At 38.7% G+C, this 72089-nt stretch overlaps 1 protein-coding gene and 1 long non-coding RNA gene across 2 annotated transcripts; both read right to left on the bottom strand.

The window, feature by feature from the left end:
• Positions 1-3079: 3079 nt before the first annotated feature.
• LOC149088926 (zonadhesin-like) lies at positions 3080-5037 on the bottom strand. Its single transcript, XM_089253208.1, has 2 exons — positions 4944-5037; positions 3080-3356 (listed from the first exon to the last, which is right to left on the bottom strand). The coding sequence occupies exons 1-2, from the start codon at positions 5026-5028 to the stop codon at positions 3181-3183; spliced, it is 261 nt and encodes an 86-aa protein (XP_089109334.1). The 5' UTR covers positions 5029-5037; the 3' UTR covers positions 3080-3180.
• Positions 5038-11397: 6360 nt separating this feature from the next.
• On the bottom strand, positions 11398-32444 carry LOC149088927 (uncharacterized). Its single transcript, XR_016195318.1, has 3 exons — positions 32373-32444; positions 15919-16040; positions 11398-11658 (listed from the first exon to the last, which is right to left on the bottom strand). It is a non-coding gene; the product is annotated as an uncharacterized LOC149088927 (long non-coding RNA).
• Positions 32445-72089: the final 39645 nt, after the last annotated feature.

Here is a 72089-nt window from a genome sequence, read left to right on the forward strand (position 1 = left end):
CGAATCGTTAATCCTAGAGGCTTACTTCTAATTAGAAAACGTATTAAAATAAAGGGTAGAACTCAGATACGTCATTGAAGTTGCAAGGTTATGGCATGGTTATCAAAATAAAAAAAAAACTTTTTATACGGACACCCTGTGCTCTAAAACCCAGCTAGAAAGTTGTTGCCCTGTCTCTCCTAAGGCAAACAAAAAAAGTTCCACGTCTCTAAGTGCAACATTCGCTGAAACATTTTTGAATTCAAAATCGGAAAAAAATTGTAAAAAATTGGCATAAATGAGAGGCAATTCACACAATTGAAGAATGATTATCATTCTTATAAATTCATATAAAATAACACATATTTTAAACTAAACAAACGATTATAAGTTACGAAAACCATAATTATTTATAGCATTATTTTTTCCTTATTATGTTCAGTCAGAGAAAAGAATATGGATTTTTAAAAAAAAATCCTCATTTGTAATTTAAAAAATCCACATAACCGGCTGCGGGGATTGAATATTTTAATATTTCTTTTTATAGTTTTCTTGCGGATTATTAGAATATATTTAACCTATTTTTGATCGAAGAAACATTATTAATAATGCCTGGTAAACATCGGGAAAGTCAAACCACCGGCAGTAATTACATTAACAGCTATAACGCATAAAAATAAGTAAATAAATTCATCCGATCACTCACTATGACGTTAAGGTGATTTATTAAAATTTACTTTTTCCGAGAAGAAACGTTTAAATCATTTTTAATTAGGATTTTTGTTTTTATTAAATAAGAGTTTGTTGTTGACTATTTAAAAGTGTTTTGATACATGATTCAAATTATCAAGCTTCATTCAATATTTTATTTCCATTCTTCTAGAGAGAATAATTATTGTGTATTGAATTATTACTCATTTTAAATTTCAATATCTATCTATATATATAAAATTCATTTTCTGTGTTCTCTATACAAATCTACAATTTTAGATCTATCATCACGAAATTCTGCATATACACCAAATGGGACCCGACTTAAACGATAGGCTACTTTAAAATTTCGTCAGAGCAGGGCAAGTGCCCCAAATGGGCAAAAAAACTGTCGGGCAACAATGATGGTTTTTGGACCTCAACAATCACTTTCCGAACGTTTACTTTGGTTACCGTGGTTCCCTAGCAATGCGTTTAACGTGTATATGCCTTTACAATGGTTTGTCATTTCTTCAACGCTGTCAGTATATGTATAATATTTATGCCTTTATAATGGTTTGCCACATTTTCAATACTCCCAGTAATGAGACGTTTTGAATAGACGCCATAATCATCATCAGCATCGCTTTCAGTGTCAGGAAAAGGGTGATCCTCATAGAAATCAGTGTTAAAATTGTCGATTTTACTGTAGAAATGCGAAAATTTAGTAGGGTTTTGTGTCACATCAATAATTTAAAAAATTGTATTAAATACTCGATTTTTGAAATATTGAGTCCGCTTTGAGAGATATACGAAGCCCAGGAGATTAAATATGAAGTAATTATCCGGACCTACTTTTGAGTTGGAAGCAGAAACAGGCAGAAATAGATAACTTGAAGTTCGGGAGGGGGATCGAAATACATAGCGCGCCCCTTAAAAAAGGAAAAAAAAAATATTCGTTTCTATGTTTCTTCAAATCTATATTTGTTTATTACATGAAGTCGCGAAGGAAGTCACCATATTGGTTAACTTGGATACGGTTTGCACGTCCCTCAAAGAAAGAGGGAGATATCACGTGATCCAAAAAGCCTCATTAAAGAAAACCCGGACAATGCCGGGTATTATAGTTAGTCTTATATATAAATGTGAAAGTATGCATTGTCTGTATGTATATGTTTGTTCTTTATACAAATCTACAATTTTAGACAGATCGTCCCCAAATTTTTCACTTATACCAAACAGGACCGGGATTGAACCGTAGTCTACCTTAAAAGTTCACTAGAGCAGGGCAAATGCCTGAAATCGGCGGAAAACCCGTCGGGAAACAATGGTTCCTGGGCCCTTAACAGTCACTTTCGGAATGTTCACTTCGGCTGTTGTAACTGAACAATGCGTTTCAGACATGCACATTAGGGTGGAACGAAAAAAAAAAAATTCGAAATTGCCATTGTAATAGAATTTAAAATATGCGTTTATGTGAATAAATTCCATTCCTAATTTTTTTCCCCAAAATTCACACTTCTTGAGGTTCCTCATCGCCCCTAAAGTTTTAAGCACGTGAGGAATTCTCTAGCATGACACCGCTTAGGAGGCTTTCCTATTCCCCTGAACTCGTGATTCGTTCAGTGACCCCGATGTTTTTTCCTTGTTTTCAGTATCCATCTGCAATCTTACCTATCAACTGAGAGGGTGTATAGCAATCAAAATGACGACCAGAAACTTTTATTGTTGTGACATTTTATGAAATCCTGGCACTAAATCCATTTTTACACCGCTAACGTGTGATACATGGCTATATATATAGTAGCTGTATCGGATTAGCTCCACGTGACGAGAGAAAAAAAAGAGAAATTGAAGGGAGAAAACAATTCACATATAATAGTAATATATAGACAGTACCGTAACTAGGCAGATGCAACAGAGCCCACTTTGAGGGATGCGAGCAGAACAGGCCTAAATGAGCCATTCCGGGCCCAAGAATGGGTTTAAAAGAAGCTTCAATGCAAATGCTTGAACAGAGCACAGGAAAAGCTAGCTACTTCACTGAATATAGACAGTTTTTTTTGTCAGCTTTGTTAGGGGAAAAATGATTATCACATTGTTACTGCGGTTTGATGGGTTGCCATAGCTAACGTGGACAAAATTATCACGAAGAACTACGCCAACTTGGCGATGCCCCCCCCCCCCCAAAATCATGTATTTCGTTATCGGACTTTGGCCAGGGATCTCCGGCCACTTAACGAACTTGTCCGACTAAACCCCGAAATTCTCACACTTGCGGGGTCAATATTCGACGACATTGGCCAATTCGCGAACTGACCGATTTCGGACTCTTTGACAGTTTTTAAAAAAGATATACAAATAACAAGATTTCACACAAACTCATTTATTTTTCATAATATGTTTTTTACGTGTTTACGTCTCGTGCTTTATTATATATATTTTTTTCGTCATCGAAATTTCAAAGAAATAAAATTCCGCGTTGGTTCGTTAATATATAATTTTTTTTCTTTATGGTGTGCAGTATATTTCTGGGATACAAGATCTCTCGAGAGGAAGGTAACCTTCGTCGCATTCGCAGCCAGACGTAAATGAAAAGCATGTTGCTATACGTTCAGGCTCTCCACATAATCTAGGACAGCCACTTGTGCCTTGAACATATCTGCTGTTTTCTGGACATGGCGGCTCTGATATAAATAAAATAAAATAAATAGAAAAAAATAATGTCAACAAAATAATGAAATATTATTATTAACCTCTTCACACACGTACAAGGTTGTGGCAGAGAAATTCGGAATATCTCTATTTAACGAATCGGCGATAAATATGGTAGCCTTGTCCTAACCTAAATCCACATGCAACAAAAACGAAGAAGAGGGAAAGAAAAATATATATTAAAGGAGGAAAAAGTATATTTTCACTCTCACCTTGCGCGTTTGCTTTCGCTCTTACATGTATACAGGGTGTCCTCCTGTAAGCGATAATGCGACCTTTATCTCATCAACCGGCACGATTCCAATTTAAAAAATGCTCAAATGACGTTCAGAAATTACCCTGTACCAGTTTTTACGCGTGAGAATATAGCGTGTCACAAAATGAAGATAAAAATCATCGTGAGAATTTCGCGCGATAGAAGAAATGAAACTTCTAGGTTTGACTTGACTAGATTTACGAATTTTCCGAAATTTATAATGATTATAAATAACCTTTAAATACGTAAATGTTTGTCAACAAAAGTTGTGGGGGGTGGGGCATGAACACAGCCCAGGGTTTTATAACCTACTGGTCACTACCCAAACATGGAAAGCCGGGGCTTCCGAGATGGGCAATTCAAATCCACCAACAGCCAGGGACTCTCGAGGTGTGGGTCGAAACAAGCCATTTATTGCTCACGAGATGTGCCGAACGACAGGCTTGTTTTTCTTATACTCATCGAGTGGTTGACGCGCTAACATCTCGATGGGGGACTCCCTGCTGTACCAATTTTTTCCTGCGGTCTTGTCGCCGTTTTTGTTGTACCCCTGTGTGAGGAAAGTTTTCTGACAAGGGCGACACCACTAAACATCCTTTGGTACTTCAGGCGAGTATGTTATAGACCGGGCTACCGCGCCCCTTCAGTGTCACTCTTATATGATTTTCATTGGCTTTAACCGCTACGCACAGGAGCTGTAAAAATTCACACTGAAAATTTTCGAGCCCCCAGGAATGGATTAATTAATTTTATATTGATTCCTCAAGGAGAGGTTGTTTCGGTTTTCGAACAATTTGATTTACGAACAGACTTCAGGAACGAATTAAATTCGTAATTTTTTAACTGTGATAATAAAAATAACACATGTAAGAAATAATTTCAGAATTGAGATGGAAATTCAGAAATACTGAAATAAATTATTTTTTCCTTTTTGAAAGAAATAACTTCAGAATTTCTGAAAATACAAACTCACAAATCAATTAGAGAGATAATTTCGTGTGATAGAAATTATTTCACATTCAATAAAAGGGCCCGTTCAAGTATTACGTCAGAAACATTTTAGCCATTTTTGACCCCCCCCACCCCTCCTTGTCAGCAAAATTTAGTCAGCACTGCCCCCTTACCTTTTAACGCATATCGGTGGGATCAGAAACGTACGCGGGAGGAGTGGGCATAGGAAGCCCGTTTGCTTCCCCAAATCGTTTCGGTTTGCGAAAAATTTGGTTTACGAATATACTTCGGGAACGAATCAAGTTCGTAAACCGAGGGTTCACTGTAATAATAAAAAATAACACATGCTTACGGATCGGGTAGCTGGTTGTTTGAACGCACGAACTGCCGAACAAGCAGCAAAGCGTTGCGACCAAAACTATTATCTTGCAATTCATATTGTTGGTATTGATCTTGATGACTGAATTTGAATTGCTCAAGAGTGTTCCCACATACATATATATGCATTCACCGATCAGTGTGTAAAGCGCAGTCATAAAATTCAGCTGCTCGAACAGAAAACAGTCGAGGCTGTGCAATTACACAATCGATTCCGAACCTGTGCGTCATAAATATTGCTGAACAAAGAGTACGCGCCTCACCTATCGATCTTCAAATATCCAATACACCATACTTAGGCTATATACTCATTATGTTTCAATGAATACAAAAACAAAAAAAGGAACGATTACAAATTGATAATTTTTGACACGTCATGGTCATTTTATGCGTATATATATATATATATATATCGTCCTCTTTCACAATTAAAATCGCCTCTCCTCCCAGAGGCTTACACGGGGAGGGCGGACATTCCCAAGTGGACCAAAAATTAGATCTGTGTGAGAATCTCGCGTGATAAATGTAAAACTTCCAATTTTTACACATGACCGGATTAACATCAATTTAATTTAATATTTTAATTATTTAAAGTTAAAAATTCTGAATTTAATTAAATGCCGTTGTATTCCCCCCCCCCCCCCCCAATGACAAGTGGGGGATTTCGAATGATAAATATGTAAGCCAAGAGAATTCAAAGCATGACCCGCGGTCCACATGTGGCTCTAGGAGCTTTTTGCAGTAAAACTCTTTAACTGAAAGTTAATTTTTTTACTTAAAAATCTATTCAAGCCCTTGAACACATAATGATATAATGTATCTGGGTATCATATGATTGGAAACTTTTTCTAATTAAAAGTATACCTCTAGAATCGATGGTTCTCCAGTAAAATGATGCACCCCTATTTGTTATGCGCCTTGAATATTCAGGGTGGGTAAAAATTCATAAAATCCGGAAAAATAACCCAATAAAAACGATCTGTACGGGTAGCATCGTTAGGTCACGGGAAATCTTTCAAGAGAGTAAAAAATAACTCAAAAACAGCCGATAGGTAGCGCTGACATACACAGTTTAAAGAAATGAAACGCAAATAACGAGCAGAATGCCTCCAAACCGTTTATTACAACAGTATGTGTTCCACATGACTGCCAAAAACACCGGCAGTCGAGTGATTAGAAAACTAGCTTCTCACTGTGCAGGTCTGGGTTCGAGTCCCGCTTCGGGCATGAATGTCTACTAACACTAACAAATACCCTGGGAATACGTGAAAATCACATTATTATTAAAAATATTATTTTCACGTTATTATTAAAAATATTATTTTCACGTTATTATTAAAAATATTATTTTCACGTTATTATTAAAAATATTATTTTCACGTTATTATTAAAAATATTATTTTCACGTTATTATTAAAAATATTATTTTCACGTTATTATTAAATATATAGATTGTTAATATAAAAATCATGACTGTATGAAAAAGTAAAAATTGAAAGCAAAATTGTCGATGAAAAGATACGGAATTTACAACCAGTGCATGAAAATTGAAATGCATCAAAACCAATGTCTAGGCTCTCATCAGGGAGGAACACCTCGAAATTGGATTGATGCAGAACGTGTTTCTGAGAGCACTTTGGGCCTGCAAAGCCTCAGAAAGCACTCGAGCCCACGACGTTCTGCGGTTGTACCGTTAAAAGCAATGTAATCATAGAAAAAGAATATATAGATTTGAAGCGAAAAATATGTTGTCCAGAAAAATCATTACAAGTAAAAATCGCAGTCAAATAAGAAATATAATAAAATTAGATGTAGAAAGTTAAGTGAACAAAGACTACTAACAGTAACATGGTACATGTTAGTAGTCTTTATTCTTTAGTGTAGGCGGTCAATCTGAAGTTAACAGTTATTAGTGTGAGGTGGAAGTAAGTGCAAGGTGTAGGGAGGAAAGATGTTGCCAATTAAGATCTTTTTGAGCTTAATTAATGCATTTTGGAAGTCGTTAGTATTATTACAAATATATTTGATGCAAATATATTCTCAAATATAGTTGAGAAACTATGATATATACATACAAATACAACGCCACAACAGGCAATTCCACTGCCCAACGAGGTGGCTGACTTAAGAACATCATGGATCCCCGAGCCCCTACCTACTACTGCTACACCACACATGCACCCCCCCCCTCCCCCGCAGAACCCCCCAACGAATCGGTACATGCGGGAATGTGCGTGTACGTGTAGTGCAACCTGACGTAAAGTTTGTTTCTGTGTAATGCTTGTTATGTGTAGTGCTGTCATCTGCCCCCACTTTTACTAACTATGAGTGAAGTGTTATTGTTGAATGATTTACCGTTGTAGGACTGTTGCTCTCTGTGGCGAGACTTTTTAACGGGGAGATCGGCTCGCATTTGCGCCTTGAAGTTGGGAACCACAGAAAACCAACTTCAGCCGACCACCACTGTGGGGTTAGAACCCGGATCCTCGCATCACGAGTCCAGCACTATAACCACTCGACCACCACAGCGGCAATAGAGAAATATTGTTTTAATAAAAACCTGTAATAAATAAAGTGCTTTTCAAGTGCTTTTGCAAATAATTTTTAACATTTATTTGAAAACAAAAAAATTAATTTCTTGTAATATTATAGGTTTTTGATACAATGACGATTTAGTAATTCTTTCACGAAATTTCTCAACAAGTATATCCTAACACATTAAATCTGAAAAAAAAAACTAATCGCGATAATAATCAAGCCGATTTCCTAGACTTGAAAATAAGCATTGCTAACAATATGGTCTCCACGACAAAAGGAAACGCCTTTAATTTCAATGTTAATTTTTTTAGCCAATCACAAATCAGTCAGCAAAAAGGTTTACAAAAATATTTGATTTTCTCAACTATCCCGCACACATCAAACATTTTTTTAATAATTCTAACGACTTCCAAAATACATTAATTAATATTGAAAAAATCTTAATAGGCAACAACTTGCCTTCCTATACATTGCTCTTGCTTCCTCCTCACAACAGTAACTGTTAACTTCAGATTGGCCACCAACACAAAAGAACTAAGAATACTCACATGGTACGTACATATTCAACTTCTGCAATAAATTTTATTATATTTCTTATTTGACTGCAATTTTTGCTTGTAATGATTGATGTGTGTATGTTCTGAACAACATATTTTTTTCGCTTCACAAATATTTTATATTCTTTTTATTTTTCTATAATTATATTGCTTTTAATGGTACAACAGCAGAACGTCGTGGGTTCGAGTGCTTTCTTAGGCATTACGAGTGCTTTCAAAGTGTTCGCAGAAATATTCTGCATCAAGACAATGTCAAGTTGTTCCTCCCTGATGAGAGCCTAGACATTGATAAGAATAGTTTTGATAAATTTCAATTTTCATGTGCTGGTTTCACAAACTCCGTATGTTCTCATCAACCATTTTATTTCCAATTTTTACTTTTCCATAAATTGCCATAATTTTGATATCAACAATGAATGATATTTTACAATATATATATATATATATATATATAAGGTAAGATTAAGGTATACCTCAATCTTTTCGAAGCTGCATCTGGCAACAGTATATATCCACTGCCTTTTTCAAGGACATAACCACTACATTCAAAACAACTATATTCTCCTCCTTAAGGTATGTCCTATGATTTTTGACTACATTTTTTATTTATTTATTTTTTGTAATGTTTGTAAAAATTCCCTGTAATTTCTGTATTTTTTGTATACATTCATCTCATGCTTCATTTCACTTAACTTGAAGCTCTGCATATTTTCAAATATTGTATTTCTTCAATATTTTTTACTTATTTTTATTTCATTTGTTTTCTCTTCCAACATGTTTTTGAAAAGGCAGGAGTCAGGGAACAAGGGTTGGTATTTTTAGAGCAACCAGCCATAGCAACCCTTCAGAAACGCTTGCTTTTTCGAACCATGCATTTCACTCTTGCATATAAATTTCATATCGTATTCCTTTTTCCTTCAAATAATTACCTTTTGTGTGTATAGAGGGTGATTCAGGAAAGATTTTCAGGAAAAAAAACTTTAAGAGGTGGTAGTACACAGAAGAAAAAGAAAACAAATAAAAATATTATTATTACTAGTAGTTGTTATTTTTTTAAATTAAATTATTTATTGTTTGTTTTTGCGTGTACTACCACCTCTTGAAGTTTTTCCCACTTTTCTGAATCACCATACAATATATATATATATTGTAACTAATTAGGGGCCGTTGGAGTATTACGTAAGCAAATTTTTAGCCATTTTTGACCCCCCCCCCCTTGTCAGCAATACTCTGATTCCTCCCCGTCCTGTCAGCGAAATTTTGTCATCAGCTCTACACCTCTGAATCCTAATTTTGTCATGACGGATTGCTGATCCACCATCCCGCGCATTAAGCGTGTTATGACCCCGCACCCCCTCCTGGTCACTCGTGGCGACCCCCCACGGGGACCACAATTCCATAGCATACAGAAGATTTTACCATGGGATATGCTCATTGGCTACGATCACAATTACGTCACTAAAGAGCGAGGGAAATTCTAAGACGCCTTCATAAGGAGTTATAGGAAATCGAAGACCCGAACATTATAAATGAAAAGCTACGACGGTTACGTTTGGCAACTTATCGCCAAACACCAGGGTCCACTAACGATTTCGCTTTTACTTGGTCATGACTGCTCGCACGATAATATTACAAGGATCTAAAATTTAATAGTAATATAATATAACATAATTGTCATAATAATAATGATATATAATATAATACTGCAACGCAAAAAAAAAAGTTCCCGACTACATTATTAGTAAATACACCTGTAGGCCGAGCTCCGATTCATCACCCGCCAAGTTCGGGCTCAACCCCGTCGCTTCGTTCCTCAGGACGACAAAGTGGGCTCCTGGCCCCCCAGACCCGAAAATATTGACTGTTTTCACCACAACCGGAAACATGGCAAAACTGATGAGTTCAAACGGAATGTTCCAAAAACCGGCCGCGAGTGATACTATACCGATGCGATAAATGTTTCAAAGTTCCAATTTTTATAAATCTGAAAAATCCATAAATGACAGCAGGGCCCAGCCGTTATTATTCTCAACTAAGAAGTTGGTGGAGATAAAAAATTCGGATGGGGTTTATGAGAGAATTCAACCCACAGCTCTCGTTGCGAGGGTTCCATGCTATAACCATTGTACCGATTGCGGATGATGGTTTCAAGTTAAATTATGTATATCTCTCATTAAATACGCCAGAAAATACGTTGGCGCCAATCATCACGTCACGAAAACGCGCATGCGCATTACATCGTGGCACGAAGTCCCGAAGTCACGATAGGGTATTGCGGCATTTAGTGACGTAATAGCGATATCAGCCAATGAAAGTATTCCATGTTAAAATCGTATGTATAATATGGAATTAAACCTTCGGGGATGTGTGGGGATGTTTAATATCCTCTTTGAGAACAGTGAACCTAAACCTGGTTACGTCAGAACCGCATTTGACCAGCACCTGCTAGAGATAGAAGGCCTCGGCACTGCTTGCCATAAACGTCATGCAGACTACCAAGCAAGTTTGCTACATTTTGAAACACAGCATCCTATTTCGTTTCTTCTTATTTTGGCGTATAATCCTTCCTGATTGGCTCACAAATACCGCATGGTGATTGGATGTGGGGGCATAGAAATCGCCAATTCTGGGCCCGATCATTCCTTTTCCACACAACGATGATACTGGCATGAGCAGGGGATTTTTTCCCCTAATAATCTGAGGGGGAAATGGACTACTTACTGACGTCACAAGCAGAATACGGAGGCCTTATATCTGTAGGAGGTGCTGATTTGACTTGTGCAACGGTTTAAAAAATGACGATAGAGAAAATTGAATCAAATATGAAAGGACGGGGAAAAAAACTTGAGAAGTGTGTGTAGATTCGAACCCGAGACCTGTAGAGTACAAGATTATTACGCAACTAACTGTATATCATCGACGGACGGCATGCTGTGAGAGAGAGTCGTAGTAAATTATATAAAATTTAAACATCCGCTAATCGCCAATTTGCGCCCATTGACAATAGCAACCTATCTTTGATATTCCCGCGCATACGGATTCTGACATGTTCAACACTGCAGTGAACCGTTTCTGAAATAATCGCGGAAAAATATTGTGAGAAAACATGGCGATGACCCCCAAATGGTGGCTTTTTGTTATCGGAATTTTACGACGGATCTTTCCCCACTTCGCGAACTGGCTGGCCAAAGCCCGAAATTTGGACATTGACCGGGCCAATATTCAACGAATTTGGTGAATTCGCGAACTGGTCGATTTCGGGGTTTGGCAGTAACACATGCAAACAACAAGCATTCAAATCATTCTCTAGGGAAAAAAAGTCAAAATACATTATTTTTGGGACTCATTTTTTTATTTTTCATAATATATTTTACACATAAAGTAAATTTTACTTCTCATGTTTTTATTGTATATTTTTTCATGGTCAGCAGTATATTTGATTGATGCAAAATTTGCCGAGAGGGAGGTAACCTACGTCGCATTGGCAGCCAGGCGCACATGCTTGACACCTTACTCCACCAGGAGGATCTTCACATGTCCTAGGGCAGATACTTGCGCATGTAACATATCTGCTGTTCTGTGGACATGGTGGCTCTGGTAAAAAAAAATAAAATAAATAATAATAATGCAAACAAAATGAAATATTATCATTAATAAAAATTTCATAATTGAACGAATTCACAGAGATGATACCGATTATATTATCATTGATTTATAGTCGAATGAAAACATAATGACTGAAATATGATAAACACAATTGCCGTATTCCCCCCTCCCGCGAGAGCCGGGAAACAGCGAGAGAGTCCAGCATGCCGGGAATACCCGTATTTTCCTGCATGCTGGGAAATTCGAGTGATAGATTCTAGTTAGTTTTTAAATATCTGTACAGCTGATATTATACTTGACTGTTCTCTGTATTGTAGGATCTTTTAACCCTTTCAGACCCTGGTGCCACACAAATATTTGGGTTGCTTCTTCCTCACTGCAGAAGTAAGTTTTGAGTTAGAAATATGGTGAATATGAACTTTGGGGGTTTCGCATCAGAGGGCAGCACTTAAAGTTGAGCTTTCAGAGGGCTTTAAAGATGGAACATTGAGATGGCTGCCAGTAAAACGCACTTCCAAAGTGTGATTTAGTAGATAAAATTTAGAGCAATAAAATTCTGGAAAAAATTTGCGTAATTTGCATGTGAAAATGTATATACCCTGCATCAGCTTGGGTGGAAAAAATTGAACAATTATACAAAAAAAATTAGGAATTGGAAAAAAAGGAAGATTTGCTGACATTTATGTTATTAATGCATTTTTTGAGTATCAAAAATGCAAAAACATTTTGAGAATTGCAAAAAATGAATATCTCGAGGTCTGAAAGGGCTATAGTAGATCACAAATGTTACGGCTTTTCATAGCCACTCGAAGCTGGGACTGCGGACTCTGCTCCACACTAGGACTGTTACATTGTAAGGGCTGCTTTATCCCTTTGCAGTCGCGCTTGCCGCCTAGGCTCAGTAGGCGGAGTCGTCTCACAACTATTATGTGACGTCACTGCTTTTTTTTTGCACACCGAAACGAACTGCTTTTTAAAATTTTAGTTGCTTATTTTACTGTTTTAAAAGTGATCTCTAGTTTATGGTGTTGTTTTAGTGCCGCAGGCATACGCATGTGGTATTTTTAAATATTTTTTGATCTAAAAGCTAAGAAATGGATTAAATCCAAAATATAGTAGCTAAGTAATAATATCTTTGGATATTAGCATTCAAAATATAAATAACAATAACTTCAAACACACATTTTATATTAAGATTTTTTTTTTTTAGATTGGTTTTCCATGTTTTCTGTTGCAGTTGTATTAGTAATAACGAAGTTCAAGGCTTCCAAAAGCTACACCTAATTCAACTAAAACGAAAAAGGTAATCAAAAATTATTAGAAAAGTCAAAAGTAACTGAAATTATGTGTCTCGATTTGGTTTCCACTCGAACCAATAAACGTTGACGTAAGCGATTCAACTGAAATGGATCTGAGAAAAATATTCTTAGTGAAAATTACCTCATAAGCATATGCAAATCTTCGGGAGAGGGTAACTCTCCCGAAGATTTGCATATATTATTAAAATAAATTCAAAATTAAAAAAAATTGCAAAATTAAAAAAAATTGCGAAATTAAAAAAATTGCAAAATTTAAAAATAATAATTGCAAAATTGAAAAAAATAAATTTAAAATTAAAAAAAATAATAATTGCAAAATTATTCAAAGAAATAATTTGTAACCCTCCAATTAAAAGCAGGAGGTATGCTATACTACCTCCTATATGGTAGTAGCTTTCTTTCTAAACTATGTGAATAACGTGTGGACCTCACATACGCGATTTATATTGCAAGGAGTTGTGTAGTATGAAGAACTTTTTATGTGGACACCTTTTGCCCAAAAACCCAATCAGAATGTTGTTGCCCTGTTTATTCTGATACCAATAATAATAATAAGCATTTCGAAATGCAATATTCGCTGAGATATTTCAATTTGAAAAACAAAATGAAAACGGTCTCACACACACAAATGCGGGTGGCTCACATTTAATATTGTTTTTCCCAAACTTTGCACCGTTTTTCGGATTAGAGAATATCTCAGCGTATACTGCACTTAGAAAAGTTATTTTTTTTACTTTTTTTTTTGCCTCAGGAGAGACAGGGCAGCAACTTTATAATTGTGATTTTGAGCACAGGGTGTCCGTATAAAAAGTTATTTTTATTTTAATAACTATAGAACCCTTGTCAACATGAATTATGTGTCTGAGTTCTGAGTTCTACACGCTATTTGGATAACCTTTCTAATTGAAAGTATGACTCTAGGATCAACGGTTCGCCAGTAAAATGAGATGAGGGCAATTAAGTAATCACCCTGTACTTTTTAGAAAGTAATAAATTATTACTTCAATTCATTTATTTTGTACGCCATTTTTTGACACTTTGCATTTTCTTCAGTAAGTATCTGTATAAGCAGTGCAATACGAAATATTTTTTTTAATGACTTTTAGGCTTTGAATACATATCATCAACTATAAAAAACTTTATCAGCTCAAGAAAAAATATTAACCAGTTGAGCGTTAATCACTTAATGTACAAGCTCTTGACAAAAAATATGGATTATCTCTACTTGGTGGATCGGCGATAAATCTGGTAACCTTGTCCTAACCAAATCACACGTTAGGAAAAGAAAGAAGAGGAAAGAAAAATTGAAGAAAAAAATAATAACATAAAAGGAAGCTCACACATACCATATAATATACAGGTAGATAAGGAGTATACGGTAGATTTCTCTTTTCACCCCCACCCACGTGTTCTCTTTCGCTATTAAATGATATTACGCTCATAGAAAAATATGCGTCCCGTAAAATTTAATTTGTTTCATCTAGTAACCTTATATGCACAGTAGCTTTAGCTCAAGCGCCGGGAAGAGAGAGCCTTGGTAGTTAGAACGTTGGAATAAAGAAAGTGGGATTGGTTGTTATACCGTGGTTATTATATTTCTGGCAGCACCTATAAATACGTGGCTATAAATAATACAAATACATTGTCTGAGGCTTTCGTGGCCGGCGTTAAATGACTTGCCTAGACCATGGCCTAATAACCCGGAAACCGTTTACAAGTCAATACAAATACAACGCCACAACAGGCAAAATGCCCAATGAGGTGGCTGAGAACCTACCGCCTAATGATACCTACCACCCCTTCTATTGTTAAAAAAATAATTTTGCAATTCTTACCAGCGTTCGCTGGTCTGCAAAGTTTGTCAGCCAGGCCCAAAAAAGCTTTACACATGTGTTCATTAGCTCCCGCCTTGGTGATCAGAAAAATGGTAACGGATTAATTCATTAATGGAATAATTAATGGATTAATTCTTTTCAGAAACATAACTTTGCTCGTGTTGTATCAGAATGGCCATTATGATGGCCTACTTATGTATGTAACATTACCATGAAAATATATAATCAGACCTCGGTTTACGAACAGCTCGTTTGCGAACAATGTGGTTAACGAACAACAGAAAATGATTCGGTTTACGAACCCACAAGCTGGCTGAAAGCAAGCCCTTAAGGCCGAAACGCCCTACATTGACGTGTCAGAGACGTTGTGAATTCTGATTTGTGGAAATTCTGTGACGTGGAATCAACCTCGTGGATCAAAGAGGTCGTTTTAAAATTTAAGAAGCTCTACAATTATGTGTCTTAAACGCATGGCCCGTGGGTCACATTTGGCACTCGGAGCTATTTGTTATGCCCCACTGATCATTTTCAGAAAATTTGTGAAAACATTGAAAAAACGATTAATTTCAGATTTAATGAAAGTAATAATTTCAGTATATATTGATGAAAGAAATAATATTTTGGAATTGAGAGATAAAAGAAATGATTCTAGAATAAATGGAAGAAATAATTTCAGAATTGAGATGGAAATTCAGAAATAGTGAAATAAATTATTTTTGCCTTTTTGACAGAAATAACTTCAGAATTTCTGAAAATACAAACTCACAAATCAATTAGAGAGATAATTTCGTGTGATAGGAATTATTTCACATTCAATAAAAGGGCCCGTTCAAGTATTACGTCAGAAACATTTTAGCCACTTTTGACCCCCCCCCCCCCCTTGTCAGCAAAATTTAGTCAGCACTGCCCCCTTACCTTTTAACGCATATCGGTGGGATCGGAAACGTACGCGGGAGGAGGGGGCATAGGAAGCCCGTTTGCTTCCCCAAATCGTTTCGGTTTGCGAAAAATTTGGTTTACGAATATACTTCGGGAACGAATCAAGTTCGTAAACCGAGGTTTCACTGTAATAATAAAAAATAACACATGCTTACGGATCGGGTAGCTGGTTGTTTGAGCGCAGGAACTGCCGAAGAAGCAGCAAAGCATTGCGACCAAAACTATTATCTTGCAATTCATCTTGTTGGTATTGATCTTGGCGATTGAATTGGAATTGCTATAGTGTTCTATATATACATTCAGCGACCCGTATTGAAAACGCAGTGATATAATTCAGCTGCTCGAACAGAAAACAGTCGAAGCTGTACAATCACTCAATCGGTTGCGAAATTCCGAACCTGTGAATCATCAAATATTGCTGAACAAAGAATGCGTCACACACCAATCGATCCTGAAATACCCAATATACCATATTTAGGAATCCACTAATGGTATTTTCGATAATAATAATAATAATAATAAAAAATTAACGATCACATAAATTGATCATTTTTGTCACATCATGGTCATTTCATGCGCACGAAAGAGACTAATAAGACCAGGTTTGTATTTGTGTTGTCCCCGACAGGTTAGCAGTAGTTGCGGTAGCCACGTGCAATTGTGAGACCACATTAGTGTCATGTCTCTTCCATGATTACAACCCCCCCCCCCTCCCCAATGGCAAGTGGGGGAGGGGGATTACGAATGTAAGGCAGGGGTACTTCAACGTACGGCCCTAGGAGGTTTTTGTAGTAGGTCGCCAAACAGAAAAAAACATAACTAAAAAAATATTAAACGTCGATTAAATCAAAAGATATTTTGATAATGCCCGCAGGTCGCTGAATAAGTTGGGGTACCCGAAGCCCTCAAATTCTTTTAGGCCTCTGATTTCATATATTTTAAAACAGAAATGTTGGGGTCAAAAAGGCTACCTAATTACAGGATCTACCGAAAGAAATGAGAAATACCTTAATGAAATAGAACAAAAAAAATTAATGAAAGAGATGATTTCAGAATTATTTCGTACTTCATAAAAATTTCTAATTAATAGAAAAGTAATTCCAGAATTATTTTAAAAAATTTTTTGAACAAATAATTTCTGAGCTTGAACTTTATTAAGACTTAAATATTTTAAGAATCAGTAGAAGAGAGAGATAATATAAGAGTCAATAAAAGAGAGAGAGATAATTTCTAAATTAGCGACAGAAATAATTTCATAATTGATAAAAAATAATTGCAAAATTAATTAAAAAATAATTGCAAAATAATTTCAAAATTAATTAAAAAAATAATTTCAAAATTAATTAAAAAAATAATTTCAAAATTAATTTAAAAAATAATTTCAAAATTAATTAAAAAAATAATTTCAAAATTAATTTAAAAAATAATTGCAAAATTAATTTTAAAAAAATTGCAAAATTAATTTAAAAAACAATTGTTAAATTGATAAAAAAAACTGCAAAATTTTAAAATAATAATTGCAAAATTTAAAAGAAAAATAATTCTGAAACAAAAAACTAATTGCAAAATTAAAAAACAAGGAGAAATAATTGCAAAATTATTCAAAAAAATAATTTCGAAATTCATTTAAAGTATCTTCAAGATATTGGAGAAAAAACTATTTCGGAATTATCGAAATAAATCATTTGAAGAATTATTTAAAGTAATTTCGGAATAATTAAAATAAGTGATAGATCGAAAGTTTTTTCAAAATTGGCAAAAAAGTGTGATTTCGAAAATAATCGTAATTTATAATAATAAATTATTAGAAATAATTTCAGAACAATTAAAATCTTCAATTATTTTGGGCTCCAATGTTCAACTAGGGATTCCTTTGGCTGTGGGATCCGGAAATTTTGCTATATGAGTGCCGTCAACGAGAGCGCTACATTCTTACCGTCATAGATGCTAATGGGACGGGATCTTCGGCTGTCGAGTGACCTGATGTTTGGGCGACCGCCAGATGCTTCTCTTCGTATGGAAAAATACGTCGAGGAGTTCCAGGAGCATCTAGAGCAGTGGTTCTCTAGTGGTACTGGGATACCTGAAGGGGGCCACGGAAGAAAATGGAAAAAGGGGCCATGACAGGTGGTTTGGAGGGCTTCAGAGAACTGAGAAGAAAAATTAAGGTGTAAAGAAATAAAGCTTTTATATTAGTGACTATACACTTACAGAATCCAACAAAACCACCCATAAAACCGGGGCCGTCTTAGGGCATGGGCCTACCCGGGCCTCACCACCTACATTACGCAACAAGTTCCCTAGGATGAAGTTTTTCGCAGGTCCCTGGCTAGATTTTTCACAGACTCCCTTCTCTATATTGAATTATAGTGTGAAAAACAAAAAATGACGAAAACCATATCAGGCCCCGGGCTGCAGCTCTGACTGTCCCATTCTTGTGAGGGGTCATGCCCGGGGCTCTCATGTCCATAAGTAAGGTGGGGACATTATGATATTTGTATAGTACAATAAATTTTGAAAATAAGTAGGAAATGTGTAGGCTGTTTATTTCCAGCTAAGTATGGGACTAACATAGCATCACTTTGCCTGGGGGGGGGGGGGGAGGCGTGATGTTGAGACGGTTCGGATAGAACTCGGACTAGCGGGGAGATCAATAAATTCTAGGCCAGTGGTCTGGATGCCAATTTTCTTTGCAAAACTTTCGTTCAGTATAAATTCAATGAAAAAATTATTTCAATACGTATAAAGGATCTTGCTTCTAGATGAGAGTTGAAGACTCGGGGTAAGACAGGGGGGGGGGGGGGGGGGCACGAGAAAAAAAATGTTTCAAAGGGGGCCACGGGCAAAAAAAGGTTAAGAAACACTGATCTAGAGGATATGCATCGAATATCCAAAGACAGGATCGACGTCGGCTACGAGAAGATGAGAGTTTGCTACGATGCGAAGGCCGCGTCTTAAGACTTCATTACACTTATATATTTAATCATTACACTTCACTCATAGTTAAAAAAATTGATGACACATGGCAGCACTACACATAACAAACATTAAACAGAAACAAACCTCACGTCAGGTTCATAACAAGTACACAATTCGTTAGAAATTCCGTAGAGCAATGTATACGAAGTGCATGTACAGTTAAGTAATTGTAGTAGCCAAAACATGGATTTTCTATATTCGATATCTCGATAAATATTACATTTGGAAATGTGGAATTTTTTGCAAGTGACTTTTCAGAGCGGGATCTACATTTCGATAAGTGGAAGTTATAGCATGCGGGGATTGTATAAAATGTTAATTTGTTTTTTTACTCACGTATGTGACCCCCCCTCCCCAAGCAAATTTTGAGATTTTAACTGCACGTCATTGGGAAACTTTTTGAAACTGAAGTAGGTTTCGAAAGTCAACGGTTGCAGAGGTATCTGCTGTGCAAACAATTTGGGAGAGCCTGTATTTAGAGACAACGATGTGTAAGGAAATGCATATTCGAGATCAATAGCTGCAGATAGCAGGTGAACAAACGCTACGGGCAATACTACGTACCACGTCTGACAACCCAAGGGCAGTAAAAGACACGTGTATACGTCTTCCCTTTGGATTTCATGATCTCACATAAGTATGAAATCAGCCGCACCAAAATATTAATAATAATAATAGCAGCTGTTACTTCCCGAAGCTGTATATAGCGACCTGTAGATATTTTTTTCCTGCAGACACATTTCTTCACCAGAGTGTACGTATAAGAACTTGAAAAAAATCGTTGGGGTCACGTTATACGTTCATCTAAATCATAATTTCCCAACCTTTTTTGTCCTATCGCCCCCCCCCCCAACGCAATCTAACCCATAGGATCCTATGTTATACCCGTAGCTTCCATCGCCCCCCCCCCCTGGAACATTCCATCGCCCCCAAGGGGGAGTTAACGCCCACGTTGGGAATCACTGGTGCAAATGACAAATTTCATCACGGCAGTATGATAAATTCTGACTTATCATACTTGTATTTAGGAATACGAAAATTGCTGGTTTTGCATATATAATCACCGGTAAATTTAATAAATCCGCAATATAGATGAACAAAATTTATCAAGTGAGAAATTGAATTTTCTGGATGTTATGCCGAAACTGATATTTTGGAAGAAAAGTGATTTGCCTCCTCCGGGAATCGAACTCGGACCCCCTTGCATACCGGGCAAGTGCGCTAACCAATACACCAGAGACACACTTTTCAATTCCCTTTTAACACACCATCTCTTCATAAAAAACGCCAACTGGGGCGAAAATTGCTGTAGTTAAGAGCTGCTGCTAAGACTCCACTCAGCGCTTCACGCTGCTAATGTGTGTTAAAAAGGGGTCGAAAAGTGTGTCTCTGGTGTATTGGTTAGCGCACTTGCCCGGTATGAAAGAGGGTCCGAGTTCGATTCCCGGTGGACGCAAATCACTTTTCTTTCCAAATATCAGTTTCGGCTAACATCTAGAAAATTCAATTTCTCATTATATTTCAGGCCGAAAAAAAATACCATCTCTTCAAAATTTATCAAACTCTCCAAAATGGTCGGCGGTTATCCATGATGAACAGCGATTATGCATAATCACCAAATTTATTACATTTACCGTAGCATATATACACATTTTGTTATATATATTTATTTATTTGATTTATTGTCAGTCAATCCAATATTGTTTTTTTTTCCCCTCTCGGTCACGGATTTGGTCCTAGAGCGGTCAAAAAATCATTTTATGTAATTTATTTTGGTCGGAAGAAAAATTCTTTCGGATTTGGTGCCCCTTAATCGCTTTCCCCTACTTTGTTTGTCAAAAGAAAAAAAAATTCCCTGTCACCGCTGATTTGGCGCCCTCCTAGAACAGAAATAATTTTCTACATTAATTTTCTACTTAACATTTGTAGTCAATAAAATTTTTGTTTGCCCTTCCGTTTCTGATTTGGCACTCTCTCCCCCAAGAGCGTACAGGAATCATTTTCCGCAATTTGTTTTGGTCTATAAATGTTTTGCCGCCATTTTATCTCGTATTTCGCGCCCTCTGACAGTGAACAGAAATAGTTTTCCCAAAAATTTCTTAGTCAACAATTTTTTTAGCTCTTTCATCTTGGATTAAGCGCCCCAACCTCCGCCCCCCCCAGAACGGTGCCCATGACCATTACCCCCCACAGATACAGGTACAGATACATGTATCTAGGAGGTAATGCCCTGACCTTCGTACCAATACTCGTGGTGTTTCAAGCTAACAAACTCAATTACACCAAGATAAAGCGCAAGATATTATATTTCAGCGTTCCTCAACGTATCGTCCGCGGACAACCTCAGGTCCGTGACGATGGCCCTGGTGGTCCGTAGGCAGACTCGATAATCAAAGTCTAACTGAATCAAAATTACAGTAGCTATAGAATTACAAATTCGGGGATGAAGCCTCGGGCCCCGCGTATTTCAAGAACGGCCCTGCTTTACACTTAGGGTAATTATATCTCATCCAGTGAATGTATGGAATATCGCTTATTGCGAGTGTGTGTGGTTGAAAAATGCAGTTTTGGAGAAATTTGCTAAACAGAAAAATTGAGATATTAAAAGGCAATTAGTTGAATTGCAATTAATTTGCCACCTGGCAGTCGAGTGGTTAGGGAACTGGCTTATGACTGAGCAGGTCTGGGTTCGGAATCCCGTTTTGAGCATGGATGTCTACTAACAGTAACAAATTCCCTGGACAGATCGCAAAGATGTCTTGGGAATATGTGATAATCACATTCATAAAAAACACGGGACTTCAATCGTTCCACAAACAATGCCATAGGTTGTAAAAATCACAAACTGTTGCTAAAATTTGTGTGTGTGAGAATCGAAATAAACTTCATTGAAAAAAGGGGTCACCGTTCAAAAAATGTCGGAACGGTCAAAAATATGCGGAAATATCAGAATATTCAGTAAAATACGGGACACAGGGTCACATTGCTCATCCTATTAATAGCTCGTTGAGTTATATAGTCGAATCCCTTTATAAAGAACGCCAAAAGCGAGGAAATCACGTCGTTATAGCGAAATTTCGTTATTAAGGAATTCCATGATTTTGCATTGTTCCTATGTAAACTTATCTGAGGGATTATAAAAGTGTTCACTAAAAGGAGTGTTTTCGCTATAACGGTATTCGTTAAAACGGGATTCGATCTGATATTTTACCGGTCCTTGGGGTGGTGTATAAAGGTTGAGGAACGATGTGTTATATATTGATTTTATCTAATTTTTTTTCAGTTAAAGGAAAGTAAGAAAAGCGATCGAATTTGTGTTTTGTGAATAGGTCATTATTTCGAAGAAAGAGGATTTCTTTAGAGATGCAAATTTAACTTCCATTTCACCTCTTGGCAAGCTGTTAACGATTGTATTCTTCACACTTTTGTGATGAATACAACGCAATACTTTACGATGATGTTTCTTCCCCCTTTTTTCACTAAAAATTAACATATTCTTTTCAACATAAGAACATTTTTATGCCGTTTTTACTTTTCTCGCGTTATTGATTGGTATTTACGGTCTATTGTATTGTAATGTAAAAAGTTCTTGTGTAGAGATTTCAACAAACTCTGTTCACAACGTGAGTTTAGATGCTTTCTTTAGAGATAAAAAAAAAAGTAAATTGCATTCCTTTACTCATTCTTTCCGTGTATCAATTTTAAGAGAAAAAGATTCTACAAAAATATTCAGTATGTAACTATAACACTAAATCATACATGCACCTCGTCCATATTCCTCTGCGGAAAGGAGTGTAACTATACTGATGGACTGAACTGTAAATCTTCAAGTTTTAATAGGGATAGTATAGGTCGGGGGTGGCCAACAGGTGGCCCGTGAAGTGATTTTGTGCGACCCGCGACAAGGTAAAAGCACAGTGAAAAAATTAAATGTATCATCATTATTTGAACTATCGCTTACAACAGCAAATTTCTTGATTTTTTTAACAAACTTTTTTTTCCTAATTTAATAACTATATAATTCAATTAATAATGGAGCGGCTTATACACCGAAGTTGCACCACTGATACGGCCCGCGATGCTATAGCTGACCATTATGTTGGCCCGCGAACAGAAAGAAATTAGCCACCCCTGGTATAGATAATAATAATCTCCAAGGATCGGAACTACATCTCCAAAGTTCATGAGGAAATTTCCTAAATGTGTAAGCATAACAGGGTTGTCATATTAGGGGATTTCAATTACCTTTCAATTACCCGGGTATCGATGGGGAGAACCTATCGGCTAGAGATCAATATGAGAAAGACTTTCGTAAGTTTGTGCTCGAAAATTTTTAGTATCGACGTGTATCAGAAGCCACTAGAGGTACTTCTATTTTGGATTTATTTCTCATTACTTCCGAGGATGTTGTTGAACATGTTTTGTGGGGGAGGGCGAGTTTTCTTCTAGTGATCATCGTGTCGTTAGTTTTATCTGTAACTTTTCTATGGGTAAAGTTGATTAAAAAAGTGTTTCCTTGTTTTTGAAGAGTCAGCTTTCATCTTTTGAGAGAAAGGTTAACGGGAGTTTTCAAGGACCAGTTCGAATCGGTTGGTGTGGTACGTCAATGGGGAAAATTTAGGGTAAAAATATGCTCTGTTTGCATGACGTCATACCATTTGTTCGTAAAAAACGCGTTTGTTTCTCGCACCTCCTCTGGTTCATGGAAAAAGTGCGTAATGTTCATGTTGAAAAGAAAAGGCCAATTAGAGAGTAGAAAAATTGGAACAGGTGACTTACATTTATTGAAAAAAAAGGACATTGAAAAAGGTGATTAGGGAAAGTGGAAAGGAAATCGAATCAACGCTGGCAGATAACATTGGCGCTAGCACAAAACCACAAATTATTTTTCACGTATGTCAACAATGGATGGAAGGGAACTGTTGGTCTTCCTAGCGCCCGAGTGGTGCAGTGGCAAGATGCTCGTCTTCCACTATGGAGGTTGCCATCAAATTCCACGGGTTCGAATCCGGACATAGAACGTCAGAAGCAAGTTCTTTTCCTACCGAGCCTGGGGCGACCGATGGATGGAACCTTCATTTACCACGCAACTCCACTGGTTGGAAATTTTCGTATGGCGATATGTAACGGGGGTTGGTGTAAGTTAAAGTAGTTGGCCTTCCCCTCTCGATAGAATGATGTAGGGTAAAACGCAATGTGGACATGCGTGGTGTTTTTTATTTGCATCTTTTCTTAGTTCTTGCAGGCGTTCTGACTGCCGCTGTGCGGTCGTGTGAGCATCGTGCTGGACTCTCGTCCTGAGGATCCAGGTTCGCGAACCCCGTTGACGGCACAATGGAGGTCAGCTGAAGATGGTTTTCTGCGCGGTTTTCCAGCTTCAAAGCACAAACGTGAGCCGGTATCCCATTTGAAAAAGTCTCTCCGCAGAAAGCAAGCAGGCCTACAACACGATACTTACAAAACATGAAAATTCAAGCATTCCCAGCCTAATCCATGTTGAAACATAACAGCAGATAAACCTCAAGATTCTGTACTTATCTAAAAAAAATATCCTCGCTGCTGGGATTATACTATAAAAGTTTTATAAAAGTTCTTTTATAAAGACTGAAAAAATACAACCAATAAGATAGCGATTATATTTGCGTGAATGTAACCATTAGACTTATTCGATATTTTTTACAAGTAAGAGTTTGTAAAAGATCTTTTACCAAACTTTTACCAACGTTTTTTTTAGGATGATATAAATTCAATTAACTTTCAAAATATGACTTGAAACTCAACTTCACAAAAACAAAAACAAAAACACGAAGTAAACATCTGATGGGGCTTCAGTTGCGCTCCATATCGATTGCTTCCGATTCACCCGATATCGCAGAAAATATCGAATATGTATTTGGTCTGTAGTATATACGTTTACAATTACTCTTGTGCGTTTACGTTAATTAACCCTAAACAAAAATTTATTTCCCTGTTAACTAGAAATTTTTTTTTAAATACCACTGGCCTTATTATACAGGGTATTAAAAAATTACCCTGCACCAGTTTTGAGAGTGAAAATACAGTGCGTAACAATATAACCAAATATAAATTTTTATACGCCCCCCCCCCATCCCCGTCCTCCAACTTCTCGTTAGAAAGAGTTGTTACCCCGTCTTTTCTGAATCCGACAGAAAAAAAAAATCCCCATGTTTTTAACTGCAATATTCACAAAGATATTTTAATTCAAAAATCGGAGAATAGTTGGGAAAGAACAGCAAAAACTGACGAACTCAACGCTCCTTTCCCTCATTTATGCTGCCCTTTCCCTACTTTTCTCCGATTTCTGAATTCGAATATCTCAACTAATATTGAACTTGGAAATTTGGAATTTCTTCCGTTGGCCTCAGAAGAGACAGGATAAAAATTTATATTTGATTTTTATTTTGTTACACACTGTATTTTCACTCCCAAAACTAGTACAGGACAATTTTTGAACAAATTTTGAGCTTCTTTTTTTTTTTTTAATTGAAACTACCTCTACGACAAACAGTTGATGAGATAAAGGCCGCATAAACACTTACGGGACACCTTGTATTTCCCTGATTAGCCACACAAACCGCATCTACCCTTTCAGTACACCCACAATTTATCATTAACACGATGCCAAACCACGCACGGCCCCTTAAACAAAGATCCTTAACCAAGTTAATAGATTAACACCTTTCATCTCGTTTGCAGATGTAGGCTATTCTCCCCCGAGTACCTACGAGTGTTTCATTGTAGGCTCTGGGGAGTACGGATGCACCTGACGCGAATGTTAAGCAGGCTATAAAGAGATAGACTAAATAATGCACAATTCCTCTAATTCCTCACCGTAGGCAATACATGATCAACGACGGAAAATTCCACGAGACTTGGCGATAATTTTTTTTCCCCCTTGTTATTTATTATGATCAAAGTAAAGTAAGTATACACACCCAAACTGCCCAGAGGAAATCAAGGGATAGAAATATTTTCCATATAATAAGCCCATGGATTATTCAGCTCTTCAGCGTTGTTTGAATTTTCTCTTCTCTGAATACTTATGATACACAGCCATTCTATATATATAAGTCCCCCATTAATTTATTTTGTACCTTTCCCTCTTGTGGCTGATTTCGTGGAATTTCCTATAAAAGCTTTTTCTATAGGAGTTCGCTTGGTTTATCCACTCTTCTTACTTATGTTCTCAAGTTTTAATTAATCTCCATGATGCCCATAGGACTCTGTGACACGTTATGTCATTTCTCTCGTTGCCCGAGATCAAGTATATGTCTTATATCGAACATTTTCTTGATACTTCATTACCCTGCATTTTCTTAGACGTTGGAAAATTATGTTTTTATGTGGTTAAGTATATATATATTCATTAACTTAATTAGTTCGTTCTTTACTGTCGGCTACGAACGTGTTGTTGTATTTGTAGTTTTCCGGTTCGAGGCTCGCGTCGAAAGATCAATTGTTTTGATACTAATCAGTTTCTTAATGAACCGAAGACGCAATTAAGGAATCATTCAAGTATTACGTCAGCATCGACAGTGGGGCGGGGGTGGCGTTCGGATTTGCTGACTTTTTGATGACAAGAGGAGGGGAAGGGGGGGGGGAGTTTGAATGATGATGCTTTCGTCATCTACCACCCTTCATAAAAATATGAAATATTCTTAAGTATATCGCATCTTACTCGGTGTGCCAAAAACGAGGAAAACCTATTGCTAGTTTGTGGGCATCTGAACCAACATTATACTTATTGATAAGCCCTCCTCAGAGCCACTTTAGTGGTTTTTAAATGTTCCGCGGATCGTTCTAGTTATCTGGAAAGATAGACGGACCGCTCAAATGCTCTAGAAATGCATTGCGGGCCGCTTAAGTTCTTTGTAGCTGTGTTGCTCATCACTCACGTGATCCTTAATTATGCCGCGGATCACTTAAGTAATCTGGGAATGTGCCGCTGGTAACTTGAGTGATGTAGAGTTGAACTGAGGGCCACTTAAGTGCTCTAAAACTGTGTCACATGTTATTCAAGGAATCTCTAGATGTGCCACGGACCGCTTAAGCATTCTGGAACTGTGCGCGGGTCACTTAAGTGATTTATAAATGTGCCGCTTAATTCATATTTACAAAATTAGTTTTAGAGTGGTGGGCGACAACATCAGGTAATATATCGATTGCTCCCAATATCACAAAAAATACCCAATTTGACCCAATATCACAAAAAATACGAAAAAGAGGAAACAAGAGGAAAACATTATTTAGATCAAACTGTTTTTCTTGACAAAAATCTTATGCATGGCTCCTAAGAAATTGGGCTGGCTCCAAAATATATATATATATTCCATTTGTCATGTTCTGCTATACGACGTTTCAAAAAATGGAAAGGTTGGGAAGATGCGAGAGTGATTGAGAAGAGTTTGTGAATGGGGATCGGTGGTGAACGACGCTGAGATACTGATAGCTGTCAACTACCTTAGCAATGATTATACGCAAGTAATTAGAGGACAATGACATGCCCACCACATTACGAAGAAAACGGTCAAACTTCTCCATCTCAACGACCCTCCCAAAGTTAAAATGGTCTACTTACATTCAAGGGAATCTAATATTTTATTACACCATTAAACCCATTATAGGGTTGGGGGCTGCCTAGTCCCCTTTTTAAACTAAAATCACTGTACAATACGTGCGTATTACATAGTATTCCTGGAAAAAAATGAAGAATTTAGTTTCTCTTGGAGGGAAATGAGAGAGAAAGGGGGACTCAAAAAAACAAAATACGAAAATTATCAGTGCCTCGGATTATCGGGAGACTCGAACTTTTGGGGATCGGATTTTCGAGACTATTGTACACGGTTTCCAGAATTAAAGTTTATCTAACAGATGGCACCACAGTCGTTGCTAGAAGTCTATTTTGTGACTTCTTTGTGAGGGAACATTGGAAAATCGTTTTTAACAGTGAGTTCCCAAACGCTCTCAGCTAGGAGCCAGTCCATCTGTGAGGCATACGCATCCATCGCAGAGGAGATTTTGCAGAAAAGTGGCTTTAAACTCTACTATTAACATTCGTTGCCATTACTAGGCAAGGTGACTATTTCATATCCATCGTAATGTGGCATGAACCATGTTTTCGGAGGACGCAATATACCTCTGCTTAAAAGATATTACAACAAGACTTTGGTGCTATCTATAAGTCAAAGTTACAACTAATTTCATAAACTGGCTCAAGGGTTGTCACTACTGTTCTCAAGTCGGTTTTATCGGCGGTTTTTTAATTATTTTTTCCCTGTGTTAAAAAGAAATTCCCGTGACGTAGCGACGCTAATCCTGCAAACCGTTTGAAATTTCGGTTATTTTTCCGTCTTTTATGAATTTTTAAAGTTTTTACGGACTTTTGCCCACCCCGTGTATGTGAGATGCTATTGTCACCGTTCAAAATCCATTTTCAAGCATGTCAAGAACTTAGGCCGGGATTACACTATAAAAGTTTTGTAAAAGTCCTTTTATAAAACTTGAAAATTACGACCAATAAACTGAACGGTTGCATTTGCTCGAATGTAACCCCGGTCACAACTCAACTTTTACGCAAGCCACAAAACTTTCATACTGTAATCCCGGCCATAGACACATATACCCGACGTTGAATATAATAACGACTACTTTTTTGATGTTAGCTTCTGCACTCATTGCATGAAATTTTCCGGATTTACATGAAAAACATAGGAATTTCCTACAAAAATTCATGTTAGACATTCATTATTCCTGAATCTAACACGTCGGTCATATCTTTAACTAATTCATTTATTTATTTATTGTGAATTCCCACATATAAGTCGTGTCAAAATATACATAGAATACAAAAAAAGAAATGGGTTATTCCCATAGTATCGAATAAAAACAACACACAACATCTATTACATCATAAATCCTGATACAAACATGTATACGAATCCGTATTGCGCATTTTTTTGCATAAATACATAAAAGCAAAAAAAAAAAAACCATTTATAGGTGTTATTTATAGCCACCCATAGAAGAATGATCATAATAATATTTATCATAAATTTCTGGGGGCAAAAATATCAGTAGAAATGGCGGAATCTCTTCCGTAGAGTCGAATTTCCCTGAGGGGGAAAAATAAAACAACGGGAAATTTCCGTAAGAATTTAGTTGCGTTGCGATATATATGATGGAAATAAATTTAATATTCTTCCGCTGGAGTTTTCAACTTCAACATATATCAAGTTTATGGTCGCTGCGGGAACTAAATCGGTGCGTTTCATTAAATATGCGAGCGTAATAAAGTGTCTGCACCTTACCGTTCTTTTCGTGTGAGAATAAAGAATCCTCTTCTCCCCTATATCTTATCTATTACTTGCATTATATACTTCACGCTATAAATTCTGAGAAATCAACAAGTTCTAAATTTATAATTTATCCGCGGGAGTAAGAATCTTCCATGCGTATATATTTCTTCTGATACGTCAAACTGTTTGGCTCCAAACTCCTCGTAAAACCTTTGTGAAAGTTTTAGTTTTTGTAAAACTTTTACCTCATATATTTCTACCATAGGGGTGGCGAACTTCATACTACTGCAGGGGGCCAACACAATGGTCAGCTGCAGCGTCGCGGGCTACACAAGGGTCAACACTCCGGTGTATAAGCAGAACTATTAAAATTACCCAGGAAACTTGCAGATTTGCGTCCGCGATAAGTAATATGGTGCAGAGAGAGCAACTTAGTCATTTACCCTGGGCTTCTTATAAAATGACGCATATCTATGCGTTTATTAAGTTTCCAGCCCAGTAGATGCAATGCATCAAAAATTATTGTTTCTTTTGCAAATTAGTCTATTCAATGACACATACGTAGTTTGAATTTTACAGAAACATTTGTTTTACATTTTTCTGCAACTATTTTTATTTCCAATTTCTGATTTGGCAACCGGCGGGACAGCACGGGTCAAATAGACGCTCAAGGAATTGATTCACACATCGGTAGACTTCAGGAGGAGTTTTATTACTGGGAATGGAAAGCGTGCCAAAAGCCAGTCATGTGGATAGCATTTAGTACGCGGAATAGGTAAACCCGTGATGGTACCAGAAATAAAATGGACCAGCTTCGCATGAACCAGGCAGATAGACTACTCGAACATGTGGAAGGATGGGACTCTTTGTTCAAAGGTACAATATGAACCCGACCATCCCATATGACACGTTTTTGCTCTTTGGCATCATTGGCGACCGCGTAGCATAGTCGGTTGTAATTTCGAGGTATCATTGTGAGTTGGCATCCACTTCGATAAAAGTTTTGTCACTGTGAGCAGAGAGGACCAAATATTCCTTCAGCTACAAATACAGAGGCAAATTTACCCAACGAGGTGGCGGAAAGAAATGGGGCTAAAGATGCCAATATAACAAACTTGCAAGTAACAATAAGTGCAATACGTGTGTGCGATGATAAGGCACTATGATGAGAACAGAGCTGATTACTATCGTCAATAGAAATGATGAACGTAAATAGACCGTTAAACACTTTATAGATCAAGGACGTAATACTGTGTCCAAACGCCACAGTTGGATAAATCCAAACACAAGTTCTGCCATGTTCTTTCCTCTCTCCTCATCATCGCGAAGTAACCCTATGAATAAAATGTTTTTTTACCTCCGTTTGCTCCTACGAGTTACTTTTTTTTCTACACATGTGAGGTATCCTTCTACTAAATGCATACAAGAGCGAAAGAGAACACGTAGGGTGAGGGTGAAAGGAGAAATATATTCCGCACGCACTCTCTTAAATACTTATCTATTGCACTGTTTTCCTTTCACTTCTTTCTTTTCCTGTTTTTAACGTGCGGATAGATTAGGACAAGGTTGCCATATTTATCACCGATTCGTCAACTAGAGATCATCCGAATTTTTTGCCGATAGCTTATAAGCGAAGGGTTTAATCAGGCCTGTTGTTGAAAGTAATAGCCCGAATAATGATAAGAATATCAATTTAATGCATAGTAAATTTACCTAGTCGCGGGCCACACAAACTCACCTCACGGGTCACACGCAGCCCGCGGACCAGCTCTTGTGGCCACCCCTGTTCTAGGACATATGCTTTCTCATCTTGAGTAAAATTATTTACAAAATCTCCCGATCGGCTATTTTTAATATTATCAAAGAGTATATTGTGTACACAGTAAATACGGAAAACTGGATGAATGCAGAGATATCGGTGTTTGAAGGTAGGAAGACTCATCTCTGCCCTTACGGGGACACGAACCCCGCTCTCTCGTTTACCGGACGAGTGCTCTACCAACAAAGCTAACTAACTAACCGTGTGATGGATCGGTCCATATCCTACGTGACTTCTAACTGAAAAGCCATCACCGGGAAACATATTTTCAATATGTTTAAAATGCGAAATGAAATAATACATATGCTCATCCCATACGCATTCCACAACTTCCAAACATTTCAGAAACAGCCTTACATACAAGCACAGTAAAATAACAGGCAAAATAAAAGTCATATGTGTATGCCATACACATTCCACAAGTTCTAAATACCAAACTAATCCTATGAAGACTGAATTCTTCCCCTTGGACCGTATGTACATGCTGAATGGCTCCGTGAAATGGACGGCTGCAACATTCTGCCAATAGCTCGCAAAAGAGACCACTACTACTATTACTACTACTAAACCACGCATGTACCTCGTCCACATTCCTCTGCGGAACTTCTAGCGAATTGGAACGTCCGTGTCCGTGTTGTGAACCTAATGTGAGGCTTGTTTCTGTTTGATGCTTGTTAAAGTGTTGCCATCTGCCTGCTATTTTTCGAACTATGAGTGAAGTGTAATGATTGTAGATTTTACTGTTGTAGGCCCGTTGCTCTCTGTGGCGAGACTTTTTAATGGAAACTTTATGCGAGACTTTCAAGATCGGCTTGCATTCGCACCTCGAAGTTTGGAACCACAGAAAACCAACTTCAGCTGACCACCACTGTATCGACATTGGGGAGACGCAAAAGAGACCGGGGTTCGTATCCCCGTGAGGGCAGAGGTGAGTTTTTCCTTCCTTCACTCCTGCAGTTTTCCGTATCTGTTGTATTAACGGGGAGAGTGGCGCCTTTCTACAAATACACTGTGTGCCTAAACTTTTGCGATGGTCTGTACGGGATGGGGGAGCTGTGAATGAAAATCAGGTGGAAGGGGGGGGGGGGTGATTCAAGGAATTCAGCGACTGAATCTGAAAAGCAACAGTGAAATTCCACTTGCACTAAAAATATTTCGATCACAGGATCTGAAAATGCTATTCATGATGACATCGTGCCATAATTTTTTCAATGTTACGTACGATTCCCATATATTCAATATCTCACCGTTGTGATCGGTTCTCTCTCCAGAAAACCATTGATGGGAAAACAAATGGTTGGTGACTGAAGTCATTCCATGAGTGAAGATTCCGAAATGCTAATGAAAACGACGCTAATCGTTCCCGAAATAATAATGGCCATTATTTCTCGCGTTGGAACGACAAGAGTAAGAGATAACTAAGTTTCTCTCTACTCTTTTATCTCTCGATGCTATTCTCATAAAATGACAACGTTGGTGTTGCAAAATGTATTACCGGAATATTTTGCAACATTTGTGTACCTATAGGTTCGTCGATTTCCGAATCCGTTTGCATCTGTGTAGCCATTTTAGAACAGGAGAAGTGCTAAATAAGTCTTGTCGTGCGGAGCGCGATGTTTCTAATAAATGGCCTCGATAGGACGTTCTTCTTTATTTAGCATCATTTTCCCGGCATTAAATAATATAATTATTTTACATTTGTAATCGTTTATCTTAAAAAGCTTATTCAAAGGAATTTGCGCCGGAATTTAGGAATTTATGTGATAATTTCGGAATAGAAATAGGAATTTATACGTGAATTCCGAAGGAGTTTTTGCGGGGATTTCAAAGGAATTCATCCTTGAATTTCTGAGTTAAAATAATTTTTTTGAAGAATTTATGAGTGAATTCCAATGGACTTTATTCGAGAAATTTTAAAAAAAATTATACGAGAATTGTGAAATTTAAACGAGAATTGTGAAATTTATACGAGAATTGTGAAATTTATACGCGAATTTTTAAATGAATTTTCAAAAGTTTTCACAGTTTCTACCAGTATTTGAAGACCACCATTTATTTTTAAATTTCTAAGTGAATTTCAGAGAATTTTTTTATCCGGGAAGTTTTACTAGAACTTTAGAGGAATTTACACACTAGAATTAAAAAGAAAATTATACGAGAATTTTTGTATTTGTACGACAATTTCAGGGATGTTTATATGAGAATTCTCTAAAGGAATTCATATAAGAATCCATAGGAACTTATACTAGAATTTTTGGGATTTATACAAAATATATGTGGAATATGTGCGAAAAATCGGGAATTTGTACGAGGATTTCAGCTGAATTTATGCGAGCGAGATATACAGTGTGTCCTAAATTGTTTGCACAGCAAATACAGTATCTCTGCAACCATTGACTTTAGAAATATACATTCAATCATTAAAAAGTTTTCAAATGACCTGCAGTTACTTAACGCCCTAAAAGCATGTTCATAAAATCCACAAAGATATCCACTGTGGCAACAATTTGGAACACCCTGTATAGAAACGAAATTAAGGATCATCATTACGCAATATATTTTTCAAAGCCCATGAGATCATAATTGTGCCCATGCGCAGTGTTGTATGAATGCATTTTCGAGCACGCTGGTTAAGGTGAATGAGGGAGTGGGGGCAGAATTCGACTTTGACGTGAAGATACCCTAGGCAAAACAGGAGTTACGGGCCCCTGCGAGGCGAAATTTCCGCATCCGCAAACAAGTAGGGTCAAATATATTTAGGTAGGTCCGTGAAAGAATGTTTTATAAATTCCGTTTGACCCAGAACATTTCCCACAATTGTTACGGGAACTTTGCCCCGAAATTTAAACTCCGACATTTCACCCCCGGTACATTTTGCCTGCTTTGACCGTATGAGTGGCTGTGAGAATGAACATGTGAGTGATCGTATGATTGACCGAGTGACCATAAGAGTGATCAAGTGAAATGGGCATTTAACCCCCTGGCATTTTGCCTCCTGCACTGACCGTATGCGGGTCCAAGTTATTGACCATGTGAGTGGCCGTATGAATGTCCACATGAGTAACCAAGCGCATGACCGTATTAGTGGCCAAGTGATGACGGCATGAGTAACCAAGTGACCGACTAAGTAATTTGGGGATTCAGCCACGGCTATTTCACACCCGACACATTTCGCCCTGTATATATTATGTGAGTAATCTCAGTCACTTTGTAATTCATATGATCATTCACTCAACCATACAATTATTCACACGGTCACTTTCTTAGTCATTCATACTGTCACTCAATCACTCATACTGTCATTCAATCACTCATACAGTCACTCAATCACTCATACTGTCACTCAATCACTCATACTGTCACTCAATCACTCATACTGTCATACATTTCACACCCGACACATTTCGCCCTGTATATATTATGTGAGTAATCTCAGTCACTTTGTAATTCATATGATCATTCACTCAACCATACAATTACTCACACGGTCACTTTCTTAGTCACTCATACTGTCACTCAATCACTCATACTGTCACTCAATCACTCATACTGTCATTCAATCACTCATACAGTCACTCAATCACTCATACTGTCACTCAATCACTCATACTGTCACTCAATCACTCATACTGTCATACATTTCACACCTGACACATTTCGCCCTGTATATATTATGTGAGTAATCTCAGTCACTTTGTAATTCATATGATCATTCACTCAACCATACAATTACTCACACGGTCACTTTCTTAGTCACTCATACTGTCACTCAATCACTCATACTGTCACTCAATCACTCATACTGTCATTCAATCACTCATACAGTCACTCAATCACTCATACTGTCACTCAATCACTCATACTGTCACTCAATCACTCATACTGTCATACATTTCACACCCGACACATTTCGCCCTGTATATATTATGTGAGTAATCTCAGTCACTTTGTAATTCATATGATCATTCACTCAACCATACAATTACTCACACGGTCACTTTCTTAGTCACTCATACTGTCACTCAATCACTCATACTGTCACTCAATCACTCATACTGTCATTCAATCACTCATACAGTCACTCAATCACTCATACTGTCACTCAATCACTCATACTGTCACTCAATCACTCATACTGTCATACATTTCACACCCGACACATTTCGCCCTGTATATATTATGTGAGTAATCTCAGTCACTTTGTAATTCATATGATCATTCACTCAACCATACAATTACTCACACGGTCACTTTCTTAGTCACTCATACTGTCACTCAATCACTCATACTGTCACTCAATCACTCATACTGTCATTCAATCACTCATACAGTCACTCAATCACTCATACTGTCACTCAATCACTCATACTGTCACTCAATCACTCATACTGTCATACATTTCACACCCGACACATTTCGCCCTGTATATATTATGTGAGTAATCTCAGTCACTTTGTAATTCATATGATCATTCACTCAACCATACAATTACTCACACGGTCACTTTCTTAGTCACTCATACTGTCACTCAATCACTCATACTGTCACTCAATCACTCATACTGTCATTCAATCACTCATACAGTCACTCAATCACTCATACTGTCACTCAATCACTCATACTGTCACTCAATCACTCATACTGTCATACATTTCACACCCGACACATTTCGCCCTGTATATATTATGTGAGTAATCTCAGTCACTTTGTAATTCATATGATCATTCACTCAACCATACAATTACTCACACGGTCACTTTCTTAGTCACTCATACTGTCACTCAATCACTCATACTGTCACTCAATCACTCATACTGTCATTCAATCACTCATACAGTCACTCAATCACTCATACTGTCACTCAATCACTCATACTGTCACTCAATCACTCATACATACTGTCACTCAATCACTCATACTGTCACTCAATCATTCATATATACTGTCACTCACCCAATTATACGGTCACTCACATGATGTTTTAGTCACTCACAGAGTCAATCACTCATACGATCACTCCGGGCGAAATGTCAGGTATGAAATTTTCGTGGACGAAATTTCAGAGGCGAAATTTCCGCATCCGCAAACAACTAGGGCCACAACAAATACATTTAGGTAGTCCTTGAAAGAATGTTTTATAAATTCCGTTTGACCCAGGGCATTTTTCCCTGCGCAACTACTTAAAACTTGCCCGTGCAAAACTCATTGGTATATCAAGGACGAGTGTTCACATCTTATTTGTCGAAAGGAAAGAAATGAAATGCGCGAAAATATTTCTCGTACATCTATTCATATTAATAATTGAACGAAAAGGAAAACCTCGGTATGTGATATTCGAGTTATAATGCGATTATATTCCTCGACGCTGGAGTGTTGCATGACGATAGATATGTGGCTCGTTGTTTCCTTCTCTCAAGATGTTGTTAAACCTCATTAATCCCACTTGGATGTCTGAGGAAAACCAGAAATTGAACATGAACGGATGTAAACACACAATTCCGGGTGATTCCGGATGTACGCATACATAGTTCTCCTCCACGTAATAATATCAGAGACGGCATCAAATATAAATAACATACAGGGTGGTTACTTAATTCCCCATTTGCCGCATTTTATTGGCGAACCGTTGATCCTAGAGGCCTACTTCCAGTTAGAAAAGCAAAATAATCCAAATGAAACGTGTAGAACATTATGATGTATAAATCATTCGTATAAAAACATATAAATCATTCACGTTGCATGGGGTTGTATATTCCTAGGACTTTAAACGGACCATGACCCTCGCGTTGTCCTCTCCATAGAAGATAAGCTGGTCACCCAGAGGATTTGGACCATGGTGGAAGAGCGATGCGACGTCTGAAGCACTAAGCACTGAAAGACCACCAACGGAAACGAAGACAGAAAGTTGAGGTTACATGGGCAGGTGCATACGTGCGTCGACAGCAGGCTTCGAAGGGGGCCCACAAATAATTATACAGTAGACACACACATTTACAGCAACGGGAATCGAAGAACTGCATTGTCTGTCAGAAGGTGTACACAAAGACATTGCAAGATAACTGTAAGATAACTATCTCATGCCAGAGGATCGTCGTCTGAGTCTGAATCCGATGAGAGGTTGTTATCAGCTTGTGAGGGACCTGAAATAGTCATACTTAGGTGCTATTTCGTGACTGATTTTGTATTCGTTTGTTATGCCGTATCTAATAAGGTGCTTTATTCTTTCCATTGTCAAGTGTTTTCGCAGTAACTGCAACTCGGAGTATTCCGAGGACCAAGGATCGAACTCCACCGTTACCACAGTGGTGGTCGACTGAAGTTAGTTTTCTGTGGCTTCCACCTTCGAGGCGAAAATGCGAGCCGATCTTCCAGTTGAAAAGTCTCGCCACCAAGAACAACAGGCCTACAATCGAACAAATATTCAATCATTGCATTTCACACACTTCACTTCTCAAATAAAGATGGCAGCACCGGGAAAAATCGGACACAACAGTAGATATGCACTCAGACAAAATCTCCTTCCAAATCCGTGCCGAGTTCGCGTATAGGTCTTCCAGAGAATTCACTAATTGTGGGGTTTTTTTTCAGATTTGACGCATTTTTTTCCCATCATCGATTATCCACCATATCTTGAAAACGGTTTGAGATAGGACAAGGTTGGTGGAGGTGTTTCATGATCCACTTGGGCTTGTCTATCACCCATTTCATTTAGCAGAATAGGTCGGATTTACCCTGTATATTGAGAAGATTAAGAAACTTTACTCCTAATATTTGTTCACCGGTCTGCAAAAATATTCACCAAACTTCTGTGGCCTGCAATGAGAAAAAAAGCTAACAACACTGGACTAAATCTGACATGGGTAATTTCATCCATTGTCTTACAATTTATTCTACACTATAATGCCCCCCGAAAATTTGTTTCAAGCTGTCCCGGTTTCCATCAGTGAATGTGCGTTTTGTCCCGGTTTCTCAGTCACGTGGTCTGGCCACCCTATCCTACCTAGAGCACCGCAAAACTGTCTCGTACGGGTGAGAATCTCGCCTCAAGCCACCCCCGTCCAGGCGCTTCTGGGAAGAGAGAGGATTTTCCATTACTTTTGTTATTATACACAAACGCAAATATTTTCCTCACTATTCAATTAACTATTCGATGTCCAATAAAGTTGACGTCAGTGTGGATTCTTATCCGATAACGTCTCTGATTCAATTATTGATACTCAATTATTTTCGAAACTGTCACTGCTCTGCAATCAAACCTATCGCTTTTGAACATTTCTTTTTGCACTGGATCCTTATCGGTAAGCAAAGATTAAAGTTTGGAAAAGGAATCACTCACAACGCTGTACTTATTTTTCACCAAAGAATGAAGTTATAAAATGAAGTTAAATCACCTAACGATATACGGTTTAACATTTCTGCCCCCAATGGATTCGCGTTCACTCTCGGACGTAGATTGTCTCTTCTTTAGTATCGGATTCGTAGAAAGTAAATGTTTTCCACTCCAAAGGGATGGACAAATCAGTTACTCGACATGCCCGGGGCATGTAAAAATTTCGACGAGGGCATGCATTTTTCCCGACCACTTGCTCGAAGCGGGCGTATATATGTTACTGCCGAAGCCCGAAGTTGACAACTTCGCGAAGTGGTCAGCCCAGTTCCCCCGCCAACATACGAAATTCGGGATTTCACCCACCGGGCATTAGCCGGTCCCTATATATATATCGATTCATATACATCCCTATATCGATAAATATGATTTGCGGCCACGTTGGCGTTTTTTTTTGTTTTTTTTTGTGATAATTATGGTCATTTATAATTAGCCATAGCTAACAATAATAATTACTTTTAGCCATTTCAACCCTAAAAATCAAAGGAATCTTAGTGATACATATATAGGGATGTTAGGAATCTACGTATAGGGGATAGTGAAAGCCCGAATTTCGGACATTGGCCGGGTCAACTGGGTCGGCCAACTTCGGACTTTGGCAGTAACACAGAGACAGATTTAAACACTTCCGTGTTTCCTAAACACGTGTACGCACTTTCACACAAATGCTTTTTCAGTTATGATGCAAATCTGTAGTCACCGTATTTTGATCTATTTTTACGGTATTATTTAGCAGCGACATTAATATCTAATAAGATCTAATATTTAGCAGCACGGTGTGATCATGGGGGGCCCTCGTACACTGCAGCTAGGCTGTAAGGCTACTACTACTACTTAACAGTACACGAACATAGTACACATTCGTCGACGAAATTTTAACGAATCGGCACCTGCCAGAGAATGTGTGTTGTCGAGTTGAGCTTTGTTTGGAGTCCGTGCTGCCATCTTTCTTCCATTTTCTGAAGTAAAGATAAAAATGTTTGATGTTGGGTCAGTATCATGTTGTAGGTTTGCCTGCATTCTGCGAAGAGACTTTTTTCGAATGGAAGACCGGCTTTTGCATTCGCACGTCGTAGCTGAAAAACCGCAGAAAATCAACTTCAGCCCCGTCAACGGGGGCTCAAACCTGGATCCCCAGGACGAGAGTCTGGCACGATGCCCACACAATCGCACAGTGGATAGGCTCTAACGCAGCAATCTTTGACACCATCCCCCCCCCCCACCCCAAACACCCAAGCATGGACTTGGTCGCTTTCCAGGCATTTCTTTTTGCACTAAACTCTGTTGGATAAAAGTCTACGCAAATTAAAACTTTGAAAAGCAAACACATAAGGCCCTGCTACAGTATTTCACCAAAGCAATTCCCTGTTGTACAAATAAATACAAATACACCGCCACAACAGGCAAAATGCCCAACGAGGTGGCTGAGGAAAAAGATGCCAATATTATATAGAAGAAGATTATTAATTTCATCTCAAATTTTATCATTCGATAAAATAACCAAACGATTTACGTTGTTTACCATTTCTCTCACCATGGATTTGTATATGTTAAGGTAAATGTGATAAATACGGTTTTTTTTGCTTAATTGCCGACCATTTTGCTAAGCTTGATAAATTTTACAAATTTATGTATATATTATATTTCTCCAATTTCCAATATTATGGAAATATTCAATCAAATTCTTCCGTACGTGATGGTTGCACTGTATATACTTCACAATAAAAAATTGAATTAAATAAAAAACGTGTTATAAATAATTCCGAGCTCATGTTGCTAAATACGATAAATCAATTTATTACTTAAATTTACCAGAAATCTCAAATTTCATTCTCAGATGATGTATTCAACCGGGGATATTGATTATGATACGTTAACAATGTTGATAAATGTGAAGAAAAGATAGCATTGCAATGCTGATGATAATAATTGATGCGTTTTTATCCTTATAACACGTTTTTTATTTAATTCAGTTTTTTATTGTGAAGTACGTACAGTGCAACCATCACGTACGGAAGAATTTGATTGAATATTTCCGTATGATTTCCCATATTCATCATGCTTACCAATTCCAATCGGGAATTATGCGCAATTAACCGGTAAAAGTGATAAATGTTGGAAAATTTATCAAACTTACCTTGACCGGAGGGGGGGGGGTTGCACAATCGTTTCAGTTCGCGGGCCAAAAACGGGTATATATATCATGTGACCATATGACCAGCAATTCGCGGGATATTCCGGTAATTTTGGCCGTCCCAACTTTTCTATGAAATGTCTCGTTTTTCTTTTTATTGTCGAAGATGCTTACTTGAATTTTTATTGGTTACTGAAACAAAGAAATAAGATATTATTTTCATGACTTATAAATTATGTTATGGATAGTTATGACTCTCTCATAATTATGGTCAATTCATGTCAAACATGCGGTTTTTTTTGGTGAATTACATGTTTACCCATATTGCGAACTTACAGTAGAACTCTATTTTCCGCCATTATCGATTTTTCAACAACGTTAGTGATAGTTGGCCACTTTACTTGCCTTTGACAAGTGTTTTCGCTAAGTGTCTATGGGGAGTAGTACGTTACGTGATATTGGAAAACATCAGTCATGGCACACAGTGTAGATAGGGGGGGGGGGGAAGGGAAGTTCTTAAGTTCTTTGTGTATTTCGAAGAATATATACGCACCCTTTACTACATATTTCAATGTTTAAAAAACTTAGTATGCCATGAATGAAAACAGCGAAATTCTTATGCATTTTGAGGTGCGGAGTCTATAACGAAGGTAAAACCCGGAAAATGGCAGCAAGGGTGCTGGCCGATGATCATAAGGGCAAAAGAAAAAGTTTTTCTCCCTGACGACGTAGCCAATCTTCCAACCTTGATGTGTAGGTCATCGTCATGTGCCGTCGACGCGTGTCACGTTTTTGTAAATAAATCAAATAATTATATTCATTACAATACTGCTACAACCCAGTGTTCACCACAGGACTCGAAACACGCAACATCCACGCCAGGACATGTGGATAATTTGTGAAACCATTTCACGTGGGAACTCGTATCGTACGCCGACATCTTGGGTGTTTACGACAACCGCAAGTTGTGAACACTCTTTCGCTTCTCAAGAACGCTCAGTAATAATTCCAATTTTGTGCTTTTCAGGAGAGTCGTCAGAACCTTGCAGATAGGCACTGTAAACATTTCCGTTGTACATAAAATTCAAGTCCCCGCATATATCATTTTATTACGAAACTGTGTATATTGTATCGCATCGTACTTTCGCTATCAGTGATATGTCTATCACTAAGGCTGAGGGGGCGGCTGCTCAAGTTGACCATGTAGATCTAAAAATGCCACCTTTTTCTAGCGACAGAACATTGTTTTATGGTTTTTCAAAGCTGACGCATCGTTTCTTTCATTGGGTATCACGAAAGACGAAACTAAACATGCCGCGCTCACCCAATGCTATCTATAGCAGGCCAACGCGCGAAGCGTTGACGTCACCGAAGAAATCCATTACACCTGTAGCCATTGGATATAGCAAGCCGACGCATGCGATATATCTTTTTCACCTATAGTAATTGGATATGCATCCCATGACTATAGGTGAAAAGAACTTCTTCAGTGACGTCACGAGCTCTGCGTAGAGGCCTTTTGTTACAGATGGTGTTGTCTCATCGCCTCAATCGACGCAGATACTTTATCGCAAGTTTCCGATTTCTTTTTCCAACCTCCGGAAACGAATAAATACGAGGAATAACAACGAAGATTGATCTCAGAATTTGCTGATTCTGGAGCTACACGTATACACAAACTTTTGGGGACCTACAATTCGGCGACAACAAACCATCATTTCTGCTCCTCCAGATGCGAGAGTTAGCACGGGACAAAATCAACGACGACTTTTTGAAGATCCTATGGCTCCAGTGCGGCTGCCTACGGCCATTCAATCTATCCTTTCCGCCTCCATCGAAGAGTTAACGCAGCTTGCACCGCTCGCAGATAAAATCCACGGAGTTGCCGTAGAGCCATGAGCCTCTCGCGACCGATATCGAATCTTCAAAATGCTGTTGCCGCGATCTCGCTTCTCATAACGGGCTAGCAAAAACAAATTTTGAAATTGACAGAGCGGGTTAATCAGCTAAAATTTCAAAGCTCACGATCGAGCTCTAGCGACAGGCGTTTATTTTCTACGGGATACCAAATACATCGCAACAGCAGCGCAAAATTTAAAACCGAACGACGGATATTGTTATTTCCATACTCAATCGTAACTGGAGTCACTGGTGGGGGAGTACTACTAAACCATACATGCACCTCATCCACATTCCTCTGTAGAACTTCTAACGAATTGGTACATGTTGGAATGTTGGTGTATGTTTTGTGAACTTATGTGAAGTTTGTTTCTGTGTAATGCTTGCTAATTGTAGGGTTGTTACCTGCGATCAATTTTTCTAATTATGAGTGAAGTGTAGTAATTGTACCGCTGTAGGGCCTATTGCTCTCTGTGGCGAGACTTTTTAACGGGGAGATCGGCGAGCATTCACGCTTCTAAGTTGGGAACCACAGGTGGGAAGTGTCGCGGAGCCTACGATTAAGTCAGAAGCTAACACATGCCAGCACTGATGCTGGCTGATGAACAAGAAAAAAAACGTTTCCACCCCCCCCCCCCTTTCGGGACGCGCCATGCAAATTTTTTCCCTTTTTTTTTGCCACGTGCTATCGACGAAGACACGTATGCTTCGTTATATTGTAAATGTACTATACAACACGATTGCCTACACGTATCAAACTAATTCACCGACAACTACAATAAGGGCTAACTTTACTAATTGTTATATTTATTCCGTTGTTCATTGCATTCCTAACAATGAAAACTCAGACTACTGTTGAAACAAAAAGAAATTCAAAGACAAACCTTCTAATTGTTAGATTTCCTTTGCATTGTCGAATAAGGAGATGATCGGGTATAAAACAAGGGGCTTTTGAAGAAATCGTTCAATGTATGTGTTGTTCGTAAGCGGTTGAATATCTCCAAATTTTTTATTTTTTTCTGTTAACTTAAATCGCCCAACCGACGGGCCGCGAAATCGCGTAGAGTTTAGAGGACGTATAGAAGGAGGGTATACGTAACTTCTTTACCTTCTGTAAAGAAGCCTATCGTCATTTTCAGACACTGAAACGAAAAGTTAGCTGTTAAGGATATTGGAACATGGCGTAACAGATTGGCAATCTGGTTACAAAGGTGGTTAACTTTTCGCTGACGCTGTTCGAGACGCTCACACTTTTTCTCTGGCGTATAGGTGTTAGGATAATGACCGCGCACACACTTCCGTTGACTATTAGTTCGCGGAAGGCTGCGGAAACGCGTGAAACGATTAATAAGTGGAGCCGCTTGCTAAGCGTCGAGAGGTTCATCTCTGCGTCCAGACGTGGTGTCCAAAGTAGATGCAATTAATTCTTTTCCAGATATCTCTGGATAAGAAAAGTAAGATTTCATGGGTGCATCACATGGAACCGCGCGGGTTGGTATGGACGTTTGGTGTAAAGTACCATTGGCCACTGACTGGGAGAGTAACACTTGTTGGCGAGGTCCACAAAGAATGTCTCGTCGAGGGGGGAGGTGGCCACCGCCTTAATTTGGTGAAGTTGAGGAGCCTCGTTTTTCTGTCTAGAAAGTAGTTTCTTCAGCTACAAATGCTACACAAAGCATCGTACGAACTTGTATTCTAGATCTTTACTTCACCTTGATGCGAGGTTAGAACAACACACATTGAAGGAGATCCAGTTTTTTTCAACTCGGTACCTCCTTTCGTATTTCAACATACAGATGTTCCTATCTCATTCATCAGTTTAGTTGATCTAAATCATTTTGAATTAACTTCAGCAGCCAATGTGTGCACGGGTGAGGAAATGCTTTGTAAGTGCACAGGCAGGTCTTGCATAACAATCTTTGAATATTTATACAAAAATTGCCCCGTTTTCAAGACAAATAAATCCAATTGGTCGAATGGTCGACAACATTCGACCAATTGAATTTGTCTTGAAAACGGGGCAATTTTTGTATAAATTAAAATCAGGCAAAGTTTCTCGATTTTTGTGATAATCTTTGAATATATTTTATAAAAAATAATTTTGCTTCTTCGTTGCTAATTGTCTGTCATTCAATTTGTTGTCATTCAATATGATGTCCATTGGATGACATTCAGCAATGACTAATTATATTAGTCATTGCTGTTCTATTTCCGATGAATTTCAAATCAACAGTACTAGATTACACATAACGTCACCCTCAAGCAGAAACTGAATGATAAAAAACAATAATACTGTATATATATATTTTTTAATGTAGCTTATAAACGGGATGGCTAACATGATGGTCAGCTGCAGTGTCGTGGCCGGGCCATCACTCCGTTTTGTAAGCCGCGTCAATGAAATGACTCGGGAAAACTTGCGGATTTGCATCTTAGAGGAGAAATAAAGGTACTATATATATATCCTCTATGATTTGCGTACTTCATACGTAATGTGGACAAATATGAGTAATTCAGCCATTAAACACTTTTATTCTGGGCTGAATATATTCTTCCACTTCTTCACAAACTGACATATATTGGTTGAGTTTATCTGGCCACGTTCCGAGCTCTATACAATGGAGGAGGAATTACTTTCTTCTGCAAATTATTCCATCTAACACATCCGTATTTTGAATTTTAGTAGCTTAGCCTTGTGTGACAACAATAGCACGCGTAGCTCTTCTCTACGCAGAAAACCTGGTTCTCTGACCCGTATATACTGGATAAAGATGACCTGTAATATGTACGTTCGAACATTTTCTTGTGCTTTTGTTTTTCTCACCAAAACTGCCACACTACGATAGTGAATGTGGGTTTATCACACACTGTGCCATTGTCGGTAATATAGCCACACCTGCTATAAATTAAAAGAAACGGAAATGGACGTCGTGTATCAATCATCAAACGCTGTTTGATTATACGACTCATCGGATGGATTGGCACAGTCGCCCAGATCCCCTTTACTTTTACCTTTTACCTTTACCCTTAGCTGATGGATTATCCACCCAATTACTACGTCGCCTGGGAACATACTCGGCTAAATCCCCTACGTAGTTTCCTATTGTCGAAATATACAAAAAAGATTCGAATAGATCTCTTTCGCTGGTCGCATGTTGCAGGTTCCGTGGATGATCTTCATGTATTCCTAGCGAGCGAGTAATGGAAAATATCAAGTATATTTTTTATACCACTTATAACCGTGACCGCCGTCCTCATCGCTTATCGTGTTTTATTACTACGAGAGCTGTAGCTGTTACGCTGTAACATGTTGCAGTTGCAGTGTCTCAACGTTCTAGTTTCTTTAATCTTATGTCTAATGTCTTTCTTTAAAAAAATAATAATAAAACAGAAGAATACACACCACATGCCGTCGACCTTTACACGGAAAAGGGGAGATAGATAGATAGATAGAACCGCTCACAGCCCCGGACTTATGCAAAGCACCTTGCTTCCGTTACCTCAAAAGAGGCAGAGTTGTGTCGGAAAAGTTAGCAAAGATTTATAGTGGTGGCTCCCCGTGCTCGCAAGTTTCGAATTACTCGCGTCGTTCTCCCCATGAAGACAGCCATCAACTCGATGCGACGTACAAGCCATTTGACAAAAATGGGTGACTGAATCCAATGACTAGGGAGAAAAATTGCACGTGCGCCCAGTGGCACATAAGGGCCGGAGACCGCAGCCTGGGATTTCAAAAGAAGGGTGGAAAAGACTTGTGGACAAGAAAGAAGAAAAAGAAGCTGGCATGTTGAAGTGGGAGAGATTTGAGAATGGTCTAAATACACAATGCATACAAATTACATATATACAGCGCCTCGACTGTGACGGGAAACGAAGAAACAAAGCCTCCGTCCACAGCGCTGAGCAGTTCTGCTCGCCCTTCCCCTTACAGACCATGCAATATATATACACACAGAACTCACACAGAGCCCGCACTGCGACGGGAACAATCAAACAGAGCCTCCGTTGACAGTGCTGGGCATTCACATTTGAATTACATGCATACATTATTTACTTTACAAAAATTTCCCTTTTTTATACTATTGGGAATGCACATAAACATTACTATGAAGGTAGTATTGGGTACAAATATCACCCTGAGCTCATGCAAATATTCAAGGTTACAAAATGACTATCATACTATAAAAGTGCGGCGGGAACAATCAAACACATCCCCCGTTCACAGTGCTGGGTGGCAGCGATCACATTTGAATTTCCCATACACATATTTACATAATATATTTATATAATATACACTATTTACAATATATTATAATATAAATTTCCCTTTTTATATAATTGTTTATACACATCAACATTACTATGCACGGCACATATATTGGAAAAAATGCCATAATGAGCTCATACAAATATTCAAGGTTACTAAACCACCATCATACTATGAAATTGTATATACAAAAACATTCATAATTTATACAGGGTGTATTACTAAAATATTATGGTTTAGGGGCCTAAGTGCGCCCTTCTATGTTGAATCTGCATCTGTTTCAGATTCTACTTCCGAATCATTAGTGGATTGTTCCCTACTTTCAGTTATTCAGGAAAAGGTTTCAGTTTCAGGAAAAGGGGAGAGGAAACCATACGTGGATGTATTTACGACTTCCTGCGGATGGGAAGAAGAAACTGAACCAACCTACAATATACATGTGCGTGCATCTTCATCTACGCCCACTCAAATATTCAATGGCAAGTGTGAGCATTTGGAGAAGGGAAGAATGCCTTTCATGGGTCATGACTATATTCCTGAATTCTAAATATATTGACGGAACTATCTTTATTTCTATGTTGATTTTATAGCAGAATAAGATCTCAAATAGTTCCAAAATACATTGCCACACATTATCCTTAAGACAAAACTTTTTGTACAGAATTATCGAATTTTCTCAAATAAGTGAAAAATATCTAACGAAAAATCAAAATAGAACTACAAATAGATATAACAGGATTTATCATGCGTTAGAACCTAATATCAACATTATATAAAAAGAGGTTTTTCCTACATTTTCCACATTGACAAACAACTTAATAAAACATAAATCATAATTTTTCACTTCGTACGAGACTGGATGAAGACATTGTAAGCAGATACAAAAACAATGATTACAATATTAGTGATAAAATTAATAATAAATTCTATTGACCTTCATTCTAAATAAGTATACTAAACTTTCATTCAAAAAATGTATAAACACAAAAATACAGTCTGACATATCTAATAAATATGTTAGCTGTTGCAGAAAATATTCAATATATAATTCATTTAGGTCTGGTGGGAAGTCTTTACAGTTTTAATGTACGTGTGTGTATTTGTGTAATAATAATAAATAGCGTATTAAATCTATGTTTTTTTTCTTTTCAGAATGTTTTCGATGGTGAATCTAACAATCCAATGCTTGATGATATCGAATGGGAACAAGAAGTAGAGGTACTAATAATTTTCTTTTATTTATTTATCACCATTCAAAAGATTCATTCATAGTATCGACTAAAGATATACCACATTTTCTCTAGAATACCATTCTATTTGGACCGGATTTTACCATCGATGAAGCAGAGTGGATAATGACTGAAAACCCTTTCTTAGAAGAAGTCGATTGGTGTCAAGTTGAGAACATTAGATTCAGTTATGCCTCCCAACCTTCTTTTTTCATTAGTTTTTTTTTCTTCATGAGTATATACATATATTCTAACATTAACTCCGTTTCTCTAATAGGAAGCCATGGATCAGGTAGGCCATGGAAGAGACTATGACCCTGGCGAAGGTACATCCAAAGTAAGTTTTTCGAATGTTTATATTTTTCTTTGTGTATTATGATTTATTTTTATCTGCTATGATACCACCAGCTCCTTTCTCTTGCAGGCCACGAAATCATACGTGTTGCAAGAAAAATCCCGCAAGAAAAACACCCGTTTTAATGCGGAACAGATCACACATACATCTCGGATACGAACGGAGGTTCTGACAGCTCCGTCAACCAGATTAATAGCAGCTATGACATTTTTGCGAGCGTTGTTGCGGCAACTGTTAGATGAAATAACTAACGGGATGCATCCTGATGACAGAATTCGGTAAATATTTACTAAATATAAAAATTACACGTATAGCTAACTAGACATATGAGCAACTATTTTTGGTTTGAATAATTGATTATTTTTTTATTTTTCCCAGCATCGTTATTCCATCCGACAGCTTGGATCGACCCATCTCCACATCGTTTATTCCTGTGGCCTCGCTCACGATAGAATCACTGTTGGCAGTGATAATGAAAGTGCTGCAGAGCAAGAACGCCATCCCTCTAAATGACCCATCTCTCAGATTTGACGTCATTATGGTCCAACTACCACGAGGTGGTGGCAGAAGTAAGATTGTCAACATATCGACCGACTGTTAAGTCAGTATAAGTGTACCACAAGATGGACTGTGTTGTGCCAGGGCCTTAGTCGTGGGTAACGCCTACCTTGAGAATCATCATAAACTTTCGAGAATAAGAGACGCAAGAATAAACATACAGAAGGAAATGTCCATTGAGTTACATCAAAAAGCCGAAGTTCCCATAGGTCCCTGTGGATTTGATGCCATCGCCAAGTTTGCCGAAATTCTAGATGTCCAGATATTCGTCAAGTCGTCAGAAGAATTTTATCGGGTAATTTTTATTTCTGAAAATACTATTCAATGAGCGTTATATACATGAATGTCATATATTCAATTGAATATTTTTTTATAATTTTGTATATTTTTTACCAATGTCTTTTTTATGTAGGTTGTGTTCAAGACGGCTAAGAAAGACAAGAAAATATTTTTGTTACTTCACAATGGACACTACGACCTCATCACATCTCCTAAAGGATTCCACGGATCCAGTTTCTACTGTGAAGACTGCGACAAAGCCTACGATCATCTCCAGTATCATAAATGCGCAGTCCGATGTAACACCTGCTTTGACGATTCATGTACGGTTGGGACATCTCAAACCTGCCAGGATTGCCACAGGACATGCAGATCCGCTGACTGCTTTGCAAGACACAAGAGTCTTGGAGGCAAAAACAGTAGCTTTTGCCAGCAATTCTACGAATGTCCGATATGCAAGAAATTTCTCGTAGAAAAAGAGCGGTCCCGAGGCAAACACGTTTGTGGCGAGAAGTATTGCAGCAACTGTAAGAATTTCCATCATGACGAACGACACCTCTGCTCCCTCAAGAAGAAGAATGTGAAGACAACTTCCGACAAGCTCGTCTACTTCGATTTCGAGACGGATCAATCTTCAGGCGAACGCGTGATCAACTTTGTCATGGCACAATATGCGGATGGCCAAGAGGTTGTCTTCAGTGGATATGACAGCATCAAGGAATTCTGTGCCTGGCTCTTCCGAAAAGAACATAAGGGATACACCGCAATAGCCCACAACATGAAGGTCTTCGATGTTCAATTCCTGCTCAAGTAAGTTTTTTTTCGAAAATTTTCGCATGCTTGTTTTATTTTTAAAACGCATGCATTTTGGGATAAATTTTATAGCACATGTGTTATTTTTTCTTTTCAGATATCTCTTAGAACAAGGAGTCAAACCTTCTGTTGTCCCGTGTGGATCCAAGATCATGGCTTTGATCACGGCCGACTAGACATTAATTGTCTAGTGGGCTATGCTTTGAGGCTGGACACTCTCAACATCCGAGTTATCGACAGCCTCAATTTTCTCCCTATAGCTTTGTCCAAACTGCCGAAAACTTTCGGTTTGGAAGAACTGAAGAAAGGGTACTTTCCCCACCTTTTCAACCGACCGGAAAACCAGGACTACAATCGACCCCTTCCTTCCAAGAACTTCTTCAATCAGGAAGCTTTCGCCGTCGAAACGAAAGCGAAATTCGACAACTGGTACGAGGGAAGAAAGAGCGGAAAATTCGTGTTTAAACGCGAAATGTACGAATACTGCAAGTAAGCTGTTTTCTCCTCCATTGAGTATATTTTTTCATTATTGTTTTATTCCATTATCGTTTCGGTTATTTTTTCCATTCTTTTAACCTTTCTACACTATGTTTAATGTTTTTAGGTCAGACGTTGATATTCTTCGACGATGCTGCTTGCAGTTTCGTAAGGAGTTCTTGGAATTAACAGGCGTCGACCCACTGCAGTACCTCACCATAGCCTCGGCCTGTATGGCGACCTACAGGTCAAAATATATCGAAGAAGGCACAATTGGAATGGTGCCTGTTAACGGATACGTCAATCAAACGAACAGCAGCCGTCTAGGCGTTGAATGGTTAGCTTTTTCAAGATGTTATTGGCACGGGTGTCCACAGTGCTTTGAAAAAGATATGGTGAACCCCAGTATTCATACGTATATGTGGGAACTCCACAAGAAGACACTGGAGCAAGAACAAAAGTTCCGTCAAGGCGGTTACAATCTCGAAGTCATATGGGAGCATGACTTTAACACTCTGAAGAAAATGGATCAAGCTCTCAAATGCTTCCTGATGGATTTTCACTTTGTCGACTGGATAGAACCCAGGAATGCGTTCTATGGTGGACGAACCAATGCCACCAATGCCTCTTGTATCGAGACACTGCAAAATATATTGACTTCACGTCTTTGTACCCGTGGGTCAATAAATACTGCAAGTGAGTACTTTAAAATTAATAACTTAACAAATATGGCTGCCATTACTTTTTCTCTTTTTTACAAGTTTTTTTCTTATTGCAGATACCCGGTCGGACATCCCAAAGTCATCATCGAGAACTTTGGAGAGCTGGAATCATATTTCGGCAATGTACTACCACCAAGAGCATTATATCTGCCCGTTCTCCCATACAGGTATTATTATAATTTTTGTATAACGTGATCTTCACGTATTCCCAATCTAACACATTTTTTCATAAATTTTTTTGTTAGTGTTTTTTATCATCAAATATTTCATTTTTTATAGATCAGGTGGAAAATTAACCTTTCCCCTCTGTCGTTCGTGTGTTGAAACACGCTTAAAAGAATGTCAACACAATGACGAGGAAAGATGTATCACGGGTACTTGGGTGACTGAGGAACTCAAGAAGGCCGTTGAAAAAGGATACGTGGTGAAAAAGATATACGGGGTATTTTTTTTTCTAATCCATAATTATTTTTGATATTTTCTACGATAGTTTTTGTTTTCTAATTAGTATTTTTTCCTAGGTTTATCATTTCGACGAATCTAGAGAGGGTCTTTTTGCTCCATACATCAACGCTTTCCTCAAGATCAAACAAGAGTCCTCTGGCTGGCCGTCAAACTGCGTCACGAATGAGGAGAAAAACTCGTACGTGAAGCAGTATCAGCAAGTTGAAGGCATAAAATTGGAGCCTGGAAATATCCAGATCAATGCAGGTCGATGTCAAGTGGCTAAATTGTGTCTGAATAGGTAAAAAAATTTCAAACTATCTGTAGTGTATTATTATTTTTAAATATACTAAACGTTCATATATACTCAATGATTGCTTTTTTTCTAGTTTCTGGGGTCGTTGGGGGATGCAGGAGAACAAGACGCAACTGTCATACGTGACTAAAACATCTGATTTTAACAAGATGATGAACGATCCTTCTATTGAGGTACTTTTTTTTTAATAATTATTATATATATTTAATGTAATACTATTCTTCATAAAATAATATTTTTTAAGATATTTGACTTCATCAAACTAAAAATTTATTTTTCAGGTCAAGGATTTGTATCTTCCCAGTGACAACTTAGCTGCGATAAAATGGCGGCACAAGTCGGATTTCATACCACAGACCGACCGGACAAATGTCTTTTTGGCTGCATTCACAACACCATGGGCTCGCTTAAAACTGTATTCCGAGATGGAGAAGCTAGGCGATGCCTTGCTCTATTTTGACATCGACTCGTAAGTTAGCAGAAAAATTTTTGTTTCATTTAATTTTTCAATGTTTTATCACTTAACTTATTGTGGTTTTCTTAAATTTCAGAATCATCTATGCTAGCAACGGTGTCAACGATCCACCATTGGGCGATTTCTTGGGGCAGTTCACGGATGAGCTCGATGGTCATCACATTACGGAGTTTGTGTCATGTATTTTTCTCATTCTCGTTATCAAACATAAATTAATCTTTTAACTTCTCAGGTTGAGACGTTTCTCATTATATATATTTGTTTTTGAAAAATGCTTATTTTCAGGTGGAGCCAAAAATTATGCCTATAGGAGGTCAGATGACAAGACATTCTGTAAGATTCGAGGCTTCACACTCAACTTCAAGAATTCGGAAATCTTCAACTATGACTCAATGAAAGCTCTAGTACAGTCTATGGATTTCACCACGAAGGTCATCATTCATCACCCATCATACCCGTCTTCTCCGTCGTTGGGAACGGACGTGCTTTTATCGCGATCCGCTCACCGACCGATAGAAGAAGTTTTATCCGAAACCGTTGCCGGGGGATTACCGAAGGATTATCCGTCACGTCAGTGCGCCATTTTGTGTTTTTCTTCGTTCTCGTGAGTTTTACTTGCCGTGTTGTTAATTTTTTGGGACATATTCTGCGGTGTTCTCTTTTTTTTTCTAGCACACGTTGGATTGCGAGATAAGTGGTTTTTTTTTTACTTCAATTTTTTTAATTTCCGCTGTATATTTTCGATCGACTTAAATTTTTTTTTCTCGTTCGCATTTCATTTTCATTGAATTTTTGCCAGGCATGTGTTTTTTCGCTTCTCTGATATAAATTCGTAGGTTTTTTGGACGTTAGGGTTAGCAAACAGTGTATACCTTTTCCCAGGTTCTCTCAATAACTTTGTTTTTCCTTCCACTTGGGCCTATAGTTGTAGTGTTAGTGTGATTTGAGATAGTTAGCTAATTCTAATAAGTAAAAATTGTACTTTGCAGCTTAATACTTTTTTAGAGTGTGTTCTATTCTTTATATACATATTTATTTTATTCTTCGTGATTTAGTGTTGAGCGTTCTATTTTACGTAGTTTTTTCGTACAATCTCTTACGTATATTTCGCATAGTAATGTATTTTACATTATTTTAATTTCCTGTTAACGTTTTTCATTTTCCTATTTTTAATTATTATTGTTATCTAGCTTTAGCAATAGTGTTAGTATGACTCGACCTCGACTAGTGTTGTGTAGAGCTTGCAACGGGAGGTTTCCCTGGTCTAGGGGTATAGTAGCTGATAGTTTCAATTGTAAAGGGTGCTTGGATAGGAAAAGGCTGGAACTCGAGGTCGAAGCTTTACGGGAAAAAGTTAGGGTACTAGAGGGCCCGGTTATAACGAAGCCTCTGGTCGTCGAGCCACCTGTTGAAGAAGCAATCTCCACGAACAACGACAGTTTAGAGGGCGAATGGGTGGTCGTGGATGGGGGTTTAATCATTGGCGATTCTATGGTTAGGGAACTTGGGAACCGAGTGTGTAGGGATTTTCGGGGTTTCGAGCGCTGTTGTCTTCCTGGGGGGACGATTGGCAACGTTCGAGACGTCGTTTCATCGCCGAAAGTTGCCCTTGCGGATGATTCTGTGGGTGGGAACAAATCAGGTAGGAGCGAATATTAGTGAGTCTCTGTCAGAGTACCGGTATTTACTATTATCCGCTAGGGAGGGGGGTTCAGATATGGCAGTGATTCCAGTGCTGCCGAGGGGTAGTAGGGGGTATAGGAATAGGATCCACCAATTCAATATAGGCCTGAAGGAAATTTGCTCCTCACTTGGGGTCACGTTCTTGGAGCTTCCCGCATTTACCGATAGGTGGCTTCGTTCGGATGGGATCCATCTAAATAAGAGGGGGGTCTGGGAGGTTTACGATAGTCTTAGATCAGGTTTTTCACTCCCAGACCACGTAGTCGGGAATGCTGGCTAGTTAATGATAATCACAACAGTACTGACGGGGAATTACCCACCTCTGACTTGGATGGCTTCTCGATTGACACTAAATCACCGGGCAAATTAAAATGTGTGTTAATAAATGCCAGGAGCTTGGGTAATAAGAAAGATTTTTTAGAAACTATGATAGTTGTGGAGGGCTTGGATCTTATAGCCATTACAGAATCTTGGGCAAACGATGGGGATGAATCTTTCTTACACATCTCAGGATACGATACTTTTTTGAGAAATAGATCTGATAGGAAAGGGGGTGGAGTATTGATATACGTGAAATCCTGTTTGAAGGCTAGAGAGTGTAACGTGCAGAGAAGTGATATTGAAACCATATGGGTTGAACATGAGAACAAAAGACGTCATAAACTTATTGTTGGGGTTTGTTACCATCCTCCGAATAGGGATCAAAACTACATCGCCAAATTGCATGATGAAATTTCCTACATGTGTAAGCGTAAGAGGGTTCTCATACTAGGGGGATTTCAATTACCCAGGTATTAATTGGGAGAACCTTTCATCTGGAAATCAGTATGAAAGAGACTTTCTTAAGTTGGTGCTCGAAAATATTTTGTATCAGCATGTATCAGGAGCCACTAGGGGTACTGCTATTTTGTATTTAGTTCTTACTAGTTCTGAGGTTCTAGTTGAACATGTTTCGGGGGGGGGGGGAAGAGTGTTCTTCCAGTGATCATCGTATCGTCAGATTTCACTGTAACTTTTCCTCGGGTAAGGTTGATAACAAAAGACTGGTTCCTTGTTTTCGGAGAACTAACTTTGATGTTTTGCGAAGAAGGTTAGCGGAAGTTTTCAAAGACCGGTTGGAATCAGTAGGGGTGGTAAGTCAATGGGAAGAATTTAGTACTAAGCTGTCCTCTGTTTTGCACGACGTCATACCCTTTGTTCGAAAAAACGTTAAAACGAAGGATCACGTTATTGTTATTACGTTACGTTAAAAAATTAAAAAAAAAAAAAAAAAAAAAAAAATTAAAATAAGCGTGTTTGTACATCACACCCTCTATGGTTCACGGATAGCGTGCGGAACCTTTATCTTGAAAAGAAAAGAGCATTCAGAGAGTATAAAAGTGGACGAGGTGACCTATCATTGTTTACTGATAAAAGAAGACTGTTGAAGAAAGCGCTAAGGGATAGTAAAAAGGAAGTTGAATCTAGGTTGGCAGATAACATCGGCTCTGACCCAAAATCATTTTTTCGATACGTCAATAATGGATGTAAGGGGACAGTTGGCCCCCTCTCGATAGGAGGCTCTAGGGTAGACAGCAATGTAGGCATGTGTAGCGCTTTCAATAAATTTTTCGCGTCGTTTTTTAATGGAGATAATGATATTCGATATACGGGTGTTGCATGGGGTGATGAAACCCTCAACGATATTCAAGTAGAAGACGTGGAGGTCCTAAATCTTCTAAGAAATGCATGTGCAAGCAAAGCACCAGGACCAGATGATATCTATCCCAGGGTCCTCAGGGAATGTGCTAATGAATTGTTGGGGCCAGTCGTACAGATATACAGGAGTAGTGTTGCTCAGGGTATCGTCCCAAGAGATTGGAAACTTGCTAACGTTGCTCCGATATTTAAGAAGGGTAGTAGAGAAGTGGTGTCTAATTATCGTCCAGTGAGTTTGACGAGCTCCCTCTCGAAAATTTTGGAAATTATCATCAAAAGGCAGTTTGTGAAGAGGATAGACGAGAATAATGTATTGTCGGATAATCAGCATGGGTTCAGGAAGGGAAAGTCATGTGTAACTAACCACCTTTGCTTCTATGATCACGTGATTAAGGCTTTGGGTAAGAGCAAAAATATCGACGTTGTTTACCTTGATTTCCAGAAGGCATTCGATCGGGTCCAACATGGCAAACTCTTGAAGCGTTTACACAAGATTGGAATTGGGGGCAACTTGCTGAATTGGATAGAATCGTGGTTAAGAGATAGGTCGCAACGAGTTATGGTGAACGGGGAATTCTCTGGTTGGACAGACGCCACAAGTGGAGTTCCTCAGGGAACCTTGGCCCCATACTTTTTTCACTTTTTATAGATAAACTCGATCAGGATATCGATGGGATTACTAGCAAATTTGCAGATGATGTGAAGCTAATGGGGGTAATCGGGAATGAAAGCGATAAGGAGTTGCTCCAGACCAACTTAAACAGGGTTGCAGCTTGGGCAAATGCATGAAGCATGACGTTTAGCGTTGATAAGTGCATGGTCGCTCATTTTGGTTCGAACAACCCACGTTTCTCTTACGAGTTGAATGGTGTCACTATCCCGGATGCAACTAGGGTCACCGATTTGGGAATTCTCATTGACGAGCGACTTAGGTTTTCTGAACATTGTTCAGCGGTGGTCAAAAAATCGAATAGAATGCTTGTGGTCTCATTTTCAAAAAGGTCTCTACGCGTTCTCCTAAAGTCATTCTTCCGCTTTTTCGAGGCATAGTTCGTCCTGGACTGGAGTGTGCTGTAAGGTTTTGGAGACCATACCTACAGAGGGACATAGACTTGGTTGAAGGGGTGCAGAGAAGAGCTACGCGTGTCCTTATTGGCACACAGGGCTTGAGTTATGAAGAGAGACTTCATTTTTTCAATATGTTTACATTGGATGAACGCAGGTGTCGAGGAGATATGATCGAAGTATTCAAAATTTTCAATGGGATGGATAGAATGGACCATGAACTTTTAGTACACCGCCAATCGACTGCTTTTACAAGGGGACACCAGTATCAATTGGTGAGGGATAATGCAAGACTATGGTGTCGCAGGGAATTTTTCTCTAATAGGGTTGTTAATAAATGGAATAGCTTACCCCCGGAGGTAGTAAATTGTAACACAATTGACACGTTTAAAAAGAAATACGATAAACATGTTGGGGTAAATCGAGAAGCTATCCATACTTAGAATAAGACAACCATAAGTATTCTTTATGGCCATTGTATAATATTTTATCACGTGTATATATTGTTCATAATTTGTGTTAATTGCATTTTTAATTGGGTTGCTGTATTTTTGAAATATATGACATCCATATTTTTATGGGCATCTTTTTATCAGCCACCTCGTTGGGCATTTTGCCTGTTGTGGCGTTGTATTTGTATTTGTATTCGAGACGATTATAAAATAACAAGAGACGTGAAGAGAAGGCGGGTCATAGGCGGAGTGAAGGAAAAAAAGTATGGGCTTGTATACGACAAGAGGGTTCTTCTGCCTGATTTCTCGACGCTACCCTACGGCTACTAATATGTGTATATTGCTATCTGAAACAATAAAAACGTTGACATTGAGAACTTGTGTACGTGTGTTTTTTTTTTGTGTGTATTCTCTTACTTTTTGGTAGTTGATCTCCTACGATAAGTGTTCGGAAGAGGGAAAAAAAGAACGCCATTGCACTGAGACGGAAGGGACCCCGGAAGTGACGGGTTTTTCGATAATTTCATAAATAATTTGTAAATATTCGTATATAAAAAGCTCTTATCTGAGCCCCAGAGCGAAGCTGCATAATTTGTGCACTAATGGTTAATTAGCATCATCAACGGAAGTAAAAGAAAAGCAGCATCACAAAGAAAATTCTCCCACGAAGAGTAAGGAATAAAAGGACGGAAGGTCCCTCACTAGTGAGCGTGCCGAAAAATTACGCCAAAGCGCAGCTTACACTACTCATGTAATCGATGTCGTATCCAATACTGTCCAATCTATTGGAGCTGTAATGTAGTGTTTAAGTAATTTCGAGTCTCTCTGCAAACATGGGCAAACTCTTTTATCCTCCTTAACCACATGATTGAGATACAGTCATAATTATCATAACAGTTTCAAAGCCATGAAAATAATCTTAATTCTTGATTTTAAAAATTCAGCCAACCTTGCTTGAAATTAAGCGGAAAAATGGGACATTTTATGGAAAAGCTGGGACGACTAAATTACGAAAACGTCCCTTAAAACACGGTTATATGGACACGTTATATTTTACAAACGCACAATGGTTTCTGATTAGAAACAGCCCATTTATAAAACAATATTTTTAGGGCATAAATGTATTTTTTATGGGGCATGTCCTGTTATATGGACCCACTGTTAGAAAGATGAGAACCAAGGATTATTTATAACTCAGAACATGAAAATAACACGCCAAGCAGTTGTTTCGAAACTAATATAGCCCGTTCTTTAGCGGTAAAAAGTCTGTTATAGAGCAGACTACTCGCTTAAACAACACGTGGTCTGCGCTATAATATACTTTATGATCATTGCGCGTCCGCCTAATATCAACCACGTGTTGTGTTTCAGCGAGTAGTAGCCGCTATAACAGGCTTTCTACCACTGAGGAATGGGTTATATTAGCCTCGAAACAACTGTTTAGTGTGTTTCTTTCGTACTTTGAGTTGTAATCATCAATTTTCATCTTGCTCACTGTCCTCGAAAGGAATTTCTTTTTTATCTGGACTCACTGTTGTCTGTAAATTTATTCTTTTTATATGACTTTGAAAAGAAACTATCCAGTGACACTTGATTTTGTGCCTTCTTTTTAAGATTTTTCGGAAATAGGAAATTGCATCGCGCTGCCACAGCTTTATTTGGGGGTGGTTCTTTTCAACAAAATTTTTCGCAGATCCCATTTCCTATACATCTCTCTAATCTTATTTAAGAAGTGAGTACGCTACACTTTCGAAGTGGTGGGGGGGGGGGTACAATGCCACCCATGCCCCCCCCCGTATCTCCGCCCATAAATTTTGGCAGTCCCAACGTTTTTATAAAATGTCTCGTTTTTCTCCTTAGGGACCGTTCAAGTATTACGTAAGCAAATTTTTAGCCATTTTTATCCCCCCTCCCTCCCCCTTGTCAGCAAAAATCAGCAAAACGCTGAAACCCTCCCCCCTTGTCAGCAAAATTTCGTCATCAGCTCTGCCCCTCTGAATCCAACTCATATTTTCATAAAGGTGGTTGTTGACGTGAGCATTATACAAACCCCCCCCTCCCCCCTTGTCATCAAAAGTCAGCAAATCGGAAACCCTCTTCCCCCCCCCCCCCCATCGATGATGACGTAATACTTGAACGGCCCCTTATTGTCAAAGATGCTTACTTGAATTTCGATTCTTCACTAAAATAAAGAATTAAGATTATTTTCATGACTTATAATTTATATTATGGTAATTATGGCTCTCTTATAATTATGGTTAATTTATGTGACACATATTCGTTTTTTTTAATTACATGTATACCCATTGCGACTTACAGTAGCTCTCTATTTCCCGCCATTAGCGATTTTTCAACAACTTTAGTGATAGTTGGCGACTTTACTTACCTTTGACAAGTTTTTGGTCTTTAATTGGCAGCTTGGCTCGCCTCTGACAGAATTTTTCCACTGTAATTGGCAATTTTACTTTTCTCAGACAATTTTCCTGGCTGTAATTAGCTACTTTACTTGCATTTGCCAGATTTTTTTTAGAGATAAGTGGAGATATTCCGTATGTATCCCGCTTTCCCGTATTGTTATTGAGGAACTATCATCAGCCTAGGTAGTGATCGCGTTGTGTGCAATGACACTTTTCTATCGGAACGCCTTACGCAGGCCAGATGGAACTCCTTGGCGGGCAGGAAGTTGGTCTAATGACTACGCTGAAATTGTAAAAATGTGTTACATTTTTTCTTTCTCTCGGTGAATAGGTCGTGATTATTCTCTCGGTGAAACGTCACAATAAACTGTGACGTTTATTGTGCTTACCACAGATATTTAATTTTTGAATATTTCTTGTGTTTATCATATTCGAATTTTTGTGTTTTCCATATTTGCATTTCTGTTGTTCCCCATTTTTTTTCTCGGACTATGACCTGCATTGTGCTTGCCACACATGTTTATTTTTTCGTTGTTCTGTGTTTTCCAGTGTTATTATCTTGGTGGTAGTAGCAAATACTCAAGTGAGACCCTCGAAGACTGAGGTGGAGTAGGATTCCATGTGAACAACAGTTGAATATGGGTCAGTCGGTCCTTTGGGATCGGCGAAAGCCGTTCCGAAGCGAGGCATTCTAGCAGCCGGTCTGCCCCGCTGCGACCGAAAGGGAAAGTGGTTAATATTCCCCTACCGGGACACGGAGAGTGGGGCCTCCGCGCCCCCGGTGCGGTAACGCAACCGAACTCGCTCACGTCGGTGGGAACTCCGGGGACAGTTATCTTTTCTTTGTAAGGATCTCCGCGCGCATGGAAGCGGCCCGTCCGAAGATACGCGCTAAGGATCCGTAAAGCACCGCGGCTCTTACGGTGTCCGGAGCGTTCCCGTTGAATAGGGTTTGAAAACGATTGAAAAGGCGAGGGAGAGGTGTGATTTTCATGCCCGGCCGTACCCATATCCGCAGCAGGTCTCCGAGATGAACAGCCTCCAGTCGACGGGACAATGTAGGTAAGGGAAGTCGGCAAAACGGATCCGTAACTTCGGGAGAAGGATTGGCTCTGAGGGCCAGACCTGTCGGGCTGCGGTCCGAAGCGGGTTCGGCGCTGCACCGGGACTGGGCGAGACCGTCCGCTTCGTTGGATGCGAGTCGAGCCCGGACCAGCGTCGGTGATATCCCGTGGAATGTCGCGGAGGAGCCCCCCGAGGCTTCGGCGGGCGCCCAACGGCCTACTCAGAACTGGCACGGACCAAGAGAATCCGTCTGTCTAATTAAAACAAAGCATCGCGACGGCCGGTGAGCGGTGATTTCTGCCCAGTGCTCTGAATGTCAAAGTGAAGAAATTCATCCAAGCGCGGGTAAACGCCGGGAGTAACTATGACTCTCTTATATATTATTATAACTGATATATAACATATATAGCTAATGTTTCCCCTCACCCTTTTTCTTACATATGCACCTGGACTGTGACGTGCATTGCATTTACCATATTTGCATTTCTGTTCCCCCCCCCCACCCCCTCTATTTTCTGGGGTTTTTTTTTCTTTCTTGGACCGTGACGTGCATTGTGCTTCCACAAATGTTAAATTTTTACATTATTTTTTGTGGTTACTATATATTTTAATTTTTTTTTTACCCCCATAAACTTTGAAAAAATGTTCTCATGTTTGATTCAGGTGGGGTGGTTGGTTTGATGGGCCGGGGAAGGTATTGCTGCTTTTCCAACAGATATCCTTTACTTAGAGATTCCATAAAGAATATTAACGTGGGTATCTGTCTGGTAGTTCAAGTCTCGGGCGCTAGTTGTTTCTTCTCCTGTATCGGATTCATTGAAAATGAATGTTTACCACTCACTTACCTATCGATAAACGCTCCCGTTTGCATATAGAACGAAACTGGGGAATTGATGTATTTCATCTATCAAATACCACGCTTCACGCATAATCGATATTTTGTGACAGAACTAATATGATCGAAGGAAAAAAAACATTTTCTAGATCAGTGAGTGCACGAGAGAATTAAACTCAGAAGGGAACAAAGCTCTCTTTCCTTCAAAGTCCAAGGATTGGCTGTCAGGTTAAGAGAAAATGAAATATCTGGGAAATCCTCGCGGAAATCTTAATATTCTTGATTTTAAAAATTCAGCACCCCTTGCTTGAAATTAAGCGAAGAAATGGGACATTTTATGGAAAAGCTGAGACGACTAAATTACGAGAACGTTCCGTAATACACGGGTTATATGGTCACCCTATATTATACACATGCACAAAGATTTTTGATTAGGATCAGCCCATTTATAAAACAAAATTTTTAGATGTTTTAGTTAATAAATGTATTTTTTATCGGGCATGTGTGTTCTGTTGGTTTATATGTCATGAAAAACCCAGCCCCATTTATTAGTGATGGCATAGGAGGGTTGGGGGGAGGTAAAAGAAGTTAGACTAAAATAGGAGGGGAGTGCGGCAAAATTGGTCTAGCCCACAGGCGACAAAAACATAAATACGGCCCGTGACTCGCGGGCCACTTAAATGATTCAGAATACCTCCTCAGGCCAATGAGGGGATTCGTGAATGCTCCGCAGAGAGAGAGATCACTTATGTGATCTGATTACGAGCTCCAGAACTGCGCCGCAGATCACTTGAGTGATTTGCAAATGTACACACATTTGGAGATGTGTGTGTGCGCGCGCGCGTGAGTGCGTGTGTCACTTAAATGATCCGTAAATGTGCGCTTGAGTGATCTATAACTGTGTCGCTAGTTACTCGAGTTATCTGTAAATATGCAGCGGGTGACTTAAGCAATGAGGGAATGTGTAGCTGGCCACGTCAATGATGTGAAACTGCACTTCAGTTATGTGAAAATGCCAAAAGTCATTAATGAGGACCAATAGCCACATGTTTTGTCCCAGCAACGAGAAACTTTTAAAGTAGCATATGCTTCAATTCGGATCCTAATTGGTATATATATTTAGGCACCCAGTTTAGGGACCAGTCTGGAGCACCGGTGTGTAGGCGCCTATCTGTAGGACCGGTTGTTGAGCTCCATTATTAATGATGATAACAATCAGAAGGTTTTAAATAAATGCATGTTTAATTTGGCACGGACACATAAAAATGAAAGACATCACATAACAATGGCTACTTGCCGACTGCGAAGAAAAACATTCGATTTTTTATCGCAACTTGCGTTGCTAGGGAACAATCATTCGCACTAGAAAATTGCGAAGCGCGACGTCTTCATTTTTCCGTCATCGGTAAAAGTTCAAGTAGAGGTCGCTACTATATATATATAAAGAAATTAAATTTATTAAAATATCTAATAACCCCCCTCCTCGCAATCATATCCGTTACAAAGGACGGTTATATTCTTAATCCCAAGGAATGATATCGCACTAAATCCTCTCTGCTAATGCGAAAAGTTCGTTGATTGTAAACAGAGGGGAATTCGTCGGATTCAAAAATATTTTTTTTTTTAATTCACCGTCTCACATTCCCCAAAATGCCTGAAGACGTGTCTATGTACATACGTTTCTCAATCCGTCGCCTTACGAAATATCAACATGCAGGTCTGACGCGTGTGAAGAATTGGGTTTGGCGATGGAGACCCCTCTTCAAACTCGAGTGCACCGAAGAAGACATCAGGCTTAGTCTTCGGGATCAGTTACAGTCCGGAAGCTTGAAAGAAGAAGGTGGACGATATCGATTGATGAGGAAGGTGAATTTCGTGATATGTAACAAAAGACTTCTTCAGTCAGGCGACAAGGGACCACCACCGGCAATTCCGGTCAACGGTCGCTCCGTCCAAGACCGACCACAAGTGAAGTCTCCATGAGGAAGGTAATGAAGGACTTCACGGTATAATGCTGAGCTACGTTCGTTGTCCCCAGAGATGAGGTTGCTGCTCGTGCTCTCAAGAATCGTTAAGAATCCAAGGACCCTGCAAAAAAATGTCCGAAGCGATCTTAAACTGAGTTGAAACAAGCAAAAGCATAAAACTTCATAATTCTTTGTATTGGGTGTTCAGTTCGTTTCTATAAAAATATATTTAGTATTCAATATCTTCTCCCGTACATCTCTCTCGTTGATATATACTTAGCTACTGTCTTAAAATTATTCTGAGTTCTTCCTCGATTCTTTATGGGCAGCAGCACTGGCTTCCAAAGTGTGGGTCGTCACCCCCCCCCCCCAGAGGGTTCGCGTCAATGATCTTTGGGGGGGGGGAAGGGTCGCGAGACATTCTCCAAACTAAAAACATCCAAATTAGAAATTAATTTTTGTTTTAAAATAATGTGAAAAATTAAAAAAAGCCTCTACTCAGCTGAGCTAATTACTATATATCATGCAATGTAATTCTATCAAATTCTATACGTGCAGTAATCAGTATATCAAGTTAATATTCATGCAGGGTGACTCAGAGAGAATCTCATCAATTCAAAAATTGTATATTTCATATAAATCAAAAACACAAGAGCGATAAGTAATATATATGTGAATATATAAGGGGGGGGGGGGACATCTACATTTTTATTTAAAAAAAAAATTAATGGTCGATTTCCACGTGCAGAATCATATTCAAATCGCGAGATTCTTTCTCAAATCACCCTGTATAGCATAGTTTCCCAACCTTTTTTGTCCCACACACATCGCCCCCTTCATCAGAATTTTTTTTTCTCTCATCGCCCCCAACGCAATCTAACTCATAAGATCCTGTTATACCCGTAGCTTCTACAGCCACCTGGAGCATTCCATCGTCCCCAAGGGAACGTTAACACCCACGTTGGGAATCACTGCTGTATAGCAAAATCAAGGAACATACACCTTCCATCTTGTCATAAGGAACAGCACTGGGTACATCAAGAAACGAAATAAACAATTGAAATGAAAAATTAAATGTCATTAATAGTCAACACATCGCCAAATTAAAACCGAAACTATCTTTCCGGAAAGTACTTTTGGGACAGCAATGCGTGCAGTTATTGCGTTTTACTGGCAAAAAAAAAAATCGGAATGTCCCGGAAAACTGGACTGGGACATATGGTCACATTATGTAAGGTGGCTGCCGATAAACTTTTTGCCCAAAAGGGTCGCGCTTCAAAAGATTGGGACTGACTGGAGTTTTTTAATATTGGTGTGGTTTGTCAATTTTGCCTTTAATCATTGCGAATTCCTTTCGAGTATACGCCTAAGCGTAAAACTGTGCTCGAACTTTTCGGACAGTGCGGGCTACTTGAGTGATCTGTAAATGTGCCGCAGGCTCCTTAAGTGATATTGAACAGTATCGAGGTCACTAGAGCGATTTTTAAATGTGGCGCGGGTCACAAGTGATCGTTTAGTATGGCGCAGGTCACAAGTGATCGTTTAGTATGGCGCAGGTCACAAGTGCTCGTTTAATGTGCCTCGGTCACTGAAATAGTCTTGAAATGTTCCGCGGGTCACAAGTGATCTGGAAATGTGTCGGTCATTGAAATGATCTGGAAATATGCCGCGTGTCACTGAAGTGATCTAGCTATGTGTCGCGGGCCATTCAATTGAAATTAGAATGTATTGCAGATCACTCAAATAATCTGTAATTGTGCTTCGGACAAATTAATTGAAGTGTGGTACAAGCCAATTAAGTTATCTGTGAATATTCCGCGGACCACTTAATTGAAGTGAAAACGGAACGCGGGCATTTTAAGTGACATAGAACAGCGCCCAGGTCACTGGAGTGATCTTTAAATGTGTCACGAGTCACTGGAGTGATCTAGATATTTGCTGCGGACCACTCAGTTGAAGTGAAAAATGTGTTGTAGCTCACTTGAATGATCTAGAATAGTGCTTCTGACCAATTAATTGAAGAGGCAAAGTGCCGCGGGTCAATTAAGTGATCTGTGAATGTGCCGCGGACCAATGAAGTCAACTTCATAGAAGCACTTGAAGCGAGAATGTGATGTGAGTGATTTAAGTGATGTAGAGCACTAGGAAGAAATAATTTCAGAATTGGTGAACACCTCCAATAATTTACTGTGAGAGCGGGGCCTCACAACGCACCTCTCTAGGAGGTGCTGGGCCCGCTGCGACCCAGCACCTCCTAGAGATAGGCCTCTGCAGTGTTTGCCATAAACGTCATTCAGACGACCTAGCAAGTTTGCCACAATTTGAAACACAGCATCCTATTTCATTTCTTCTTATTTTGGCGTAGAATCTTCCTGATTGGCTCACAAATACCGCAAAGTGATTGAATGTGGGGCATAGAAATCGCCGATTCTGAGCCCGATCACTTCTTTTCCTCGCAACAATGATACTGGCACGAGCAGGGACTTTTTTCCCCTGAATATTCTTAGGGAAAATGGACTAATTACTGACGTCACAAACAGACTGTGGAAGCCTTCTATCTCTAGGAGGTGCTGTGCGACCGCACCTGTCGCACACCCGTAAGGGCGGTCCTGAGTGAGTCGTGACGTTAACTGATGAATTCTGGGAACAGTCATCGGTCAGCTATGCATATATAATATAGCCCAATTCCTGAGCGAAACATGGCGTGAAACATGCGAAAAAGCAAAAATTTCTGATTTTCCTCTGCTTCTCTAGCATGGGCTGCATTTTTCTGAAACCCCACGGCTAACACTCATACTCCACCCCCCCCCCCCGGATGGGGCTGAGAGGGCTCTAGCTGGGGGGGGGCAGCCTGGACGATGCTGACTTTTTTTTCCATTCAATAAATTCCCTTCTTTGGAGCCCGTGAAACATCTGATAAGAAGCCCGCCAAAGACCCCAGCCTGGAGGCCCCAAGCCAGACTTTCCGCAGGCCCCTCTGTAGTGAATAAATATAACATAGAAACAAGAAAACAAAAAAAAAATGGTAATTGTTTCTGGCCCAGGGCCCCTGTCAACCCCACCCTTGTGGGGGCCATGGCCATATGCTACCATTATCCGGTCAAAGTAAAGTTAATTCCTGGCAACACCAAGTTCCCAATCTCTCAGATGATCAGATCGCCAAATTATTCGTGTTTAAATGGAGCTAGAGTCGAAAACTTTTTACGTATTATGGCCTCTGAGATGCACCAACTTAAAACTATACGAAAATACGCATTTATGGCAGAAAAAAATTTCAAAAAGGGCATTTTTACAGAAAAACTTGAAAATACATTTTCATTTAATACATACATACAGGCAAAAAAAAGGCATTTAATACATTTTTCCTGAACTTCCGGGCTCTAATAATCAAACACCATATATTGCAAAGGAATTGCATTTAAATTCATTTGACAAAAGTTATAAATGATCAATTATAATTAACGTGGTCCACCTGCTTGCAACCATATTGAAACAGACATACATTTTTGTCATACTTTTAAAGCGTTTCATCATCTCTTTATCGAATGTACGTTGCAATTCAATATCTTTGATCATATTAATTAATGTAAGGTAATAAAAGAGAAGGAATCAAGTACTGGGATCCCCAAAAATGTACGAAAAACATTCTGAAAAGCGTTAGAACTGTATTTGAAAATGCAGATTAATTTAAAATTACTACAGTATATTCCGTTTATAACGTCCACTTAACCAAAGTGTAACAAGCTACTTTACTTATTTGACAGATTTTTTAGAGATAATTAGCGATATTCCGTATGTAGCTCGCTTTCCCGTATTATTATTGAGGAAATATCGTCAGCCTAGATACTGATCGCGTTGTGAGTAATGATACTTCTCTACCAGAACATCTTTCGCCGGCCAGATAGAACGGGCCATGAACTAGAAGATTGGTCTAATACATATTGGTCATATGAACAAGTAATTATGCATAATTACCGATTTTTCACATCTACCGTAACATATACGGTCTCGGGTGGTGGTTGTTTCTTCTCCTATATCGGATTCATAGAAGATGAATGTTTACCACTCACTTACCTATCGGTAAAAGCTCCCATTTGCATATAGAACGAAACCGGGGAATTGATGCATTTCATCTATCAAATACAACGCTTCAAGAATAATCGATATTTTGTGACAGAACAAAATGTGATCGAAGACAAAAAAAAATCATTTTCTAGATCAGTAGGTGCAGGAGAGAATTAATCTCAGAAGAGAACTAATCTCTCTCTCTCTCTCCTTCAAAGTGCAAGGATTGGCTGTCAGGTTAGGAGAAGATGAAATATCTGAGAAATCCTCGCGGATGAATGGAGATATGTCAGCACCGGAAACAAGCGATAAACTCCAAGTTCCTAATCGATTATCAAAAGACATTTTTTCTGTGATATAAAACTACTTTTTCTCTCTCCTATATGTGACGATATGTGTGTGTCTCTTTCATATATATAGCCTATATATATATATATATATATACAAGTGTCAAATGTGTCATTTGGAGTCGAATGGAAAAAGACTGGATACTTCGTATCTTGTTTATGTCAAGTGACTAATCCTTGAGATGTTGGTACCAGACACTGATTCTGATTGAGTGGGTACAACATCTGATAACGTCTACACACATACACAGAGTTTTTGGAGAAGCCTTTACGAAACACGCTGATTTATTGATGTTTCAAGAAGTCATTTTGCAACTGTTTCTACAAGGTGATTTTGAATTGCGTGTTTTGGTATAGGTGTATTTGCAATGAGTAGTGGTTCCCAGCCTGTACCCATAAGGGAGTACGCGATGGGAAGTTGAGGAGTACGCGACGGAACACTGAGGAGTATGCGAAAAATAATCAGCAATTGCAAAAAATAAATTGAGTTACAAAAAAATCTGAAAACATTAGTTATGCTCGATAAGGAAAGTGGGAGGAAGAGTGCTTAAGCTTTTTGCCCTTTACTAATAGCACTCACACATCCAGCACATTTCAATGTACACACAACCTTCGTACGTCATGTCTAAAAGTAGCAAGATTCCTACGAATTTCAAGTTGTATACAACCCATGCCTCACACACGTCTAAGACTAAGCAAGCTTCCTAAGGATTCCAAGGAGTAAGCGAGCCTCCTATGCATCTCAAGGAACACGCAACGCAAGTCTCCTACACATTTCTAAAGATATGCAAAGCCCCTCATGCTTCCCAAGGAGTACGCAAAAATGCCTCTTATGAGTTTGTAGGCCCATGGAAGACCTGTACGCATGTGCACGGTATAAGCAAGCCTCTCGCTCATTTCAAGAAACCTCTTGGGTAAGCAAACCTCCTAGACATCTCCATAGATACTCAAACTTCATTTACTACAAGTATGCAAGCCTTGTACGCGATTTAATTGGTACACAACGCATTCGCCTCACGTAATTCTAGGGTAAATAAGCCTCTCCTACGATTTCACGGGTTAAGCAAAGCATACGTCTTACTCATTTCTAAGTGGTATTCTAGCCTTCAATGCATTTTCAGGAAGCATTTGGAGCTTGAGAAGTTGAGAACTCCCTCAAGTACTCTGAAGCGTTTAGAAACTCATATAATTTTCCTCAGAGAATCAGTCAATACCGAGTAACTAAATATAACTGATAAATGAGTTTTGATTGATTGGGCCATTAAATACTTACGTCTCGTTACAATATAGTAAACTTTTGATTTGTACGCTATGTGTGTCACGGGGATTTCAAAACTTTTTTCTCAATTGCAGTAGATCTTCTGAGCTTTCCAATTCTCCACGGGCCTAACCCGAGCTTCCAAAATCCCTACATGCTTAAAATTAAAAGATTAAACACTCAAGAGCAGAAATCGTGAGCATGTGGCAAATCCTGTTCCATCGACCCCATCCAAAGCCTCATTAAGGCGTTTACGGCCAAGTGACGGGAAAGCAGCCACACCAATCAAGCCACCCCCCGAGACGACATGAGCATTCCTGAGCTGAACATGTGAAATGGCAAGTTGCTATATCGACTTCCTGTCAAAACCATCGAACTTTGCGTCATGCCACGAGGTCCTTAGATGAGTATGGGATCGACAGAAACGGGGAACAAAGCTGCCGAGTGACTATATAAAAATACAAAAAATTAGATTTTTTTTTTTCAACCGTGTGTCATGAATACAGTTGAGTTCCAAGATTTATTACATTACAAGCAGGATCATTTTTTTTTCAACCAGCGCTGATTCAGAGCTCGTACGAAACAAAAGATTTACACTCAAAGCCTCATTTCTCAGTGGGACAATAGCCAGCTGAATGTTCTTCATTTCTTATATTCCGGGACGACACTCACTCCTCGAAGGTGTGTGTGTGTGTGTGTGTCACGGCGTGTGTAAGAAATATAACAAAACAGCATTTCTGTGTGAAATATGAATCATTCGAAGTACTACATGACATGCTATTCTCAAGAGTGAGTTTTTCTTTTACTCGCACGGTGATGTTCTTTTCTATGTGTAGCTCTTATATGCAATATATTTCATCTACAAGAGTAAATGTTTCTTTCCCAGAAGTTTTTGATGGATTTTCTCACAGTTCTTGACAATATAATTATTATGTTACTGTCAGAGCCCGAAGTTGGCCAATTCGCGACGGGGCCAGCCCAGTTGACACGGCCAATGTCCGAAATTCTGGCTTTTGCCGTGCTTCGAGGGAAGGGCCCTAGATATCCATCCCTATATCGGTAACTATGATTCGAGGTCATCGCCGCGTTGGCATATTTGTTGTGATAATTATGGCCATTTATAGTTAGCCATAGCTAACCATAATGATTATGGTTAGCTATGGCAAACCTAACGATCAAAGGAATCTGAATATAGATACCTTAATGATCCATATATAGGAATGTACAGGCAGGGCCGTAAAACTAGGATTGTTGCCGCCCGGGGCAAACATTATTTTGTCACCCTACAACTATAAAATTCGATAATTGTTGAAACGGTGTTCTTGGTTCCAACCTAAATTTGCCGGCCTTCTAAATTTCCCCCCGGGGGCAGTTGCTCTCTCCTGCTCTCTTCTAGTAACGGCCCTGTGTACAGGGATCGATATATAGGGGCCGGCCAAAGCCAGGTGAAAGCTCGAATTTTGGACATTGGCCGGCCCCCGTCGCGAATTGGCCAACTTCGAGCTGTGGCAGCAACATATTAATTAATTAATTAATTATACAAAAAATTGTTTTTAGCTAATGTAATGTGTTTTTAGCCAATTTTTTTAATGTTTTAGCTAATGCAAAACGAAAAACGAAAATAAGCGATATTAGTCTTCTGCGTTTCCTTTTTTTTCTTCGTGAAATACATTCGTATTTCTTATTGTGGTTTCAACGGCCTAACATCCTAACCGAACGATGACCCAATGCATATTCCAAGGAATTTCTAACTGAAAGGTCACCGCCGGATTATAATATCATCTCTCCCCACGGGGCCCCAAGATCAGCCACACAGGCAAACAAAGGACTGCATCCCAGCCTGCCAACACAAACCCTCAATGCAAGCATGAGCACTGCCTAGCACCCACTAACCACAGGATCATATGTTGTGCTAGAGCAGCAGTTCTCAACCGGTGCTCCTTGTGCACTCTCCATGGGCTCCGCGGCCGCTTGAGGAAAATAAAAAAAGAAACAGTAAAATTTAAAAAATATATATAATTATAAGTATTTTCAAATAGCAAAAATAAATCATTAAATTTGATGAATAATTAAGAAATGGGACTCTACGGGGCTCCGCCATATAATTTTTTTACTACAAAGGCGAGTCAAAAAAGGTTGAGAACCGCTGTTCTAGAGAAACTAATACCGGTAGAACTCAGCTGTGGGAGCCGAATACGGCACTTCACAGGTCCTGAGACACGGTATTGTTACATCAAAGGCATATTCAAAAATTTATAAGCATGCATTTTTCAGGATGTGGTCAATGGTTTGCAAGCAAAATAAGTAAATAAATAAAATAAAGGTATAGGTCATAAGAAACAAGCGTGTAAAATTTGGAGTAAGTAAAATCTCTCTTTTGTGGACACCGGTGGGAAAACAAAATTCGTCCGTAAAAAGGTACCCGTACCTTTATTGTACGGGGGATAATTGTAATTTGGTCGTAAAACAGGGTGATCGCATCTCAGGGGGTATCCGTTAAGAGGAGAGGGAGGAGGGGTTTATTGTATATTGAATGAATTTTGTTTCGCAAGGCACATTTTGAATATCAGCTTTTGACGAAAATTAAACACTGAGAAAACAAGAAATGAAGATATTATTTCCCGTAGACAAGCATTAATTTTAATTAAGAAAACAATCACAATAAAAAATGGCTAACAAACGTATTTAACAGTTGTTTGTTTTAAAATATCTTATGCAAATTCTGCAAATTTTTTACGTAATAAAAAACAAATCGTCATTTTTCATGATTTCAACTCTCCGCATCCCTTTAAAACTTCCGATTAATTACGGTCTGGAATCCCAACCAGCCAAAATTTTGTGAATAATAAAATCCTGATTTCCTAAACTATCGGAAATACTCAGATCATGGCAGGCCGAAATTCCAGTAGTAAGGACGATAGTCTGCAATTGTGACACCCTGAATACAGCAATATCGAAATTACAACAAGAGAAAATCTCGTATTACTAGAATCACGATGGCCTGG

The sequence above is a fragment of the Pholcus phalangioides genome, unplaced genomic scaffold, assembly GCF_987345545.1.
Source record: "Pholcus phalangioides strain wild (caught in Gottingen) unplaced genomic scaffold, Ppha-v1.0 ptg000003l_1, whole genome shotgun sequence".
Taxonomy (NCBI): Eukaryota; Metazoa; Arthropoda; class Arachnida; order Araneae; family Pholcidae; genus Pholcus; species Pholcus phalangioides.

What these genes read in the sequence shown, in the direction of transcription:
- LOC149088926 (XM_089253208.1), bottom strand. Translation starts at nt 5,028, where the DNA reads ATGAATTGCAAGATAATAGTTTTGGTCGCAACGCTTTGCTGCTTGTTC. An exon ending in AACAACCAGCTACCCGATCC is followed by an intron (nt 3,357 to 4,943) that starts GTAAGCATGTGT and finishes TATTTATATCAG; the next exon opens with AGCCGCCATGTCCAGAAAAC.